Source organism: Cygnus olor, chromosome 5 (genome assembly GCF_009769625.2).
Source record: "Cygnus olor isolate bCygOlo1 chromosome 5, bCygOlo1.pri.v2, whole genome shotgun sequence".
NCBI classification, from domain to species: Eukaryota; Metazoa; Chordata; class Aves; order Anseriformes; family Anatidae; genus Cygnus; species Cygnus olor.
In genome coordinates, this window is record NC_049173.1 from 52,997,824 (window position 1) to 53,062,537 (window position 64,714).

Consider the following 64,714-nt stretch of genomic DNA (forward strand, 5'->3'; position numbering starts at 1 on the left):
AAGAAAATGAAGTCCATTGCATACAGATGCTTGGCCAGCTCTCTGTAATGAAACACGTCTTTATCGTCCACAATTTTTGATTTAAGGAAAGGGGCAAAACTGCCCACAGTTTGCAGAGAAAATAAAATATATAAAAAAAGAAGCAAGCCCCAATGCTTAGGTTGTGAAATGCAGCTTCCTCGGGACAATAAAGACGTGTTTCATTATGGAAAGTGGCCGACCATCTGTGCACATTTGACTCGTATCCCTCAGATCTGGGAAGTAACAAGGCCAGTTTTACACTCACTTCGCTGACTGTAACTGCGCTGACGTGTCTGACTTTGTAAACACTGCCAGGGTTTTTGGAGTGAGGAACACATGCCTCCCGCTCCTCCGGGCATGCTCCTTCCGCAGGGCGTGCGGAGCCATCCCGCTCCCCTCCCGTGGGGCACAGACCTGGAGCACGCCATGGGTCTGCTCTGCTTAACCTCAAAAGGCTGTGTCCTGTGCGACTGGCAGCTGGTGGGATCCTGCACTCGTCCTGTGCATGCTGCTCCTCTCTCTGCTCTGCTCAGACAGATTTTCAAGCAAGAGAGAGGTGCTGGACCGATGCACCAGGAGATGGGGGCTTCCCATCAGTAGGTAGCACATGGTACTGAAGGTGACCCATACCATCCCTGGTCCTCAGCGCTGCCCCTCCGCTGCCTGAAGATGCTCAGACGTTTGGTCCTTGCCTGCCCTGCTGAAGGAGCAGCCCTCGTGCTGAAAAATAGAGAGAAAGGGACATCCGACACAGGCAGAGATGGGAAGGAAGGGCTGCAGCCTTGCGTTGCATGCTCAGAGCTGCTGCCTCTGGCAGCCAGCCCCTGAGTGACAGTCATCAGGAGGCTTATTGCCAGGGGATGGGCCATGCCATGGAATGTGGCTGCTGGGGGACACGCTGTCAGAAGGGTGTCTTGTGTAAAATGCGGGATGGAGCTGAAAGTGAGACGCTCTGAGGCTGGCTTGATCTCAGATGTCAGGTTCTTCATGACATAGAAGGTTTCACCTCTCATAACTCTCCTGTTGAAGGCCAAACCTTTACATAGATCTTTGGCTTTTATGTTTTAAACATCTCCATTTACATTTGCTGTGCAGTCTATCTGTCCATCTCTCTCTGACGCTTCCCATGGATATCCAAGCACCAAGACTGCCACTGGTTAGGAAAAAGACCTCCAATTTCAGGATGGAGAGAGTTCTGGGAAGAGGCGATACCTACCAACATGATTGAAGACGTACCAAAATCTACTCAGGCTGATCCAAAATCCATCAAAGCATAAAGTCTCCAGCTGTGACCACCAGCCCTTGGATCACATCCTAAATGAAGCCATGTGAACTATCTGCGGACAAAAGAAACACAGCCCTGAGTGCACGATGTGGCAAAGATGTGATGTTTCCCAAACAGCAGGAAAACTGATTTTTATTTTAAAAAAAGAAAAAAGAAAAGGAAAAGAAAAAAAAACAGAGGAGCAGAGAGCAGAGCAGGCTTCCCCCGTGCCTGTTAAGCACAGCTCAGGAAGGGTAATACAGTACCAGGAGCCCTCATTTCTAAACATGACACAAGGAGATGGAATTGGTGTTTACACAGTCATTTTAGGGAAGGAAGAGAGTTTAATTTCAACAGCACCCCACCTACACGTGTGCCTGGATATCATTATTGGCAGGTGCATGTAATCACAAAAACACCAATCAAATAATAAAAACATTAAGTTTCAGCTCAAGATCAAAGGAACGAACTAAAACCTCTACCCTGGCTCAGCCCGACGTGTCAGCCACATGCCTCAATACCTACGGCTTCAAGATCACTCATTCCTCCAAGGCACATGTGTTCAGGTTGCTGAGAAAGCTGAGGAGCTTCTCCTCCTGGGCCCCCACCTGTGAAATCAGCCAGCAGCAGCGTTCCTGGGAGTAATGCAATGAAACTGAGCTAAGGGAAATTTCAGGATGGGGAGATCTCGTAAAGCGCCGTAGGCAACAGCCCAAGCTCAGGTAACGGATACCGGTGAGCAGACATCCAGCCGTGCCTGCTGAGGGTTTGCGTTACCTCTTTGGGGACAGAGGTGGCTGCACAGGCTGGCCGGGGCCAGGGCCAGGTGACAATGCAGCATTATTAAAAGCAGGATAGGCAGTAGCACAGGACTGGCCAAAAATAGAAGTCCTTCCTAGGCAGGGGACATATGCCAGTGTTTAGGTCATTTTAAGTCTAGATTAGATAAGGAGTCGAAGAAGACATGGCCTGGATCAATCCTGCACCAAGTCCCCAGGGGAATGCTTGAGACAGGATTTAACAGCTTTCTCCCCAATTCTAATTTCCATTAAATCAAAGGCTTTGTGCCTGCCAAAACCAGAAGGCAGGGGTTTTTTGAAATGCTTAGTTAAACACTCCCCTCACTTGCACTGCGAGAAGCATGGATTTAATTCCCTGGCTATCACCGGTGCTCACCCAGGGCCTTTGGTGCTGAGGCAGAGTCCTGCCCGACATCCCCTCCCTGGCCCCTGCTCAGGCTCTCGGGGACACGTGCTCGTGTCCGTGGGATGCACAAAGCAGCTGCCCCTCACTCGGGGAAGGTCGGCTCCTGTCTCCCGTGGGCTGCGGTGCAATGTGACTTTCTTGGGGTTTTGTTCTTTCTAAATTAACTAGCTTCTCGCCACTGCACGGTGTTTTCCAGTCACTAAATTGCAGCTGCTTGGCATAGTGTGTCCAGACAAGCGAGTTAAACAAGAAAGAGAGCAAGAGATTTGTGCGCTCAGAGTCCAGGTCAACAGTGGTTTATTAAGTCCCATTAACCATATGGTCACGATTATAATAAAAGTCTGAGTTATGGCCAGTGACATGTGTAACCCCCCCTGAAAATCCGATATATATATATATATATATATATATATATGATGGGTGTAGATTCAATGCGAGCACAGAACTACATCACAGTGTTTTTTAACCCTTTCTGATCCCCAGGGAAAAGGCAGAAAGACAACCACAACCCAGCTATGTCTGATAACTCTGCAGCTTGGCGAAGCCTCCCTGAAGATACAGCCTCTCCTGCTGCTGCTGCCCCTTCCCTCAAGGGTTCACTGCGACTGCACTGGTTGGGAGGCTGCTCCTCCACTGCCAGACTGCGGTCACTGGGATTCTTCTCCACCTACCTGATGAAGCCTCCGTGTGGCTCCAGAGGGTTGCCCCAAGCCGCATGGCTGTAATTCAGAGCAGAGTTTGGCCCTGCCTATTTCTGAGTAGTCTTGCATGGGCTGGCTGTGAACTGAAACACCTGCAGGCTGACCCCGCGGGTGAGAAAACACTCTTGACGCTGTGAAGACATCACATCGCTTCGGTACCCACCATGGGAAGCGCTCGCAGTGCTCTGCTGGCATGTGGCCGTTTGACACATGAGATGCAGAGGTTCTCCAGCTATTTCACGGGTCAAAGAGCCGAGGTAAAACGAGCTATGGGCAAACATGGGTGACGAAGAAGGAAGTAGGAAGAAGCAGCGAACTTACTGAGGTATTTTCCTGGCCAGGCCAGAGTAGACAACAAACAGGGGCAGCCCACAGCCCCATCTCCCACCCCACTGCCACGGCCTCCACATAGGGAGCAGCAGCACCAGAGTGGGGGCTCTGCCGTGGCTGCTCACCTCCAGCCCGTGACCCTGTGAGATAACTTCAAGGCAATTCTCACCCTGCCCTGTCCTGCCGAGTGGCTACTGCGCTGGAGAGGTTGTCCTCTCTCCGTGCTCCCCCCTTAGCCTGCGTGCCAGCGTCTCCTCCTCCCACCTCAACATGCACCCCAGGCAGATGTCCAGGCCTCTGCTGGGGACCTCCCCGAGTTCCTTCTGCCCAGCAGACAGTCTGTTGGTCCTCAAGGGAAGGCTTTTTTCTCTTGACCATAAGCAATGACATTATAAAAGACCACATCTGGGCCTGTTCTCTGCTCAGACCCCTCATCACCCCACAAAGCAAACACCACAGCCTAGATGTGCCTCAGCCATGTCCCCATCAAGCCTTTCTTTGGACGCTCCGCACGTCCAGCCTCAACCCAAAGTCAGCCTAGTGACTTACCCCTTCACCCCCTTCTCAAACACCCCACCCGCTCACTCCTTCAGTGGCTTCCTAAATCTCCATCCCGAGGAGTAATTTGCCTCGGGGACACCAGATCTGCTGTGGAAAAGGCCTCTGTCAGGAGCTCACCTTGCCTTTCCATCACCGGCAGCCTCAGAGCTTCAGACAGCAAAACCCAGGACATAAATACAAATTTGGTCGAGACAGCATTGGAAAGTGCCGGACGTGCAAAGAAATGACCTAAAAGGTAAAAGTCAAAGATAAATAAGAACAGTCCGTGTAAACTGTGTGCTCATCTTAACAATAAACAGAGCGGCTGCCACGGGGAAACTTGAAAGGGCTGCACTTGGCCAAGATGAATGGTTTGCTGAGCCTGCTCCGGGCTCCGTCCGAGGGGCTCGGCATGAGTAATTGGGTGCGAGAAGCGCTTGCTCACCAGGGCCGGAGCAGGCCCGCGCCGAGGAGGGGGAGCACGTAATGACCGCGCGGGTTATTTATGGCTTCGTTTGCTCATTAGCTTGGCATCACCTTCAGTCTCCAGCCGCAGCACGTGACGGCTTTGAACTGGCGCCCCGGGTGTGGCGGGCGCTGTGACACGCGGTTTTGATGTGTGCCCCGCAGCTCCCGTAGGATTTCCGCTCAGCCCCGCCGTCCGGCTGGGGATAAATCACCCTCCCCTCCCTGCAGCAGCTCCGGGGCTTATTGGCATTATCTATCATTGTAGAGTCCTCGTCCGGACGTGCGTGAGCTTACCGTCTCTCAACAGTGAGGGCAGGGTTTCAGCGTGCCGGGAGAGCTGAAGCACGGCGAGCCGAAGCCTCGTGGGCTTCCCCAGGCCGGCCATCCATCACCGGCAGCGTGTGAGACTGGAGACGGGCTGTGAGACGCAGCGCTGGAAGGGCTGGCTCCACGGGGAGACGGAGCAGTGCCGGCGGCCGGCTGGGCTCGTGCACCTCCGATCTCCTCGGTGAGGGGAAATCTCCCTCACGGGAGCTCCCCGGCCTTGGCAGCGCCAAAAGAGGTTGTCTGTGCATGGTAGGCAGCAGGCTGTGCTTACTGCTGTGCTATGTAAAATGTCACCAGGTACCCCCTGACAATTAGGGTGAACATCGGGGGAAAGAGAGGCAAATACGGCAGTGCTGTCCAAGCAGGGGCAAAAGCCTGCAGCAGCTCTCCACCGCTTCTTTATGGGATTGCTCCGTGCAAGTGACCTAGCCACCACTGCAGGCCTAGCCAGAGAACAACGACACGGATCCATATGCTGCAGGATGGTCATACACCTCTTCCTTCCCCTCCTGAGAACACCATACACACCTAATAGCATCTGCATCTTCTCAGACCAGGAATAAGGGCTGTGACACAGCCTGTGTCCATCCAGTTCTTCTGAAAACAGGAGCCTGCAGAGAAATTATGAGTTCAGGGACACCAACATCAGTCCAAACAGCTGCAGAAATGCCAGTCCACAGCCTGCAAAACTAATCTATAGCAGAGAACTTTGTCTAAGTAGGCTTTGTCCATGTCCACGCTAATGGCTTCCCAGAGCATACTGATTTGTGTGAGCATTGGGAAAGGAGCTACTGGTAGAAATGGTCACGTCATCAGACTTGTGGATAGGTAGATCAAGTTCCTGAACTCACATATTCTATTGATAAGTATAAAATAATGGAATGAGAACTCAGTGGTAAATGAAACCCTTCTCTTCCTCCTCTCAGAAAAACCAGCTAGTTAGCACAAACCAATGCAAGCAAGCAAACCTTTCAATATGCACTAAAAGGCTTTCAGTTCAGCTGGGAGGAACCTCGAGATACCTCTACTGAGAAATTACTTTGCTAAGACATGCAAATCTGGAGACCAGAGGCAAGAACCCTTTAGAAGCTGCTAGGTATTGGGAGAGACCTCATGTCTTTAGCACAGGAGATCTAACACATCAATGTAGAACATCAGTAATAGATTGATTTGCCAGTGGTGATGAGGCAGTCCTGGATGGTGGATGTGAGGGGCATTAGAAGAAAATAAGTTATTTTTAAAGCTGCAGACCCATTTGCAAATATCAGGTCAATTTTCTGTGGATGCCCACCCAGGAGGCATCACCCCAGCTTCTCTGGAGACAGGCAGAACTGCAGTGTTCCCAGGCATTGTTCTGAGCATCCACCCCAGAAGAATTGCCCAGCAAATGCCTCTGTAGTCTCAATGGCAGTTTGCAAGCTCCAGATAATGCTGAAGCTTAACCATCTCCCCTAATCTCTCCCTGACTCCCTTCCCACCTCCCCATCCCAGCTCCGTGCAACACAAGCAGCAGATCTCCCTTCTCAGGGCTGTTTTCCCTTTTTTTTTTCTCCTGTGATGCTCTGTTCTGGCATATGCCCCACACATGTCCACAGAGTTTGGCTCCTGGGGCTCCTGGGGCTGCAGGCAGGGGGCAGCTGCATGGCATGAGTGCCATTAACACCTCCTCCCCAGGCCCCGAAACTGGATGTCTCCAAAATGCTCAGGGGGCAGAGGGGCTCTCTGTGGCTTCTCCTGCACTGGCTGGCATGACCACAGGGAAGGGCAAAGCCAGGTTTTGCAAAGGCTGCTCCTTTCCCTTCTCGCTAGCCATCAACACACACAGCATGTCCGTGCCAGAGCTGGGCAGGCAGAGTGCAGGCACAGTGCCCAGGCACCCTGGGCCAGGAGGGGGTGAGGAGCCCCTCGAAGCCTGGAGGAGCAGAGCCCTCCAGCTGAAAACCCAAGTGCACCTCTGCGATGCTGAATGACAGACACATTAAAGGCATGTATTTCAGCTCCTTGGAGCCAGATGCCTCCTCCCTCCTCCACCGGGCAGAGATCCGGCTCAGCGTGGAGTATTCTCTCCCATTTCCTAGGGATGTCAGTCAAAGCCAGGCTCTTGGAAGTTCAAGCGTGGCCAAAAGGAAGCAGATTTCAAAACACACCCCTCCCTCCGTTCCCCCCTTCCTAGGCCTTTTGTTTCCAGTTCCCCCTCCTCCCATCAAAGAAAGAAACAAGAAAAGATTCTGGAGTCACCAAGCCATGATCTATCATTCTTTCAGGGGAGTTTCTTCTAATATTAATCAACACAAGCCCCTCTCTCCCTGCCTCCTCTGCCCCAAGGGAGCAGCGGGCTTGGAAAGCTCAAGCGAGTTTCTGATGGGTCTTGCGGCAAAATTCCTCAGTTCTCAGTTGGAGTGAGATGGTGTTGGGGCAGTTGCCAGGCTTTCTGAGATTTTTGGAAGATAAATGAGATTCACTGCCTATTGCCTAGTGCCGTGAATACATAGGACACCCAGAAACTCTGCTGTTTTCTGTAAAATGACTGGCTTCTCTGTCCCATGAATGAAGGCCAGGATCCCCACATCCCTGCCATTGTCCCCAGCGAAGAAGGTGAGGCTCCAGCCAGCAGCTGGTGACACTTTCTGTGTTTTGCTTCTCGGCCCTGGACCAGATTGCAGAAGTGTAAAGATTATCCTAAATACGTCAGCTGCTGACAGACCTCCAGGGGTGGTCTCCCAGTAACAGAGGGTGAGAGTAGAGTTTCTCAAGCCACTTTTTCCCTTTCAGTTCCCTCCCCTCAGTCTCTCAGGGAGGGCCAGCAGAGCAGGACAGGAGCAAGCTGCTCCCTGCCTGTGCCTGGTGGTGACAGCTTTGGACAAGAGGCAAGTTGGGGCTGTTTGGAGAGTGCAGAGGGACTGAAGCGAGGTGTAGAAGTTGCCTCATACTGCAGTCTCTTCCCCCAGTGCTGTATGAATGCCCCTGGTGCTAATCCCTGCAGATGAACCAGAGAATGTCCCCTCTGGCTGCCAAGTGGGACACTCCCGTCTCTGCAGTTTCTTGGAGACATTGGTTGGCCTCCCCTCTGGCCAGGGTTCAGGTCCCAAATGGCAAGATCTCCCAGCTCCTCCTCACCAAGAGGTAAAGCAGGTGGCCAGTCAGCGTTCAGTCTCCTGGGGAAGAAATAACACTTTCGGGTTTCCAGATAATCTAGGAAGGGTCTCTTCTCCCCTCTGTGTCTGGCTCCCATGCCATGCTCTTCACTGGGGATGGATTCATTTTTGCTGTGCCTGTCAGTGCTGATTTGGCTGTTTTGCAGAATGTCCCTTGCAAAACCTCACACTCGTGCTGTTAAAATAATTTGTCTGCTAGTTTTACTTCAGGCCATTAAAACCATGATGAAGGTGCTTCAGTCTTCCAGGAATCATCACATGCTCTCCTGACTTCAGGGGCCTTGCCATGCTCTCTCCCAACTACACTTTGATTTCTCCAGCATTTGGCTCTGGTCTATCCTTTCTTTTGTTGTTTCGTTAGTTTAAGCATCAACAGCCATGAAGGCACTAAGCAATTGTCTTACTAATCCTCCTGATAGCCTTAAAAGCACAGCAGACAAGAGGGAGAATGAAAGGAAACCTTCCAAAACCCCACATGAGAACCTGGGTGCTGAAGCATAAGTGGACCGCACCACCCCTGAGAGATCTCCTTGTGGGAGTCAAAAACAAGCCACAGCAGGGTTGGTGTCCAGAGAATTTGCTGAAACAATAATACAACTTTCTGACTAGTTCTGCTGAGAGCAGCTATTCAGTCTGATGGATAAAAATGGTGACCTGACCCTCCTCCAATGCCAAGAGTAGGGCCTGCCTTTAAACCACACCCATGTTAGTGCTCCAACTGGGGTGCAGAAGTCATCTTCGTAGGCCTCGTAACAAGCCCTTCAATACACGCTATCAACAATAAAGAATCCTGATCGCCAGAACACTCTTGCCATATTTTATTCAATATTTTCCTCACTCTACAAGGAGATGATTTCACATTCCTTGATTTCTCATTTTCACTGTCGAGGCTTTGCCCTGAGCCACCAACACAAAGTGAAGTTGCATTGGCACACGTGAGGAGAGCTTTGCCAGAGGAAACCTCACCTCCGTGCTAAATACAAATATTTTAATATATATACATAGTGAATATACCAGTGTTTATAGTTTGCCTTGTGGTCTCTTTCATGGCTCAGAGTGCATCACTGATACAGAATTAAAAACACAGCCCGTGGCTCGAAGATGTTACAGTCTGGCTGAGATAGACCCAAATGCCTTTGGGCATTTTAAGTTAAGGTCCAACCCTAATCTAAATTTCCATGAAGCCTCATCTGTTGAGGCTCATCTGAGAAGATTTTTGATTGGATGTTTGAAAGACTTTTCAATAACTTTGGGGAAAAGTGTTGAAAATGTATTGGTTTTGGTGAAAATTCCCACAGAAAAAAAAATTGATATTGAATTTTTCTCCAGTTTTAGAAATCATGCTGGAATTTCAGAAGTACTATCTTGATTTGTTTTGCTTTATTTTATTTCATTTTACTGTATCATTTGTATATTCTTGTTCTTTCCATTATTTCATTGCACATCACTATTGGCAAGGAAGGCACATGGTAGTTAAGGACTCAAAACTAGCATTAAGAAAAAAATAAATAAGCAAATATAACATAAAAAGGAAGGAATTCAAAATGGTATTTTGAAATTTGATGCATTTCCAAAACTGGAAGCAGTATTTATTTTTTTTTCTGAAACAAAAGTGTTTATAATGTCTGAAATGATCTTAAAATTCTGCTCCATGGAAAATCACAAACATGTTAGTTTTCATTTTTAGTGTAGCCAGCACGGCAAATTCATCAATGATGACATCTCCCGTACAAGCGATACTGGGAGGCCGAAGCATCCCCCGGTCTGCTTCTTTAAGAAGGAGGGATGACAAGATGCTGGCGTGCGGCGGCTGTTAGCATTTCCAAGATGCTTTGTATTATGGCAGGGCAGAAGAGTTGACAGTCTCTTCTCAGTTCTGTGGTTAGCTGGCTACAGGCATGCAGTCATTACTCTATATTAATGTGAGATGTGAACATCGTTTTGCTGGTTATAATTATTCTCCAAGTGGTGCAACCTTAAAAATTACAGCTTTGGAGAATCTCTCCCTCTGTAGTTCTTCCTGGGAGTCCCTGCCTGGGTTGGTTCCCAATAATGAGATTTTCTAAGGGGGCCGGGAATGTATTGATTGATTTATTTGCTTTTGGATGCTAATTGACTTTGATGTTCTGCAGCCACGCTCCTGGCTGCCATGCTGCATGCCGGGGAGCAGCAGGGCCGGGCCTTTGCAGAGGCAGAAGGCCGCAGCGGGGCTCCGGTGGGAGCAAGGCCTTGCTGCGCCTTGCCAGCCAGAAGCCAAGGCCTGTCTGAAGGGCCTCCACAAGAGGCCCCGATGGACAGCAGCGGGGACGTCCCACGCACCAGGACTTGGTGGAAGGAGACGCCCCGGTGTGGGGCTGCCCTCCAGCAAACCGGGCAGGGAGCTGCCCGAGCCCCCCCAGGGAGCTGTACCTCCTGGCAAAGGCTGTCCAGCCACCGCCACGGCCCCCGGCTTCCCCTCCCTCCTGAACAAAGGAAGGCAAAGACATCTGAAACAACTGCTTAAGCAGTGATGAAAGGGATCAGCCTCCCTTTATCTCCGCAAAAGACACTGTGTCATCAGTCTTTGCACCATATTTCAGCACTATCCTCTCCACTGAGCCTGCCAGCAAGGGGCTGTGCGGCTGTACAAGCAGAGGTGGTGATGGGCTCAGTGCTGCTGAGTCTAAGGCTTGGAAGAAAACCAACCTGCTCCTCTCACACAGGCAACAGCCTCCAGCAGCGATGACCTCCGGTAACATGTAGCTCTCAAAAGGATTCCAACCAGTAGCAAAAATCCATCCCCTCCATCACCAGTGACCCTCAGTACATGTTGAAATGAGGTGCTGGAAGCCTAGAAGCCCACCCAAAAGCCCTGCTAGGCCTCCTAGCCTCACGCTGCTATGGCACACCACATCTTGGGCCTGCTGAGGGAATTTAGGAAGGAATGTAGGTGGCTAATACCACGCACTGATGATCCCTCCTCAGCCCAAAAGGCAGGTAGCCATTTGCAAACTTTCCAAAAGTAGCTGGCCTTCAGCTACAGTCCATGTGCTTCATGGTCCAGGTGAGGCTGTGGCATCCAAACTGCTTGAATGCTGGCAGTGCAAAAGCATACTTCTCTTCATTACTGCCCCGCTCCTACTCACTCTTTATTTTGTTTTAGTGCACACTAAGGTGAAGTGACATAGGAACAGAGGGATATACTCATTTCTTCTGGTAATGGAGAAGAGAGATGGCCTCTTTAGCAGAGGAAACAACCCTGTGCTTACAGAATGCCATTTTAAGTGCCCTTGCATTAATGTTTACACGATGCTGCATCTACTAGAGCAACACATGTGATACCCACATTTATGGTAGCCACCTCCTCAGCCATCATTTTGCCACATACATCATAAGTGAGCACGGCCTCCTGTGTGTTGCTCATGGAGCTCTGGCTGTGTGCCTCTCCTCCAACCAATTTGTACCATACCCTGAGCATTGCACGGCTTGCCACAGTGCGGAGCCAAGCCATAAATCCTGCATGGGGATTCGTGATGTAAATGCCCACTTGGAGCTCTGCACTACTGGGATGAAGAAGGCTGACCCCTGAGGCCACCATGAGTGGTCTCTTCCCTGCTCCCAGTCATGGAGTCACCCCCAGCATGGGAAGGGCCAGGTGCCTGCTGCTGCTGTTTAGAGAGGATCCAATCTGTCTCGAGCATGGTGGTGTGTTCAGTAAATACGGACAATTAATTCCTGAGCAGGATGTAGAGAGCCTCGCTGAACTTACAGTGAGACAATAGCAGCTCTCCTCCACTGGGATTGATCTAGCATATATGGATGGTCCAGCAAAGCAAATTCAAATGCTTTCATACTGCAGTAAAAGATGAGAAGGGACAAAAGCTATGGAGATATCCATTCCTGACCACAACATGGAATCAGAAGAGAGCTGGTGCTGCTCCTCAGCAGGATAGGTGCAAGTGTCCCTCCAGAAAGTACACAAAAAGGTGCCATCATTCATTCACAGTTAACCAGATTCTGGGCTCCTGCCTCCTCTCTTCCCAATGCAGGCAATAACCCCTGGGATTATTCAAATATCTAACGCCTGTTTAAATTTATAATTCCCATTAATGTTAATGAAATGTTCCTAAATAGGAGACAGATGTCTAAATCCTTTAGAGGTCCTGGCAGTCACAGATTTCTGTCAATTATCTCATTTTTTCTGCTGATGGAAATAAGAATTTAGCCCATTGCTCTCTGAGCACTCGGTGGGTACATGTGCTGCTGTACCCTCAATGAATAGATATCTCCAAATACTGGGATGGCTACATTTTGTTCTCAACAGCAGCAATGAAACCTGATTCCTTTCCACAAAAATGATTTCTTTAGAAGTCTCTGATTTTAATTTCATCACCCCTTTTTGAGCATTCACTTTGTGTCTTACATTTAACTGCACTCTTTCTTCTTCCTCACAGTTTCTGTCTTGAGATCAAACTTGGAGGTTATCAGTTTCCATGTCCTTCTCCATCCTGGCAGATCCATAAGCTCTCTGAAAGAAAAAAAGCAAGCCAGTAGAGCAGGACTAATTTTTATTCTTCCAAGGAAGACCCATGAAACCATCAGCCTTTGGTCCTCCTAAACTTTCTGGAGCACTGCAGAGAAGAAAAACACATTCGCTCACAACAGAGTACTCTTCCTTTCTCTGTATCTCCCAATCCCATCCACTGGATGGATGAGGCATGCGGGATGGATGAATCCATAACTCACGGTATCTGTGGTTGAGTGCAAAACTGCCTTAATGCCTCTCGGTGCCCAGGACCAGCATGCTGACCCCCAAAGACACGCAGAGATCTTCAGCAACACGACCCAAATGTTCAAAATCAAGCCTCGAGTATCATTCACCCTGTCTCCAACACCACCCAGTCTATGTGAGAGACTTTGTGAAGTAGCAGCAGCTGAGCTGGATTTACCAGAGCTCTTTTAGTGGCCATCAACTGCACTCGAAATCCAGATATTGGCCAACAGTCTGAGCTGTCTGCAACAAATGACTGGGTGCTAAGGGATCTTTCTCTGAGCTCTCAGACAATGAAAGGACTTGTTTTTCCCAAGCTTGCTCACTGACTGCCACTTTTAATGAAGACACATATGGGGACAGTCAGCACCTTAGGTGGTGAGACCATCAGTTTTCTTCTGCAATGAGAGGGGCTCTTTTTTTCACCCTTCTAGTTACTGGAGATTATTGAGAGAGACTGCAAGAGATGAATTATCCCAGCTGAAAAGTCTGGGCCTGTTAAATCTTGTGGGGTGGCTAGCTGGGCAGCACTGTTGCAACACGGAGATGACTCAGCCACATAGCATCTTTGTTGGCATCCTATTAGCTGCTGCGGAGACGATTATTTCTTTATTGCTAAACAGAGTCTGTCAGTGGCTTGGGGCACTTATGTGAAAAATGTAACAGAGACAGAATAATAATTCAAATCATGCCAGACCAGAAAGCCATGGCTCATCGTATCAAGCTCCTTCTGCCTGAAAATCAACCAGTCCAGATTGCTCAGGGTGGGAGACCCAATGCCGCAGATGCTTGTGACTTCACCAGAAGCAGTGCATCCTTCCAGGAAAGCAGGATCCCCTTCTCATACAAATGGCCTTACCAATAACAGAAGCAGAAGGGAGCAAAGAAATACTCTGAGTGGAAGCTACATCAGCAGAACTGACTCAGAAGTTTGCCTTTCAAAGATTTCCATGAGGCGTCAGCCGCTCCTGGGTGAAGTGATGCTAGCAGGCAGCGTCCCAGTTACTTTCCCACTGTGGGAACTGAGCCCTTTTAAAGCTGTTTTGACTGTAACCAAGGAATTAGAGAGATGGATGAAGCCAGCCGAAAGTGTGACAATCTCCTAAAGGCGCACAGATGGTGAGCAGACCCTGAAAACTGATTCACTTTGAGCGATCGCCTTCCTGAAGCACATTTTGGACCATTTTCAACCTCTCTGAGGACCTAAGAAAACCCGTAACTTCTCTGAGGCAAAACGGGGGGCATGGGGGAAAAAGGGAAAAAAGCATGATTTTTCCTCAAAACGCACATTCCCATACAGTTATTTATTTACTTGCCCTTTGACATCGAGAGTAGCTCATATCTCAGAGAACGATCACCCGTGGCTCAGTCCAGATGGAGGTGGGATACAAATTTCATTGCCAGTGCTAACCATGAAAAGATTTTCCTGTTTTACCAGAAACCACAATATCCCATAGTTCCCAGACTGCTCAAGTGATGTATAGCTTGGTAATTGTCCTGAAAGATAAGGGAAAGCCTCCTCTGCGGTTGCATTTGATATTGGCCTGATGTATGGGATCGCTCAGTGCCGGCTTGGTGGAGGGTGTCTCGAGACAGCGTGGAGTATGCCTCTGCCTTCTTCTTCTCGCTGGGGAACCTCTGCTGGTGGCAGGCAGGATCCTGAGGGATGCAAATTGCTTTCCCACATCTAACATCCCTTTCATAGCAGCCTCAGTCAGTTTTTGGCATGAGGAGGGGAGCTACAGAGTGGTTTATAGCTGCTCTGGAGCCTCCTCCGCAGTGCTGCCACCCCCGTGGCACCCCTGCGCTGGGACGGGCAGGGGGGGAATGAGGGGTGGGAAGGGGAAAGCCTTGCAAGCAGAAAAGGAAGAAAAGCTTCTGGAGAGAGAAACCTTCACCCATGGAAAGCAGCAGGAACCCCTTTTCCTGGGACGGTGCTAGGGGCACTGGACAAACCCTCCACCCATTGAGTATCGGTTGTGGTCAATCCTGCTAACCACCCACAGCCAGGTATAGAGACCTTCCAGCTCCGTGCTGTTTGGGAACGATAGACCACGTGAAATTTTCTGATAAGAATCCGCTGTGCTTAATTTTCCACTTCCCAGAGACAAACAAGTATCCCGTTAAGAATTTGGGCTAACATAGTCCAAGCCGTGCTTTCGTGCTACGAACACTATAGGGACGAGCAGCCGCTAGATGGCACGTCCATCTTCCTGCAGCCTCGGCATCCCACAGCCACGAAAGTCCAGGACGTGCCTCTCATCCCACGCAGGCACAGTAAAAGGATGAAATGTTATCTCAGCGTCTGCTTTTAGCAAATGCTGGCACGCGCTGCAGTTATTTTGCGTTGGGGATCTGCAATCTGATGAACATTCCTCCGTGATTTTGAAAGGGTTTAAAAATAAGCTACACGCAGATTTTGCAAACTTGCTCTCACTGGTTTCAGTGGAGATGTACTAGGACTGCAGAGAGCATTTATGTGCAAAACAGCTCGTAAAAGGAAATATACAGTGCTTTGTTCTCCCACAGGAGGGCTAGTGAATTATTTGGGTAGAACCCACATGAAGTAAGAAGTTATTGGTAGATATTATTTTCCAGATCCTCAGCTGCTGTTATGTGGTATACTTCACTCGTTTATACTAGCTGAGAGTCTAGTCTCTAGGTCTCCAGATCAGAATTAAGCAAGACACCAAGAAGGCTTTGGAGAAAGGAGCTTTTATTTGAGGGGACTGCCAAGCACATTAGATCTGGACCACTTTCTCTCAGATTCAATCTCAGGGGAGCTGGCAAAACAGAAAAGGTCCAGAAATGGGAGTGAATCAGGCACATTAAGGCATTTATGCTGCAAGCTACAGTGTTTTCCATGTGCAGCAGCAAGTATCTAAAGAGTTTCACGGCAAAGAGTTTCAGTGTAGTTTTTGTCATTGAAAAGCTGGCTTGCACTTCATAGCAACTGAAAAGGAAGCCAAGCTTATGGATTTCCATGTCAAGTCAGTCTAATGTACCATAAAGATGTTCGGTTCTGGTGCAAAAAGGTTTAAATCACCTTCCCTCCAACCCCCACCCCCAACTTTTTCCACTGCAACATGTAGAAGAATTAGAAGCATTGTACAGTGCTTTTAAATTCTTCCCCATGTCCTATGTTTGCACCAAGGACAAAGACAGCATTTTAATGTGACATTATTTTGAATTCATCCCTTTAAAAAATGCTATTTTGTGAATTCAGTGAAATAATGCTTTGTGTTTCACTTGCATGCCTGTAAGCTCTAGCACTGGTGAGAGGGTGAGGCAAATCAGCCCTAGCCTTCTGTATCATGGATTAGACCAAGTTGCACACGAAAAACTGTTATTTCCATTAAAAAAAAAAAAAAAAGGCACACAAAAATAAGTATTTGAATTTTCTGAACACATTTAAAATGGATGGGGAGAGTGCAGCAACACTATACTGCTTGGGAGAGAGGGAAAGAGAGTCTCACGTTTTGATGGTTCTGTACATTGCTGATCCCTACGGAGCTGTGCTGTCAAACCTAAACTTTGGGGTACTTCTAAAATGCAAACAACAAAAAATAGTCCCCCAAGAGAGCAATACTGGAGATCCAGCCCCAGATTTGAGACTAAAGAGAGACACCAAGTGGAAGAAAGGCACATGGGCAGTTGCAAGTCATCTGCAGGCCTCGAGGTTGTAATTTCTACCAGTGGTTCACTGCAGCTGTATGTGCATCAGTAGGTGACCAGGGAGGCATTTTGGCACTTCTCTGCCCACGTGGACATTGAAACATATATCTGTGTGAGAAAGAGCTGGGAGGCAAAGGTGGAAAAGAGACTTCTTTCAATGCAAGGTTTAAAATTGGCTCTATGTAGAGAGGTACTTGGATGCTTTCATAAATGAAATTGAAGGGAATTAAGTCTCTAAATACTCCAGTGGATCTTAGCTTACGTGAGAAGTATTAGTGTCACAGGATTGCTTGTTCCGCTCGCCTTGCTCCTCCAGGTAAATCATGCCAGCGTTGCACACATTTCACTGAGAAAATATTCAGCCTGCCAATGTCAGCTCCCGAGAGTTTTCATTTCCTTTGGTAGACTTTAAACCGGGTTCTCCTTCCCGAGGTTTTCTCAAGTGTTTATGTTAGCTGGACTGAAAGGGACAACTTCTCACCAGTCTCTAAGGCCGTGGGGTGTGAAATTAATACTGCCTAAGCAACAGCATCTATCCCAGCACATCCCCAACACAGACCAGCAAGGAAACCTCTATTTCTGGGTAACGTCTCTCCTCTCAAGCCAAGATGCTTACTTCAGTTCAGGTGTTCACCCATGCAAAGCGTGCAAAGATAATTGTAAAATTAGGCTAAGAAGTCCTACCTCCACCAAAGTCTACAAAGTCACACCATGGCTATTGTTAGCCCAGGCACTAACCAGAGCTCAGCAGCATCAGCAAGGGCTCTTCAAGTGACCGCACTGATTTCTGAAACTCGCCTGGCATTTTCTGACATATCTGACTCAAATCAGCAAGCCCATAAAAATAATGATGGGCTCTTCTCAATCCAGAGATGTCTGTGACCTGCTCACACTCTGTGGAAGACCTTTTGAGATTGTTTGTATGAGTATTTTTTCTTTTGATTTTATTTTTATTTTTAAAGGAGAAATTCTGGAAATCACAGGATGGTAAATCTTGATGATACACCTTGTTCCAGCAAGTTTCCCATCCCAAAGGTTAGATAAATACCCACCTCATGGGGGCACATGCTCTCACACTTCTCAATGCTCAATGGATCACAAAAGCTCAAATCACGTAGTGCCTAGGAAGACGCGTCCCTGTGTGCTACATTTTCCAGTGCCCATAGAGGGGGCAGCAACGCTCTTTTGCAAAATACGGAGTTTTGGGGTGCTGCCCCTCCTGTAGCAGTCAGATCTGAGGCACTCCCACCCTGGTCCCAAACTAACAACCTGCAGAAGCTGCTCCCCAGTTCTGGGGTGTCTCGGGGCAACAGTCTGACTCCCTTTGCCTTGCCCAGGTTTCACTTCCGCTGCAAAATTTCAGTTGCCTGCATTTCTCACTCCAGCCAGGGGAGGGCAACTTGTCATCAGGAAAATTATTTCAATTTACTACAGCTCACTCGTTTTCTCAGAAGCCATAAAACTCAGGATTGTTAGGAATAATTAGTCCTGAAATACAACAGACTACTTTAAAATCGTACCTTTTGGTAAACATGTTTTTCCCTAATGTGAGTTAAAATAGTCTCCACTTGCCTCAAGTGCAAGCAACCACTGCACTTTTGTTGCTGTTCACTCTAATCATTATTTTTTTGTATACAATTAATCCACATCCTAGTTTTGCTAATAAAAGCACAGCTTTGGGCAAATAAAAGGGGTGGATTCCACTTACGGTGCCATGAAAGCACTTCTGCCAACATTAGACTTGACAAAAGCTATAATCTTCAACCATGCTTTGCAGTCCAGCTCTTATTTTACCCTGTGCTATTAAACAGACACTAAATGTGGACTGTAGGGTTTTTTTTGTTGTTGTTGTTTGTTTTTGTTTTGTTTTAACATGGAATTTAATCAGAACAAGCACAGCAATTCTTAGTTCTGTTTTTGATTTTTTTCCTCTTTATGAGATCAACATCAAAAGCATATTTTTTTCAAAGTTAGGCGGTGTGTAGGGATTGTTACAGTGCACATCACTGCATTCACCTAGCCCTTCAGTATTTTGACCCTGTCTGCACAGAAATCCTTCCCCTCTGAGGCTAGCAGCAATTCAAAGACTTTTTTTTTTTTAAAGGAAATAAATCTGGAAACATTATGAATTCGCATATGTCTTTCTCCTTGACTCTGCTCTCCTTAATGCCAAGTATTTGTCTGAGACTGCCTAACAGTGACCACAGTGTAAGGACAGCTGGTTCAGCAACTGCTGCAACGGTGAAGGCACAAACCCAGGGCTCATTTCCTGCTCTGGTGTCTGTCACATCAGGCAGCAACCTGTGCCAGCTGAGCCTCGGCCCCCTTCTTCTCAGAGAGCCTCTGAGAGCAGAGAAATGCCACTTGAGCTTCTCTGCGCTGAGCTTGCTGCAGGACGCCAGCCCTGAGACCTCCCATAGCTGCTGCACAGGGAGCTGCCGAGCACTGCCTGTGTGTGCACTGCTGGGGACTTGCTTGCTTGCAGCCCGGCATCGTTCCTTCCCAGCCAGGCATGGTTTTACCAGCAAAGAAGGGGCCATAGCTCCCTCAGCACCGTACATAGGCACCTGTGCAGGGCCCGTGCTTTACATTGCAAAGCAGAAGGGTTCTGAGGGCTGCGCAGCTTCTCACAACACAGAGCAAGGATGCAACCGGCTCCAAAGGCCCAGCAAAGCCAGCTGTGCGGGGCATTAGTAATGTTCTGTGCGGGCATTAGGATTCCCCTGTGCTGAAGGGACCTCCTGTACAAATCAAACAGGCTGCATCCCAGGGACCTGGGCTGGTGAGCAAAGGCTTCCCCTGCTTACTTGCAGAATAGGCCATCACTTGATTGCGTAAAGAGATTAATTCCTTCTAAAAAGAAAGGATTCATCTGACAGGGAATGGTTGTTCGGTTCAAAATGAAAATGACCCGAGGTAGAAGCAGGGTACTTCGATGAGTGACCTCTGGGCTGGTGTCTAGCCGCCTTCGAAATGGCATTCGGTCTTCGGCGTTACACACCACATAATGGTGGGTTTCTCCGTTCCGTCTGTTTTCTTACAAGCACTTTTGTCTAATCACTAGCTGAGAATCCAGCCTACTGTGTATATTGTAAAAGATGCTGTTTATACTTGGGCTTCTAGTTTACCATCTGTGCGCAGCTCAGCTGCAACATCTCTGCAGATCTGTTTCTGCACCATTGCCAACTCCCTGTTGCAAGCCCTCAGAAGAGCATGATTCACGTTGGACTTTCCAGCAAAATTCAAGCTCTTTGCGAGCTATCTTTTAAAGATCTATCCCCTGTTCCCAGAAAACTCAGTGATACAGACTTAACGCTTTTCAACAGCCTCACTGGTTCATATCCGAGTGGCACTGAAGCATAACCAGCTATACATGCAGTCACTGATGCATACATACCTCCACGCTGCTGTTGCTTAACATGTATCCTATTCTCAAAGCCATTGACACAAATTCATTTGGGCACTGGAGCTGCTGGCACACAAGCAATCCATTTGCGCTGCGCCTTGTAATCTCTTTTTATTCTAAAATCAACTCCTTTTAAAAAAAAAAAAAAAAAAAAAAAGAGCCTTTCCACTAATCCTCAGGGGCAATATTCTGAGCCCAGACTTCCTTCCTCAAAGTAGGACACTCATAAGAATCAGAAACAAGCTATATGCTCAGAATGCATAGGTCAGACACCTGAGCATAAGGATAGACAGATACAACTTCACTTGCTCCCACAGACCCCCACACCTTTATAGGTGAGCTTACTACTGGCATATGCCTGACTAGGTGCTTAAATTAAGGACAAAGCCTATTAAAGAGAGAGGGAAGAAAAAGCCCCCTCAATGTGCTGTTTGAGCATAGGGGTGGTTTTACTTGAGGTTAACTCTGCTCAGAAGGAGATGCTGGGGTGCTGCCACCTTCCAGAAGGACTGGTAGGAATGCGGCCCCAAGGACTGGCTCTAAATGCATTTCCAGACACTGCCCCAACAATTCTGACACAAAATGCATCCTCAGCAAACAACTGTCCTTACAGCTCTTCTAGTGAGAGGAAGGAGCCTGAGCAAGGCCGGGTTTATGAGACGGTTTGCAGGCCAGGACTAGCCTGGTATTGCTGAGGACAGCTGCAGAAACGGGGGTGCCGAGACTGCGTGAACCTCCAAAACCCCAGTGCAGTGTTAGTCACCCCTTTCACTTCCACCTCGTCCTCTCTGTTCTGCCCCAGCACCTGCACACTGAGCACCTTCCCTGGCCAGCCCACAACACAGCTGCAGCCCTCAGTTTCGCTCTGCTGGCCCGCAGTGCCCTGCTGCTGGCACGGAGGTGGCACGGCGGCGGTGGGCGCCCCTCCAAGGTGCGCGAAGGAGGCAAAGGGCCTGTGTTCGCCCGTTCTGTGGCCACAGCTCCACGTGCTGCTTCCTTGGAAGGGTGAGGGACCTCCTGACCTTCCCTTGCCTTAGGGTTGGCTTGGCTGGTGTGGTTTTACTGCCTTTTAGATGAGGATTTAAAGAGGACCACGGTATTATTGCTACTAGATGGCCCTGTTACTGTTATTTTTATTTCTGTTGGGCCGAGGCGGGATCCCGGCGGGCTAGTTATTCCAACGCCACGAACAAAGACCCAGTGCTGTGAGCTCGATGCCTGCCGCGCAAAAGCGGGAAGCCGGGGAAACAACGCAATGACAGCGGGCAGCAGAGCCAACAGCCGCCCCAGCACCTCTCCGCCCCCGCTGGGGCAAGCAGGCTGAAAAGGGCTGAGTGGGACTGGGACAGGGAACGCTGCTGGTGTTTACAGGGCTCGCCAGGGCAGCAAAATGCCCATGTGTTCAGCGGGTCGCGGGGCTGCGGTCACCCTGCAGAGGGCCTCGGCCTTCGCCTGGCACATGGGCGGGCAGGGGGCCAGGGGGCGGTGGGCAGGGGGGGCCCGCCCCGGGGCCGGCTGAGCGCAGCCGCCGGCTCCGCCCCGCGGGGTAGGGAGCCCGGTCGGGGACACGGCGGTGGAGGGAGGCAGGGAGGGAAGGAAGGAGGCAGCGCAGCGCCCAGCACAGCCCAGCCCAGCCGAGCCCAGCAGGTAGGTGCGCGGGGCGGCCCGGCCCGGCGGGGGGCGAGGGCCGCGGCCCCTCCGCGGGGCTCCGTGCCCGGCCGAGCCCCCCCTCCCCGTCCCCCGGCCGCTTCCCGGGGGCTTTCCGCAGGGCAGGGCCGGGCTTCCCGGGGCTTCCCGCCAGGGCCTGGCCGGGAGCGGTGTGCCCCGGGGGCTCGGCGTGCCCCCGTCCCGTTGGGGCAGCCGCGAGGGGCCGTGTGCGCTCCGGAGCGTGGCAGCCCTGCTGGGTGTGCTTTGGCGTAAAATGGAGCGCTCGGTACAAAAAAAAAAACCTGCCCTGGAACCGAAATGTTGGCTTCTGCCTTCCTGAACTGCACAGAGCTCGCTCGGGATGAAGCGTTCCCGGGTCTTGGACCAGCTCTGGTGTTTCCATCTCCTGCGTGAGCTCAGAGCTTGAAACTTGTGCTGGAGAAAACCCTGCCGTTCGCGCCTCGGGCTCTGGTGCTTGCTGGCTGTCCGAGAAGCGCGGAGCAGAGGCGTGTGGCCAGGGTCCCGCGGTCTGAATGCCTGTCCCCGTGCCACAAAACCTGCTCCGAATGCCCAGCCCCAGAGAGAGGCAGCCGGTGCGAGGAGCCATCTCGGAGGCTGCTTACCTGCATGCGACACAGACAGAGCAGGACGTGAGCTGGGGACTTGGGGAGAGCTCTCCCCGCGGGAGATCTCCATCCTTCCCCGCTGAAACTCCTCCCTTAAGAGGATTTATCAGCTTTAATGATGCGGCTCATCTGGACTCTCTTCATTCCTGTTGTTGTCTCTGTTTTGGCTCTCAAGGGACAGACAGGTGTAGTGTGACCTGCGGCTGTGAGCTGGTGCGGGAGATGCTCCAGCAAGGCCTTCCTGCAGCCCTGTAGGGCTTTCTTGCTTCTGTTACCTAAGCCATCCCCTGCCTACAAGCCCCATTAAGTGTGTGTGGGGGGAGTCGTATGAAATTCCTCTTCTGGCTGTAGCTAAGGAAAGGTTTTACCCCGCTCCTGCATCTCCCTATCCTTGTCTCAGCACAAAGGTTGCCAGGGGCCCTCTGGGGCTGCGAGCATCCATCCAACAGATGTTTGACTTGGAAAGGCACCTGTGGAAGTTTTTCAGACCTGGTAACCCCAGGCTCCAAGGCACTTTCCAACCCAAGCCATAGCTGTGGTCTTTGGTGTCTGGTGGGATTGTGGGAAGCATCCAGCAGGGGTGTGAAGGCTGCTGCTGCTGCAAGGACCTCAGGCAGTGATGGTCCAGGACCTGTTACAGGAAATCCAAAGTGGCAGTGTGAGGTGGAGCATGTCCGGTGCTATACGAGGTAGTCAGTATTGGTCTGCTTGAGTGGTGCCTGAGGCATGGCAGCTGCTGCAGTCGTTATCTAAGAAGCTCTGTCTTGTCCTGGCCTGGATGTTGACCCAAAGAGGGGCTAAAATGAAGGAAAGGTGAAGAATTACAGGCCGTTTCTTGGCACGGAAGAAAAATAACATGGGAAGCGAGGCCAGCAGTTCCTGGATGAGCAGTCAGCTGTGGCAGAGCCTGTTTGCTGCCCAGCTCCGTGCTCTGCTGAAAGTTCCCTGGATTATCAGGGCTGAGAAACACGGAGGTGGTTAACGGCTGACTCGCATCTCCGCAGGGTGATAAGTGAAGCGCCGGGAACTGCATGCTGGAGATTGCTTAAATCATTGCTTGCACGCGCTGACAGATTCAGAGCTAGCGAATTTCCTGGAAGACAGATGAGGCATTGCTGTGGGCAACTCTGCGGGAGGGACTGGTCTGCGGGCGATAGCAGAGGAAGGGAATAAAACCCAAGCCTGTTGAGATGGATGGGGACCAGAGCCATGCTCCGGTGGGGTCTTGTCTCTGTAATCAAGCATGTACACAGCAGAGCCAGGGAAGCTGGGCTGCTCAGTGCTCATCCAAGGTAAATACAGGGGAAAGGAGGGAAGGAAACTAAGCCAAAGGCAGGCTTTCTCCTGGGGGAAGAGACACGCGCGTGGGCTGTCTGGTTCTAGTTCTTTTCTCTCCTTGGTGGAGCTCCAGAACTGGGACACCACCAATTAAAAGCGAGTCAAATCAGAGCGTGGTGCATGTACTCGATTTCTGACACTTGCTGTAGAGGTAAGTGCCCTGCCTGTCTTTAAGGAGCTCAGCAGCTCTGCTGTGCCATCGGGAGTGTTGTAAATAGCAAATACCACTAGTCCTTTGCCTAAGGACACTGCTGGGCTGCTGTTTTAGTTTCCCTGCAGCGCAGCAAACAGGTGCATAACAAAGGGCCTTTTACTCATTACTGCAAAGTTGTTGCCCAGCTGCAACAGACTGCTGATCTCTTGCAGTACGATGATAATCCTGTGGCCATGTGTACCGGAGAAATGCTGAGCTGGAAAGAGCTGTACACGTTAGGATATCCAGCAGCCCAGAGATTTGAAGTTATATAATGCAGAGTTCCCCTCACAGGCAAAAATAATCCCACTGAAGTCAGGGGGAAGAGTCTCCTGAGCAAGCAAAGGGAAGGTTGAGACTTCGGAGCAGCAGCTCTGCGCCTTCCTACAGCTTGAATCCATCCTCCTTGTCCCTTCGGCTGCCCAGTAGTGGCCCTGGAGGTGATTTGGGAAGGGGGAGGGAGAGCACTGGTGCGCTGTGAGGTAGTCCTGCCTGCTGGCAGCAAAGGAGCCTGTTTCCAAGGCTTGCCCTAGAGAAGGGGTTTGTGGTCACCAGATATGGCTGTGTCCTCTACTAGCACAAAGGCCGCTGCTGTCATCCCATAATATAAGAATATGTAAATCCTGAGCACCCGGAGCCAGCCTGTCTCCTGTGATGGATGAGTAGCAATTTGGTTGGAAGTCAATTGTGAAGCCTAACTTAACGAGAGGAGCTCTACTGCTGCATAAAATGGCTGAATGCTGCCTTTCAGGCATTCACGTTAGTCCTTTCCAGGACATTCCTGTAGCTTTTATAGCATTTCAGTTTCTGGGTTGCTAGGTACTCTAGTCTTAGGCAAAAATATCCATGTTGGGAATGTTTTACTCCCTACCTTATTTTTTCTGATTTCTCCCTGATCCAGCAACTGACTTTGCATTGCTTGGAACACGAGGGCTCTGCAATGTGTGCGATCAGAAATTGAATGTGGAGGGGGTTTTCTGTACTCAGTGGTGGCACTATCAAGTATGAATTGGGACTTTGGTCCCTTGAGCTAATGTGCCTGCGTTTGAAACGTGTCATGCAATCTTCTCTGCTCATCTCCGTCCCGCTTGTGATCAAGCAATCTGTAGGCTCCTCTTCACGTCAGAGGATGCTGTGCTGGCAGGACGCCGTCCCTAATGCTGTGGTTATAACTTCCCATTGGGTCTGAGGCTTGTTTCGTGCTGGCAGTGTGGCGCAACCGGGGCATCCTGAGTGCCATGGAGCTGGTCATGTGTCGGCGTGGACTGGGTCGCTGGCAGTGAGTCAGTCGTGAGTGGCTGTGCTGGAGCAGCCTCAACTTCGCAGCGTGATTTACTGAGCAGGCTGTCTCCTGTCCTCTCAGTCCCTTTCTGTTGGCTTTGATCGCTGAGCCAGGCCCCTCTTTGTACAGAAGCATGGATCCAGAATACTGACAGGCTGAGGAACGGGGCAGGTCAGCACAGCTCAGTTCCCCCCTGCTGGTGCCTTGAGTTTTGCACTGACCAAGCAGAGACAGCAAATGCTTTACAGCATCTACACCATGCTCAAAGGGCAGGCAGTAATTCTGATTATGCTCATTTCTGAAGTTTCTCTGGGAAAAAACAACCAGACAAAAAGGGACTGCCTTGAGGTACCTTCCCAACAGCTGGAGAAGCTGCTGAGCTCTTTGCATTCAGGCTCCTTTCTAATGCAGGCTTTGCAGAGATACCGCACGTGGAATAACTAAAGAGCCCTCCGAGTTGTGCAGTAAATCCGTGTATTCCCTCAGGAAGCTCTTTTAATTAGAGAAGATCTCTGCTCAGAAGCTGCTGTGCAGAACAGCTCGCCGAACCAGCAGCTGCCTGCAGACCACGGCGCCCAGGAGAAACCCTGGTGGTGGAGCACGTGAAGCAAGGTGATGATGGCACAGCCTTCCTCCTCCTGCTCCTGCAAGGCTTTGCTGTTCCTCTCCAGGAGCTGGGGCTTCCCAGAGCCGCTGCTGAGAAGAGGGAGAGGGGTCCGCTCCTGCCTGCCCTAGGGACCCGGCACGTCAGAGCTTCCTCTCGCCCACTGCTCCCCGGGGCGAGGTGCTTTGACTCACAGCTTCCTGGAGCGGAGCTGGGGGGACTGAAACGCTGCTGCCGAAAGTACCTGGGGATTTCTGTGTGTTAGAAGTGGCATCAAACCGGCTGCTGTCTTGGCACAAGAAGCTATTTCAAGGGAGGGCTATTTCGAGGAAAGGCAAGCGGCTTTAATGCCCGAGACCTCAAAAGCTCCTTTGATACCGCGGTTCTGTTTGTGGTTTTGGAGGCTGATCGTTGCTGCATTCATTCCCAGCCCGTCGTGTCGCAGCTTCGGAGCCTCCAGGGGAGGCTAGCCTGGGTTGTCACGGCAGTGGTTTACGCTCGATCGTGTTGTAAAGCAGTCAGTTCCTGCTTCATGTCAGTTCCAGAGAGATGGGAAGCTTCCCATCCAGCCCAGCTGGCGGCTACGAGCAAGACCTAGCAGACTATATACAACTAGATGCTGTGCACCCGGTGTTGTCCCATGGGAATCTAAACAGTTGCTCCATGTTTGCTCAGAAAAGAGAGGACTTCTGCCACGGGGTGTTTGCTGTCAGGAGGAAGAGCCTGCAGAGAGGTGACCGTGTGCTTGCCTAGCATCTCGCTGGAGAGCTCCATCTGCCTGGGCTGCCGTCCTGCAGTGGGTCATTTTCCTCCTGGCTAAGGAGGAGACCACTTGTTGTAACTTGGTGTTGTTACTAAGTTTGGTTTGATAAATATTGCAGAATTAACGTGAAGTGGAGATGTTTGCCTTCAGGGAGTGGGCTGCGGGGGAAAGAATGCAAAATGGTGGGACAGAAAAAAATATTATAAATAACTGTCTTCAGCTCTATTAAAAAGTAATGTTAGCCTGAATCGTAGTTCACTGATTAAAGACAAAAAAAGAGCCTTGCTTTTTTCCCCCCTCAAAAGTGGGATCATTTATCTCTGCATTGAGACTTAGTTGATGCTTGTGAATTCACTGGTTATTCTGGATGAAAGTTCATTCTTTAAAAAAAAAAATATATTTCCAAACTGTTATTTTCCGTCTCTTCTAGCTTTGTTCCATCAAATAGTCTTCCAAAATATTTGTGCTCTAAATTTAGAAAAGGAGACCCTTTCTAGCAAGCAGTAGAGGCCACCCAGCCTCCCCTGGTTCTGGTTCAGCCCAGCCCGTGTTCCAGGCTGCTGCAAGCAGAGCACCGTGCGTAAATCCCCCAGGACAGCAGGGAGGCCCCTCCTTTTCCCAGAACAGGCCCAGCTCTCGAAGCCTTGCTGTCTATTTTAACTGCCAAATTCCTGGGGAACTTATCCCATATGTCTGCTCCTCTTGGCTTGAGGCAGCCCTGTCCATAGCGTATGCATGCAGTGCTTCGGAGAGTGGATTGGTTTTTATCTTTTTTCTCCTGCTTGGTGTTCGGTGGAGGAGTGATCCTAACCACAGGTGGCGGGTCTGAAACTGAGTAATGTTCTCACGTGGCTCCAGATAAGCCTGCAGTGACCGCCTGCCTGGTAACCCAGCACTAAGCCAGGGAGCAAGACACCTGTGTGCACCCTTGTGTGCAGTGCCCTCTGCCTCTGCTTCCAGGGCCACCTCCGTCAGAGTGAAACTGAAAGCCTTGGAGCCTCTCTTCCAGCTGGTCGAGCCTCGTCCAGAGGCAGTCTGTGTCTGCTGCTACTCCTTGTTGTGGCATTTCACTTCATGAAAGGCTTAGGCTAGGAACGAAGCTGCTCTGCGGCAGCCTCTGTAAATGTAACCTCTTTCAGTGCTGCCCTTTGCTGTGAAACGCTTCTTTCTGTTCCAGTTCGTTCCTCCTGTAGGAAGGGCTTGGGGCGAGGAGACAAATCCGCAGAGGTGGAGGGGAAAAGTGCTAGGCAGCGCTGCAGTACATCTTGGAGACTGCAGGAGCTCCTGCTAGGACCAGCAAGAAATTGCTTCTGAGCAGCATCCTCAGAGCAATCGGATCAGCGAGTGGTTTGGCTGTTGTGGCCGGGTGCCGCCAGTCACAAATCTGAAACAGGGATCTTGGAGGGGGGGTGGAATGTGGTTGCAGGTGGATATTTTGTATTAGAAGGGAACAACTCAAAACATCTGTGCTCTAAACTCTCGTACTTCAGGGCTCTTCTTGCCCTTTACCCTCTCTGAACCCTTGTTTCGGAAGGAAGGTCTGCTTGAGACAAGAAGGGTCTCTCCAGCGTGAGCTTTTTTAATAGTACCGCCTTTCCCTTTTCATTCGTGCCCGCTGGTAGTGTCAAGCAGTGTCTGCGGCCTGAAACTCAGGATGTTGCGAAATGTTTGTCCTCCAGCTGTGACAGCACTGCTCTATGGGGTGTAGGTCTGGGTCCGTGTCAATGTGGCCCTGCTGAGGAGGAATGGTTGTTACAGACGTCCAGCTACGGTCTTCTGCGCGACGTTCATGCATAACAGTGCCAATGTCCTCGATACCCTAGCGTGAGAGCAGGGAGGTTGAGCAGCTGTAGGCATACAGGCAGCTGGTAAACGGGGAGGGTGCTGCACTTAGCAGATGGTGTATTTGTCAAAAACAAGGTTTCTGAGATCACAAGTAGCAAGGAGCTTGTTTCTGGGAACGAGCCAGAAGGTGCAGCCCTTTGTGGGCTGAGGCACTTCTGTGCCAGCAGGACTTGTGCCACTTCCCAGCCGTGCTGGACCTGCCGTAGTCCTCCAGCTCTGCGTGGTCTGTGGGGTGAAGGGTTAACGCTGCGGGTTCTTGGGATCAGCGCCTTGTTGTCAGCAGAGGATCTGATGCAAAGCATGTGATATGATTAGACTAATAGCCTGTCTCATCCTCGTTGGAGAAAGCTGACTTAAGTCTAAAGCTCCACAAATCATTCAGAATAACAAGCCAGAGGACTCTCCTGTTTGCTCTGCCGTGGTTTATTTGTTGTTGTTCTTCCTTTCTGCCACTGCGAGATCACGTGGACGGGCCCTAGGGGGAGACTCCTGGTGCCAGGAGATCTGCAGCCCCCGGAGAGCTGGTTGTGCCCAGCAGCGTGGGACCTGCACGCTCTGGAGAGCGCTCAGTTAACCTGGCAGGGCGTCCGCGTTCCTCCCGAGGCTCCGGCCCGGGAAGCACGAGGGAGTGCTCGTCCTCCTACGTTCCCCTGGGCAGGAGATGTCTGCTGCTTGGCTTCCAGCGGCCTCTGGCTCCAGCTGAGGACTGAACTCTTGGAAACCCTGCTATTGCTGGGAAGGGCGGTGGACGAGCACAGCTAGGGTTAGCTTCCTTCCCGTCGGGGTGCCGGTGCCCTGGCTCTGCTCTGCCCCCTCCGCCAGTCTGCGGAGATGGATGCAGCCGGTGGGGAGCTAGGGAGGGTTTTGTCTTCCCTTCTAGACAAGCTGTGCAGCTGGCAAAAGCTTCCTGTCTCTAAAGTAAAGCCTCTCCCTCCACACCTTTACTACATCCTCGCTAATTCCTGGAAGGAACCCCAGAGGATAGGAAACCTCATTTCCCAGTTGAGGCAGATGCCTGTAGCTTTTTAGAAACATGTTTGGCACGAGCGTGCTGAATTTAAACACCCTCTAGTTATCTGCCCTAACATCTGAGAAAATGGAAGTGACTGAGAACCAGTTTGTTTAGAAAGGGAACTTAACAGTAAAAGTCCTTGACTTTGACCTCTTGCATCTTATGGTAGGAGGAGGCAAAGATAAAAATCAGTTTTACTACCTGGCTCTTAACTGCAGACTCAGGGAATCTGTCTCTTAAGCTGGAGAAAAGCTCACATGAAGGCTTTCTCCTCACCCACAGAAGTGCTTGTGCCACGGAGCCTGAGTGATCTGGGCAGGCAGGAAAGGCTGCCGGGTCTCAAGAAGGTAACTCCAAGCCAAGTGGTGTTGGGAGGCGTTGTGCAACCTCTCAGGTGAGTCCTGCTGGCCTCTGAGGAGCTGCTTGCACGAGGAGAGAGGCTTGGGAGCCTGTCCCGTGTCCATACTTACACGGGGGTTTCCAGGTCTGATACCAACAGCAGGTGCTTGGTGGTCCCTGGGCCCACCGGCCCCACTGGTGGACTCGTGGGCTTTGTTCCTCCACGGGGAGGCCGTGGGGCACAGCAGTGCTGGGGGCACTGCCTGTGGCATCTGCTGCAGAGGGCGAGTTTACAGCATAACAGCTCCCAGTGAGAGAACAAAGCTGAACTGGCTTCTCTTTCGGAGCCATTAAAAAGCCGGCATGGTCGAGTGACAGAGCTGCCCGACCAGTTTCCTGAAATGCCTGTTTTTTCACTGTGCTGCGTGCTGTTTGTAGTCACTGTGGAGACCTCCTCCTGGCCTCTACCTGCAGTGCTTGCTGTACAAATAACAATCTGGTACGCGGTAATCAGGAAGCAAAAAAAAAAAAAATTCCACTGAACTACTTTTGGCTTTTTCTACTGTCTGCTATTTCTGGTAAGTTTTGTGTTTTTTTTGAGGGGGGGTTGGCAGGGGAAGAACCAAAAGAGTTCTGGGATAGGTTGTGTGTTTTTTTTCCCCTTTTTTTTGGCAGACCAGTATCTTTGGTCTTGCTGAATGGAAAGATTTGCTTAAACTGGAGAAATGGAGTGTCCTGCAAATATTGTCGTGCTGTGCGAGCATGACTGTATAGACTGAAAATAGCAAAGAACTTTCCCCATTTCCAAGTTGTAGGGACTGAAGACATACTCAAATGTTGGCTTTCAAATGGAAGCGTGAAGTCCAGATGTCCTTAAAATCTGAGTGCATCCCTTGCAAACATGCAGAGTTGTAAACGGATGCTTCTAAAACCTGCTTTGCTCTTTGATACCAAAATGTGGGTTGGTTTCTTTTTAGTATGTGACAGTGGTTTATAAATATCTAATCGCTTCCTCTCATGCATCAGAAATGTATTTCTAAAATACGTATTTCCGTTTTCCAAAATGCACAATGCGTGTGCTGTTGCAAAACGTGCTGAAAAACCTTCGTGATTATTGACAGTCCTGAGGGTGCTTCCTAATCTAGGATCTCACAGGATGATACTGTCAGATTATTGAACATAACAGTGTAGTAACTCCAGAAATGAGGCAGGAAAAGCTTCATGTCTTATCTGGTACACTGGGGGAAAAATCTAGTTCAGCAGTGTAAGTTGATGAAAGTTGATTCCTGAGAAATCTGGTCTTTGAGTGACATTGCCAACTCTTCTTGCTCCAGTCTGTCCCCCTCTTACTCTGGGATTAGCAAGCATACAAGGACTGCGTGCGTGCCTGAGCCTCTGACGACGTGCAAAGGTCTTGCTCATGTTATGAGGCAGGTACGGTGACACCCTGCTTGGCGAGCGCTAGCGAGATCAAAGTCTGCTGGCTGCAGCAGTTGCAGGCTGATACAGCTACGCTGCTATCTCCCCGTGCTGAGCCCTCATCACAATTTCCTCTAGCTTTAAAGGCAATCGTTTCCACTTCAGAAGCAACTAGCTCTAGAGTAGATGTAATGACAGAGTTTCTTCCGCATAACTTTTTTTCCCCCTCCTGTTTCCAAAGCTTGTATTACTCAGAAGTACAGGTTTTTTGCTTTGCCCTGGTGCTTTTATTAGGAACTGTAGCTGACACAGTGACATTACCACGTGCATAGATCTGCACCCACAAAAGTGGCCTGTTTGAGGTGGCAACCTTAATTAGCAGCCATAATTTTTAGAGTCCAGCTTCTCCCTCAAATCTTTCTGCTGGAACTCAAGAAGAGACACCGCTTGGAAAATCTGCACTGTGAACATGATCATGTTTACGCTTTCAAGGTCACTACACTGCTGGTATTATCTCAGTGAGCCTGAAGAAAAGTTCATTGAATTCAGACCCGGATATTTTATTGGCTCAGCAGTTATTTGCTCACAGGAGACAAGCTGTACTTCCCAGGTGTGCTAAAAGCCCAAGACCTTTGAATTTTAATGTCAACGAGATGAACTCCATTGTATATTCTTTGTATGTTACCGGAACTGTGCCCTCGGGGCAATGTTGTACCTGGTTACTGAGAGGCTTAGCAACTCATTGTTCATTAACCCGTCTGTTGTGTGAAGCTGTCAGGGCTCTCCTGCCAGTGACCAGGAGCCCTTCTGACTGCCAAGAGCTCATTCCTTACCTTCGTGGCTAGACAAACGTTCCCAGCAGCTGGGATCAGTGGGGCGAGGGCTCAAAATCCAGCGGCGGGTGGGCTGTCTCCGCCCCTGCCATGGCAGATCCTGGCCCTCAGGGGTACCCCTCTCCAGGTCCCCTGGGAGCAGGGGCAACCGTGTTGTGAGCAGCTCCTGATCCTGGCCGGCTTCTGTCCCCTGGTAGGCCACTGAGCTGGTTTCTGGGATAGGGAATCCTGCAAAAAGACTTTGATCTCCTCCTAACCTGGTAAAAGCTGGTAGCAGCATATCCTATGGGTCCTGCCGTTGTTTTGTGTCCCCTGGGGTGGTTAGAGCCTGAGAGGTGGTAGCAGGGGAGCAGCTGGCTGAAGTGCAAAGAAATAACCTGCAATTTCTTTGTGGTCATTCCCTTCTCTTAAGGGAGAGATTCGAGGGGAGAGGGACCAGCACCTTCCAGGCCAGGCATGTGCATTCAAACGTGAACCTTCTTCTGCCCAGCTTGGCGTGTCGGGGCTGACTGTGCTCTCTGAGAGCCTGCGGGAACTTTGGACTTGCTTGCAAGTGTACTGAGGTGATTTCCACAAGCTCATCTACTCTGGCTTAAATTAGGGTTGTTCCCACTTGTCTCCTCTTTTGCTACTCTGTTAAAATGAGCCCCGTGTTTGTGCTGCGCGGTAACTTGGCGGCTGAGGTGCCTGAGGTGCCAGAACTCATCAGGAAGCGACCCGCGCTGAGGAGCGAGGGTGGTGCCGCAGACGGGAGCTGTGCTCTCACGGCAGGGCCGCATGGTGCAGGCACGTATCGCGCTGCCCCCAGCCAAGTATCGCAGACTTCAGCAAGCACCACGCATGCGGCGCCGGCTAGGTAGAGGCTGCGCGGGATCTAGTTCACGACAGCAGAGCTGCAGTTGGAGCAGCTCAGCCTCTCTGCGCCTCGACTAATGTGGTTATAACATCCGCATGCTCGCTCCCTCCTGCCTGGCCGCATGGTCACGGGTGCTGCTCGCCACGGCTGCTTCCTGAGAGAAAGGGGCTGGGGGCGCCGCTCTGGGGGCTCCTCTCACAGAAGGAGCTGCTCCCCGAGCCCTGGTGGCACGCCTGTGCAGCTGCTGGCAAAGCCGGAGCCTGTCTGCCCCTCCTCACACACGTATCCTGGATTTCGTGCTCCACGTACCAGCTTCGCTGTCATCGCTCTCGCTGGGAGGATGACAGGCCTGAGAGCTGGAGGTGGCGAGGTGGCAGGATGCCATCTCTCGGTGCTGCTTAGCCTGTTCAGGCTCGTCTTGTGCCCTGCCTGTGGGAAACCCCAGGGGCCTGGGTCCCCTAATGCCTCCCTGCTGCTGTTAGCCCTCCCTCCACGTCCTGGGGCTGGAGCCTGGCTAAGACAGACCTAGGATTCGGCTACACCAAAGCAAACCAGGTCATGTCAGCAACCAGGATTTTACTGCAGTAATGCCTCAAAATGGTGAGCAGCTAGACGGGCATAAGCAGTCCTGAATACCTTTACAGGATGGGACACGAAGCACCGAGAGAAACACCACTGTGTAGGTTGACCGTATGGTCTCTTATGAAATCCTCTGCTGCAATCAGTCTAGAGAATGACATGGAAAGTTGGAGGCGTGTCAGTAGGATTGTTGAAAAGCCTGGGTGGGACTGCTTAGTAAAGAAAGGATGTAGTGAAAGCATGTACAAATTCAAATGGTTAAAGCAGTTGGGGTGGAGAGGAAAAGAAGTGAAACAAACAACCGTGGACAAACAATTGAATTAAAAAGTTGCAGACGTTGTATATTAAACCTTTGCACGCCTTTCTGCAGGATGTTAAGGCTCAAAAGTTATCCAACTTCAAGAGGTGAATGGTCAGCTCTGCTGTCCGTGCACTATGGCAGTCATTATTTTTAGACAGTTTTTTTTTTAAGGATAACAGAAGAATTGGAAAATGTAATATTTCAGTATGTGGAACCCTGAGGTATGCTGAAAGCTCAGAGGAAAAAAAAAACTAAAAACCTGTTTTGCTTCTGGCTTGAACTGTCATTTGAATTATTTCTTTATGGCCAGAAGCTATGAAAGAGGTATATCTCCCTGTGGCGAGAGTGGTGCATAATGCTGCAATGCACAGTTAGTTCTTGGGTTTTTAATAAAATATTAAAGCTAGCATGCCTTACACAAATAGCTGGGAGTAGATGAGCCTTGAAAGCAAATCTTTTACTCTGTCACCTCAGGCACAGCTTCGTCCCCAGCAGCTCTTTTCAACTTGTATGACAATATAATTATCTTAGATAACTATTGTAATGATCCTAATAGTTCTGGAAATCTGTTTTCCTGACTAATCAGAATAGCACAGGGCTGAGTAAGAAACAGCACGTGGCTACTCAGTTCTAGGAAGCAAATATACAACTGCTGGGAATTGCTCCTCAAGCTTGGAAATAAGGATTGTACCTAGGATGGGACATCTTATGGAAAGAAGGCCGATGGCTTGTGCAGGAGCCGTCTAGCTTATTTTGTGGCTGGGTTGAAGAGACAAAAAACTCTTGCATCCCCCCCAACAGACATTCATCATCGCCTGGGGACCTGGCTGCCTAAATGTTCTGGTTGGATTGCCAGGCTCCAGTTTGAGATACTATTAAGAGGAGAAGTGTTCATGGTGAAGCCAGAAAATAAGCCAGCTGGAAGGGGAAACTTGTCTTGCATATCCTCTCCAACTACAGTCTCAAGCGTTGGTCCCTGCCAGGATTCATGGCCTGAGAAACCATTCCTCCTCCTGCAGAGGGAAGGAGGGGAACAGAGGCTGGAGGAAGCAATGTTCGTGCTGTCCCTGCTCAAATATTTGCTCTTTTCTGAGATACCTTTGAAGGGCATTGTACTCTTTGGGTTATGGCTGTTGTCTGACGGTAAGCTGGCAGGTTATTTGTGGCAGGAGTGTGCACTAACTTAAGTGAGGCTTACTTAATAAACTTGCTGCCATTAACCAAGGGTGAAAATCTACTAATAGTGTCTTTACTCACTTTTCAGAGGTTGGTAGTGGTGCAACTGCAGTACAGTTCATCTCATGCTGGAACAGAACCAGTAGATGGCCCCACCTGGGGTACCGGAGATGGGAATGCAGTGTGTTTGGTATCTGGTGTACGTATGGACCAGAAACTGCTATAGGATTTTTCCCTGGTTTATTTGAAGGACCTACTTTTGGCTCTATGGATTGCAGCATTCTGACCTGAGGAGGTAATGGAATAGAAGGTGATGGAGATGTTGCTAGCCAGGTTGTGCAGTTGGGGCTCCTTTCACGTGACAATCGCTATATAGATGAGATTTTTTTTAAAGATCAGCCTGTGGCACAGCTGGCTGAGATTGAGGTGGGAAAATGACCCAAAAATGCAGTGGTGTCTTGTTAAGTGCTGTGCAGCTATGGGCTTAGAGCAACTTCTAGCTGTGGCATCCCTTGAAGTCTGAGCAGCAGAGTTGTCTCCAAGCACAGAGCTCAGGCTCTGACTCCCTCCTGGTAGTTGGAGGGTGACCATTGCTTGGTGGGAACACTAGCCAGTTGCAACAAGGCCTGCATATCAGTTTAGCTCCAGAATTAACCTAAATTTTTAATAAGATTAAGCAAAAGCCTTTGATTGAAACAAAAGAACGTGCGGTGCTCCAGTGACCCTCGGTACACCCCGGCTGGTGGCAAGGAAGCCCTGCTGACCTTGCTTTCCGCAGGGCTGGTTCCTCCCAGACCGGGCTGGTTCCTCCCAGACCAGGCTGGTGCCCCCAGCCTAGTCCTGCTCTGCCTGTGGGTGTTGCTTCTTAAGGCACTGTGGGCTGTGCGAAGCAAGGAGCTTGACAGGGCAAATTTTAAGGAACTCCATTCCCTCCCCAGGGAACTGGGCATGGGGGAGGAAGGAGAAGCAGGAAGGCTGACCCTGGGGACATTCCCCTGCCTGTCCCCATGTGTCAGCTGTGCTGCTTCCCCACGGGGAGGCCAGCATCCCATCTCAGCAGAGTTCTCGTACTGCTTCACACTTGGGAGGCTGGTTTTGGAAATAGGGACCTGTTGAAACTTCGCCTGTCTGGATCTTGCAGCAGAAGTGGCAGGATGCAACTATGGAGCAGGCTTGCTGGTCCTCAAGGGTTGCTAAGCCATCAGGCGTTGAGTTGTGTGCACAAACCTTGATTTTAATGCTTTTAAATTGACCCTGTGGCCTCACTCTTCACTGTTGCCTCAGCTGATCAGGGGTCACAAAGAGATGAGCTTTTTGCGGGGAGAGAGCTGGCCACGTCAGCTGTTTCTTCAGGTAAGTGCATCACTTGTCTCCATCAGGGCTGGTAGCTGCGGTTGGTTGATGCTGTAAATGAGAAGTCCATCCAAAGTACTGATGGAATTAGTGTATTTGTGATCAAGTCCCTTCTAGAACTTCTGATAGCTCTCTGTCACTCTCTAGGAGATTTTGGCAACAGCAGCAGTTTGTATTTTAATGACTGTGTTGTCTGTTGTGCTGCCCTGAAAAGGCAACTCAGGTGGTCTTCTGTCGAGCACACGCTTCTTATACGCTTGTTCCGAGTCCTGCCGAGAGATCCCGAGCTCTGCCTGGGGTGAAGGTGTCATTCAAACTGCCTGGGGGACTTTACACTAACAGCTGGGTGTCTTTCTGCTTTCCCTTTAGATCCTGTAAGTGAAAGAAGATGGGGTCCGGCTGCCTGAAAGTCACTAAGTACTTCCTCTTTCTCTTCAACCTCCTGTTCCTGGTAAGTATTGTGGGTGTCTGCAGAGGAGGTGGAAAGGCCTGAACTAAAATTAGCTGGAAAGGTGTTTTTTTCTGGATGTTGGCCCAGTGTGTTGGCTAAATAACAGAGCCAGAGTTTTTGGAAGAAGGGAGGGAACCCCTGAAGCTGGGGGACATCGGAGCTGCTGGGCGACTCTGAGGCATGTTGAGTAGCTCTGCTCCCAGTACCCACCTGCTGTCACCAGTGCACACAGCTCACTTCCTGCAGTGGGAAGGGAAAACCAGAGCTACTGGCTTTTTCTGGCAGGAGAGTAGTTGTAACTTCTTTCTCTGCCACATCTGCAGCAGCAGCTGAGCTGCCACTGAGCAGCAAAGCTACAAAACCCGCTGCGTGACAGCAGCGTCCTCCTAAATAGGCCAGACAGGGCTTCAAAGAGCAACTCTAATTTTGTTTGAGTCCCAAAGGCCGGTTCTGATTTTTAACAAGGTGAATTAGTCCAAGTCCCCTATTTGAAGTGGAACCGGGTGGTAGGGGAGACGGGGGCAGGCATGGCTGAAGAAACACAGCAGCCCACTGCATGCAGTTATTCTCAGGTGTGAGGCTCAGCAAAAGGCGATCCAGTCTGAGCTCCTTTTTGGATCAGATTGGGTCTAGGAAGGCACACGTTCTCATGTGCATCCTATTGTGAAGTTTAGGTACTCTGTGTGTCATGTGAACAGTGAATCTGTGTGGGGCCAGTGGCGGCACTGCTGATGCTGCCCTCCTGAAGCCCAGTGGTGTTCTGGGGAAGGGCATGGCTTCAGCTTTCCACATACCAGCAAGAAAATAGCCTGTCTGATGTTCTACCCTCTGCGTAGCACGTAAGGGGAAGGAAGGGCCAGGCAGGGAGGTAAATCAAGCGTGGTAAGGTGAGCACTGCTTTCTGGTCCGTCCCTGAACACAGCCTCACTCACCCTTCCTGCACGCCTGTGCTGTGCTACGGGCACTGGAGCATGGGCTGAAGGCACGTCTGGATCTGGTTTCTCTTGGCTTTCTCTGCTGGCTTTTTCCTCTCACATGCTGCTTCCATTTTAAGAGAAGTTACCTACTGAGGGCTGATGGTCTGGGTGCTCAGAGCGGTGATGGGGTGGTGGGGAGGGGAAAAGGCTTAGGGTGACACTAGATCTTTCAGATGGTTTGGCCTGCTTTGTGAAGTGACAGGCACAGTACCAGGACTCAGACGGCTCATAGACCAGCCACAATCTTTCCTCAAAGTACTATCCTTTATTTCCTCTTTAGTGGAAGCTTGTGTTCTGTTATTATCTGCTGGCAACTTGTGTTGGAGGGGAGGCAGTAGGGAAAACGAGTTCAGCCTGCTGTGCAGCCTGGGCACGGTCTCCCCATCAGACTGCGCTGGGGAAAGGAGGTATTTGCAGCTGCTCTGTTCTGGTGGGGAACCTGATGTTTCTCTAGAGCAAAGATTTTGAGTATGTGCCGGTTTCAGCTGATGGCAGGCTTTTTGCACGTGCCAGATATTGAGGAAAGCGGTATCCCTTACTCTATTGCCGTCATAGGAAGTAGGTGACATGAGAAGCTTTTTCCTGTTACAGTTGTTCAGGTTCGGAATGGGGATGCTCAAGCTTATACACTGTGGGTGCTTCTAGATCAGCGTTACTCTCATAGAGAAACTCCTCCTGGGGAGTTGCTGCCTCTGCGATCGCACCCCGTGTGGACCAGCCCTCTGTCAGAAGGGTGTTCTCCAGCCTGACGTGGAGCTGATGAATTAAACCTTTAGAGACACGAGTGACTCTTCTAGAAGTTAGTCATTGAAATAGCATTTCTTTACAGCTCGAGGACTTTGAGAAGGTCCTTTGCTCTAGCTGAAGTAGTTCAGGGACTTAGTAGCACTTTGCAGCCTTCGAGTCTTATTTCAGGGGAAGGTTTGACCTGCTTTGATTAAAGGGAAGAAGTTTATTTGGACTGCTTACCTACTTGCCTCAGAAGATGCCAAAAACATAACTTTAGGGTATAAACTTAGTTTCCCTAGTCAAATTTTTACACATCTCTTCCTTCTTGGGTAGCAGACATGGGCCACAGCAGATGCTTCTCCTTAAAGGGAAAACACTTCGCTCGAGTTCAGCTTCTGGAAACTGTTTAGAATATATAACCATCTGTCCTACTTCTAACACCCCTGTAAGTGGAGCAGAAGGCTGCTACCTGAATCAAAGCCTTAAGTATAAGAGCTCTGCTGTCGGCCTCTGTGCCAAGCTTGAGGCCACCTCATGCCCTCTGGGCTGAAGGAGGGCAGCGTGAAGAGAGGACAGCCAGAGACCCGCCGCTGCTGTTTCCAGATTTTGGCTCCATCAGTGGCTTCTCTTGGAGCGGTGTTGACGGTGATACTTCTCTAGACCTTGGGCTCAGCTGGGCCTGAAGTCCAGTAACAGCGTGGTTCTTCTGTACCTCTCCTCACTGGACTGTGCTGTGGGAAACTGCTCGCCCTGTCTCGAGGGAGCCGCCTCCTGGTTTGGGTTTGGATGGGGGTCTTGCTGAAGTCTGGGGTGACAGCTGCACCCCCTGAGGTGAAGGGGAGACATCCACACACCGCTTCAGGAGTGTAAAGCAACAGAGCAGAGGAATTCAACTCTAGGGACAGCAGATGTGATTTCTCTGTGGAGGGTCTGAAGCTGAGCCAATGGCAGAAGCAGCCTCGCTATGCTGTGGAAAATCCTACAGACGCTGAGCACAGATACTATCCTGCTAGGAGGTAACAATACCGTTGTAAATGGAGCAGTGTTTTCTCCATGTGCTTTCTTTTCTTACTGCCTTCCCCTTTTAGTGTTTTCAACAGCAGCTCCTGGCAAATGCACGAGCTGTGGACTAGAACAAGATCAGAGTGAAAACAGGCCTTGGGAAGTCGGCGTACCTCCTAACAAATAACTTCGCGGGAACCCAGACCGGCAGGAGCTCTGTGTTCTGTCAGCAACAGCAAAACTTAGGTGGCATCTCAGGGTCAGCGAGCCAAGAGAGATGTCACATGAAGACGGGTTTGCATCTTTGTTCGAGACAAATATTTTATTACGACTGGTTTAAATGTGAGACTGCCTCAATCTGTCAATTCAGCAGTTCCTGTGAATACAAAGTTTGAGGGGAATTTTTTTTAGGAGCCTCCAGCTGTTGTATGTACAAGGGGCCTTTCTGGTTTGATCAGCAGATGCGGTGCTGCTGTGCAGCACGTCAGGACATGAAGCAAGAGGGGATTCTTGTTACTGTCATCTTGTCGAGATTTTTATTTTTTCTTCCTGGGAAACAACAGCAGCATGCTTTCTGCTGCTGAGTCAGTTGGCTTCATCACTCTTTCAAGCATTCAGAACTTGCTTGGTGACTTTCTAATCCTGCCACCAGAGCTACCTTTGTGTTATGCCCTCTGCCAAGCCAGGAAAGCTTGCAAGCAACTTACTTCAGTGTTGCTGTATCTGTGCTCTGAAAAGCATCTTTGTATGAGAAGCTGAAGTATAATGTGAGCTTTCAAAATGCAGAGACAATGCCTGGCCATATAGCTGTCTCTGCCAGCCTGCTTCAGGTGGTGGTTTGACATTTTCCTTGTCTCCCAAATGTCTGAGCACTCTCTGACGAAGCACAGAATTGCCATCTCTTCAGACCTGTTGATTTATTTAGTTTTTTGCTTCATCCTATTCTGAAATCCTGCTGGTGGAAGAACCACTGCCTGCAGCTCGTGTCCTTTGGAAGCACCTCACTTACTCTCCTTGTCCTTCCCCTGTTTATTCAGCGTGTTTTAGATCTTTGTGCATGTGGTTTCCAATACTTCACAAGTTTTAGTTGTCTGAAGGGCCCAAGTCTTGGCTTCTTATCAAACCTGAAGACTTAAAGACTTCCCAGCATAATGACTTTATTGTGGTTTAATGGTGTTCTGCTCCTGATGGAGGAGTTGGGGTGACCTCCATGTACAGTGATACCTAGAAGCTGAAACAGCATGTTCCCCCATCCACACCCCCTCCTTCAAAACAAGATGCAAAAGCTCATCTCTGGCCTTCTCAAGTCAGTGTCTGGTTTCAGCAGAGTACTCACAGGGCATATTGCTCTACTAATCCTTCCCCTAGATAAAACTGGGGAGCGAGGCAGAGACTGTGGCTGATGTTTCACAACGCTGGAGTCTCTGTTGGTGGAAAGATGTGTTGGCTGGAGTACTTGAGGGGCTTAGGTATTCTGGCATAAAGTAAGGTCACAAGCCAAAATGCCTAAGCCTGGTTTTGGAAGAGGAAAAGCCCTTCGCTCATGGGAACCTGTATGCAAAGTGAATGCTACTGTTTTTGTGCATTTTTGTGGGCTGGAGCCATAACATCAGAACAGAGCCTGACAAGCCCAAGATTTCCTTCCTGGGAAGGTTCCAGCTGCCAGATATCTAATCCTTCGGCAGCTGGCTTCCAGCCTGGTCCCATACGGTCAAGGATTTCTTTATGCAAAAAATGTTTCAAATCACATGATAGATGTTCTTGACCTTCTTCAGTTCTTCAGAGAAGAACTCTGCACTTACCTTGTGCACTTACCGTGCACTTACCTCGTGCAAAGTTCTAGCAGCATCTTCTCATCAGGCTGTTTCAAACCTTCCACCTATGCATCATGTACTACTTAAATATGGTGTGAAGGTCTGCCAGACAGAACCTGGGGTTCCTGTGTAGTTGGCTGAAGCTCTCTTCCTGGAGTCATGCTAATCCTGTTTTTGTTGGGAGGAGTACCATGGGGGAGATGGGTGGGAACAGCAAAAGAATGGTTGTTTTTCCTCTGGAAATATGAAGAATGGTGACTGCTGCTTCTTATACCTGGCTTATTAATTTAGACAAATACCTTTTTTTTTCCCCTTACTCTTTCAGATCCTGGGCGCTGTGATCCTGGGTTTTGGAATATGGATTTTGGCTGACAAAACCAGTTTCATTGCGGTTCTACGTAAGACCACATTTCTTTATCATCTTTCTCCTTTTTGAATTGATTCTAGTCCAGGGTTCTGCATGACCACTGTTCAGCTTGGGGATGGCAATGCTTTTATGCAGGTTTTGTGACCTGGGCAGTAACGTGGTGGTATAGCAAGATGAGACCCTAGCAAGGACAGGGTGAAAGGGAGCAACCCGGGAGACACAGCATTTCTCCTAGTCTTGTGTATTGCAACAGCAGGATCAGACTGAGACCTCCTCACCCGTTGCCTTTTCACCCAACAATCCATATACTTCATCTTAAACCTAAGGACTAGTATTTCCTCCTATTTTCACTGCACACTGTATTTTCATAACAGCTCTGGTTGTCACCAAATTAGTAGTTCAGCTCGGTCTTCAACAAACTCTGCTTCCTCTGTGGCTTTCCCTAGACAGGGCTTCAGTACAAATTTAGTTACTCGTAGCTAGTACCTCCAGAATTGCCACTGCTGTCGCTGGTGTCAGATGCTGCAGGACTGCTGCGAGCATGCTGCTTGCAGCCCCAAATCTTTCGCCCAAGGAACGAACAGTAATGGCATTCATAGTCCGATTCCAAGCTACGCTGATCCTGCAAAAGGCTTTATCTCCTGGGTCCTGCTGAACACTACGGCCTGCTTTTGGAAGGTGCTGGGTGAAGAGAAAGCCTGCACTAATGCCGGTACACCCAGACACTGCTGTGTGCTCTGTTTGTTGTGCTGTGGCATCTGGCTAATACTGCAGCATTAAAAGGGCAAGAAGCACAGTTACCAGCACAGGTGGCAGTTAGTAAAGTGCAGGTATGAGCAGAAACATACGTAATGCAGAAACATACTTAAATGCATACTTGAGATGTGTTCTGTACCAGTGGTCCAGCAGCTGTTCCCCCAGGCCGATGGGTGCCACCGCTGTTTGTGAAGGCACAGAGCAGAGTCCCTGGGTTTGGCTCCATTTCTTCCCATTTTACCTAGAATCTCTGCTAACAGAGGATTTAGCTTCCTTCCTGGCAATTTCCAGCCTCAGCTCTTTCTCCCTGCCCCCTCGCTTCCTTTCCCATGCCTGCCTCTCCTTCCCTGTGCCTTAGCACCCGTGCGGTGTCGGAGGCAGCTCTGCAGCAGGGCCTTCCAGCCTGCTGCCAAAGGGGCCGCTTGTGCTCCTTGGCGGCCGGCCCAGCGCAGGGGAAAACACGGAGCCACAGCAAGCGGGGCAGGAGCTGTCTTGCCAGCAGAGCTGCCTGGTGCAAGACAGGACGGCTCACAGATGAGAAGTGTGAGCATGGCCTCTGTCCCCCTGCTGCTCTGGTTTCTCTGAAGGGCTATGCCTTTTTTTTCTTTCTTACAATGAGAAGGTGACAAAGCAACTGCTTTTTAGCAGCCTAGGCACCTGAACGCTTGCGTGACGGCCAAGCAGATCTGGGGTGAGGGAGTAGTGTAGTCTCCTGAAGGCCACTAAAACCAGAGGAACGTACCTGCAGGGCTGCTGCTTCTGTAACTGCTTTGCAGTATCACCACCAAACCTGCACAGCGAGAGTCCCAGGAGTGGTGAGGAGGGGAGCAACATCCTGGTTCCTGTGGCGTATGTCCAGGCAGGGAGAGTCCAGCCTGGAAATGAATCAAGGCTGAAGTGTCTGGTTTGACCTGTGCAGCAAACAGATCTGGTTCTGTTTTTTGATAACTGCTTTCTCTCTTTCCTCTGTTCAGCATGTTGTAGGGAAAAAGTTTTGAAGCTGGTCACTTTTGGTGTATGTCAGAAGTGTGGGAAGGTGTTTTTTGGGGGGAGAGGGGACAGGATCGGATGACAGTATTAGTCTGGATTACGTTACTGTCTTGTTTTAACCTATTTCTGGAGAAGCTCAGAGGAAGCTTGTCTCTTAGGACTTCTTTCCAGGAAACTAAATGCTCTAGGAACATTATTTTTATTAATCACTGTCCATTCCCCTGCACTGTGCAACTCACAGGTTTAAGAATGTCTGATGATAAATGACGTTTCTGGTTAATATTTCCAGATAGTATCTCTTTGACTTTTATGCCATAATGCCTAGCTTCCTCTCATCCTATTTTGCAAGAAATAATTCTCTGACCAACCCAGATGTAAAAGCTTTTTAATTTTGTTTCTTGCAGTACCAAATGCTGGTACTGTCAGTCCTCTCCTCTCAATATATATGAAATAACATTTTATCAGCTAAGTCTAGGTAATATTTTGCGTGAGAGAGTGCAGTCATTCCAGACAATAGCAGGAGACAGCTAGAAGGATGTGTAAAAGTAGAGAATTTGGGTGTGATCCTTGTTTAGATCCTGGAATTAACATCTCTTTGCAGAGGTCATACACAGGTTATGCAACAGCCTGCAGTGAGTGCACTTGTTTGGCATTACCTTGAGTCCTCCAGGATATAAGATAATGGAGACTTGCAGGTTGGCTTTGAAAGTCTTCCCTCAACAAAAGACACACAGAAGCTGCCTTCTGTCTGAATGTCCAACATGCCTCCATGCAGCATCTTTGTAGATGACAGACTATTATGTGGATATAGAGACAATTCTCTAGGTGGTGATGGCAGACGTTATATTTGTCAGTAGTTAATTTTTTTCCATGTCCTGGCCTTTACAGAGACCTCATCTCCCTCCCTGAAGAGTGGTGCATACGTCCTCATCGGTGTTGGCGCTCTCACCATGCTGATGGGCTTCCTGGGCTGTCTTGGAGCTGTCAATGAAATCCGATGTCTCTTGGCTCTGGTGAGAGAATTCATGCTGTCTCTCAGATACTCCTTTTTAGATCACCCTTTGAAATCTTTCCAGCATATCTGTTGGATTGTAGTCTGGGGCTCAGGTCTCCTTGGGGACAGTACTTCTGCCAGGTCAACTCAGAGCCAGTTCTTTATCTGTGTACGTTAAATTCTTGACGGTCAACCCTCTGCAGCAGCAGTTCTGCTTCTGTGGAAAGTGCAGGAGTTGAGAGAGGCTTAACTGGGAATGTCCTGTGTGTCACGACCTTTCTCCAAATGCTTCACCTATAAGAAATTTTCTGTGAGGGATGAGGTGAAACTAGCTTCATAACCCTCAGCCTGCTAATTGACTCCTGGTTATTCGGAGCACATACGTATACGAAGCTTGGTATGGCCACGCCATGTGTCCTGGCGTTGGGAATGTCTCAGTGTTCACTGGCTGTGGAGGCCTGGGTGCGGGGACAGAGCTCAACCAAGAGAGGTCAGAGTGGACTGGTAATAGAGCTGGGGGTGGGGAAGGGAGTCCCGGGTGGAATGACATGCAGGTTGTGCTCATGAACTCTCTGCCTCCTGAAGTCTTCCTGTTGTTGGCCTGATGAGAGAAGTGCTGAAGTGCACTGGCCTGGTAAGCTGTAGCTTCTCTTTGTACTTGTAGATGCTTGTCCTTAAGCCTTTCACAGGGGAGAGCGTTTCTGACAGCAGAGCTTGCCTGAAGGCAAAAACATTGGCTAGTTGTTGTAACTTTCAGTGAGATCTCATATACAGAAAAAGTTGTGTTGTTACGTGCAGGCTTTATAAAGGCTGCTTGATGATGGTCCTCTCTTCTCTTTTTGTTTCCAGTACTTCACCTGCCTCATGGTGATCCTCATAACTCAGGTGGCTGCTGGGCTGGTTATCTACTTCCAGAAAGAAGCGGTGAGTGTTTCTCACTGTGCGTTTCCTTGGTCTTAGTCTGAGGGGAACAAGAGACACCTGGAAATTCTCTCTTCCAAACTCAAATGTACTGCTAGTAGGCATAACTGGATTCTCCTTTCTTCTAGCCCACCTTAGCAGCTTTGCTGTACACTTTGCTTTTCCTGCATCTGCTAGGCCCAGGAGCACTACTTCCTCAAGAATTAGGAAGGGTCGTTTGGTATGCAGGCTTTATTTTTGAGTAGTGGGAACAGTTTTAATAGATAAAAATAAAAATTCTGAAAGGCTTTCGACCACATCTCTTGTTCCTGCCGCAAGCTGCTGTTTGGCTATGTAGTAGCAGTAATTACCATGTTGTCATCACTACTGCCTTGATGGGCCCCCAGTCCAGCTCCCCCAGTTTCATTGTTCAGCACAACGCCACGTGGTGTGGGACATCCCTTTGGTCAGTGTGGGCCAGCTGTCCTGGCTCTGTCCCCTCCCAGCTCCTGGTGCACGCCCAGTCTCCTCACTGGCAGGGCAGCGTGAGAAACTGAGAAGTCCTTGGCCCTGTGTGAGCACTGCTCCGCTCAGAAACAGCGGTGTGTTAGCAGCAGCATTCTCCTCAATCCAAAACAGCTTTCTTCTAGTAGCTGTTGCAGTGCTAACCCTGTCCCAGCTGAAACCAGGACATTCCCCAAGAGCAATCCCTTGTATCTGACAGTTTCTGTACTACAATTTGAGCTTAAAGCCAAGTGGTTTAACAACTTGAAGTGGATCTTTGTCAGGAATGCGTTGAGAGACACATTTACATAGTGCAAGCAAGTTAAAAGTGCGGTGTCCCTGCTGGCTTCTGTCCTGGTATGCAGGTTTCTGGTACCAGTTCTGGGTGACCCTGTCCATTGCCACGTGACTGTGTATCCATACCCCTGCAAAGCTGAGCTTTCTTCTCCCAAACCAACGTCTCTGCTGGTGTTCGTGGGCAGTGGGTGGTAGAGGAAGTTACAGATGGGGCTGGGAGGTGGAAGGTGCCGGCCCCGGTGTAGCTGATGTGATGTGCACAGCGCTTTGTGCAAGCGGCTGCGGTAGCTGTGAGCGGCTGTTGGCTGGGTTCCTTGCCAAGCAGGGTACGAATATAGCTCGCTCTGTGGGCTGGCTGGAGCTGGAGGAGAAACTGAAACGTTGGCTATCTGCTGTGGAAAGTTCAGCTTCAAACAAGCTGCTGACTTGCAACAGCTCTGACTAATGCAGAGGAGGAGGTGTGGGGATGGGCATTCCCCTGCCACTGGGGAAATGTGACTTCCCAGACTATGAGGTTCTGTACCTTCCTCAGTATTTCTCCTCCAGCTGTTACTTTACTCTAGGAAATTCTATTTTTTCAGCTGTAACTCTTCATTTGTACCTCACTGAGACCAGGGAGAGAGTGAAAGCACTTAGGGTTGTTCTGCCCAGCCCTTAGACCAGCGTGGCTGAGACCATCACTTGTCCGGATCCAGCAGAATGGCAGGGAGAACTGGGCTTTGGTCAGACGCACCCCTTCCGTCCTCAGTGAACATAATTTATGGAAAAGCTCTTCCAGAGCCCTTCCGTTTCAGGGATCCTCCGAAGTACCTGCCCGAAACACTAAGAAAAACTGTTTCAGGAAGGTGTTGGCCGAAACCTCTCACGTTGGTTTGTGGCTGCGCTTCAGTGATGCTATGCATATTGCTCTGCTTCACTTGTTATACGTCATCCCAGGGCTGCACAGAGCACGGTGAAGTAGACTGAAAACTGCTCAGGATCTAATCCCTAGGTGTCCATTGTGTTCTTCATGTTTACTTCTTCATTCTGACTTCAGGAAGTTGGTTAGATGTAAAACAAGGAATAGTAAGAGTTGAGGAAAGAATCCTGGATCCAGACTGTAGCGAGGTGATGATACTCCTCTCCTTGTTGCTGAAGTCTTTATGTCTCCTACTAGAGGAGAGGAGATGACTGTTGCTGTACTCCTCCCTACCTGTTCTCTTCTTGATTAATAGGTACTTGTGCAGGTTCACTTGCTTGCCTATATCCCTGGCTTTACAACAGGGTTGATGTTTTTGCTGAAAAATATGTTTATTTTCAGCATCAAAATCCTTCCCCACCCCTGACATATGAAAATATGCTGGAATAGAGTTAGTGTAACTGTAAAAGGCTGGGTCTCTGACAGGAAGGCTGCTGTTGGGCCTCCCTTTGGGGCATGGCTGTAGGAATGCCCCATCAGACTGGAATTGCCCAGTACTTGCCCGTGCTGGCAGGATGTTGAAGGAACATCTGTTTCCCTACATCACTTAGCTACTGAAACTTTGTGGTGGGGTGGGTTTTTTTCAGGGTCAACATGATAGCAATATCACAAGTTTTACCAGTGGTGCGGCATTCCCTGGGTATCACACCTCTCTAAACCTGCGAGAGCCTGGGCAAGATCCCTCTGGCCTAGTTCATGTGGTTCTCTGCAGTGTGGCTCTGAATGCTTTGAGCAAAGGAGAGCAGTGGTGGCCTTTTGGGAATTGCCCTTCTTGCTAGCTGTTGTTTGTAGCGAACAGCCTTGCCGGGGGCTGCAGAGTGTGCATTAGTTTCAGGATCTGAAGGGACTGGGGGTGAGGGCCCCCTCCTGGTTCTTGAGCCTGTTTTTGCTTTCAGGCTAGATGCTAATAAATGTGCTGGGGGAGGGATGTTGCTTGAGTCTCAGAGGGATGGGATAGATGATCGATGGTGTCTGACAGTGGAAGAAGCATGCATGATTCATTTTGTGATGAAGGCTGGAAGCAAAGACCCATGCTCTTGCCTCTGGCACTCAGTTTTTCTCCCTCTCCAGTCAGCCCATGGGAAAGGGAAGACTGATAGCCCTGCTGCTTTCTGGATTTCCCTGGCTTTGGTGTCCAGGCTTTGGACTCCCCTGCAGTGTGGCGGTAGGGTTATTCCTTCTGACTCCAGGCACAGGTAGCAATTTTTTGGAGCAGTCATGCTCGATGCAGCGCTGTGTCCTGAGAGACCCTTAATGGGTGAAGACGAGAGAGGCGTTGAAAGCCTGCCGAAGTTCAGCATGCCTTTCTAGCTTGCTGTTTTTTTGTTTCCCTACGCTGAGTGCAGAAGGACGTTCAGCTGCAGGTGCCTGTTTTCCCCCTTGGGCTGCTGTGCCAGTTAAACCCGCCAACAAGCTGTCTTTGTGTGTGCTCTCCAGACCTGTGCCGTTGTTTGCGTAATAATCCCCCTTTCTCCAATTACTTTCTAAAACACCTAAGAATCCCTGTCTGTCTTTCATTTAAATGCCTCCATTTTTGAAGCCAGGGCTGTTTGTAAGACTCCTTGCCTATGCTTGTGTAAGAATATAGGAAGAGCGGAGATGTAGCTTCCTACACAGATGCACTTGGGGATGTCTAACTCGGGCCCCGTGTCTGCTTGTGGCATGGCCCTGGGATGGAGAACAGAGGCTCTGCTTGGGATCCTGGCAGAAGCAACCCTTGGCTCCGTCTGGCCTAACAGCAAACAGCCCAGCGGGCTGCGGGACGACATCCCCATCTCTCCTTGCCTCCCTCCCTACGTGCTGAGCAGAGGTGAGGGTAGGAACGCAGACTTCAGTAGCTGCTGAGGCTTATGGCAGCAGCTGAGGCCAATCTCATTAGTAGGAACCAGGTCAGGCTGCCTTGATTTGAAGGGAAGGAAAAGGGGAAGCTAAGTAATTAAAAGAGGAAGAGTCAGACATCATGAGAAGGAAGGTCACGCAGCTCCCATCTGTCTGGCCTGACGTAGCTGATCCCTGTGAGCTGTGCTCAAGTCTCCAAGGAAGAATTGCTGGTGTAACAAGTGAATGAGCCACGGCCTGAAGCTTCCCTCTAACAGCAGGCACTGCTTTCTGTTACTGTCTTGGGTTTGCCGTAGTCATTTGCAGTGCTTAACAGCAGGATGAAAGAGGAAAACCTTTTACACTGACCTGAAGTATACTGAAGCACTACAGACAAAAAGGGAACACACAAACACACAGGGGTGGAAGCATCCCAGTGCTTGGGCTGATCTAGCTGTGTCCCATTCCTCAAGACAACTAATGATGCTTCTCTCCAGTCATTTGTGATCTGGGTCTGTCCGTAACAGTGACAGCTGCGTTACCTGTCCCCTGTGTACAGGGTGGCTGGGAAGAGCTCCAGAGTGAGGTGGGAGGAAGAGGGTTGAGGAGCCTGCTGGGTGGTAGCTTGCATCTCTCATCAAACTGAGGGGTGCTGTAAATCTCTCTGGACAAGGGATGGGGGTGAAGGGGTCATTTTGTGATTAGACTGTTAGTGGGCAGTTTAGACAAATGTAGTACTTGCTGTCTCAATACAGAAGCAGCAGCTGTAGGAGTTTGGGGAGAGGTAGATCAATACCTTGTGAAAAAGGGAAGTTTCCACCAGCTGTATGTCAAAAAACCCAGATGCATACGTACAGCAGCTGAGTGACACAGACCTTCCCCGAGAGGCAGCAAAGGGCCTCGGCTGTACGGGAGACAAACTGCAGTGGCTGAGATCCTAGATCAGTCTCGTTTGCAGCACGAGGTTAGAAATATATTGCCCATGAGTCCACAAGGTAGCGTTGTCCTTCACCTTGCACTGATCCTTCCCCTCTGTCTCACCTGTGGCAGGCAGCACTTGTTCGGCCTGTGTCCTACCAGGATAACCATACTTTGTTCTGTTTCCCTATTGCTCATCGGGTTCGTAGCCCTTCTCTGTGCCTGCACAAGGACTTAGCAAAGCTGCTGTCTTAGCTTCCCTTCAGGAGTGAGGCTGTGTACATATATCCCCTTATTTGTACCTGTTACTTGGTAGCAACTGACTTCTTTTTTTTAATATTAGTGACTCAAGCTGCATTTAACATTTCTGAAGAAATGCAGTTTGTGCTTTGTATATTTGTTCTACTATTTTCCTCTCTCTCTTATGGAAGGATTTTCCTGATGCATACTACCTGTTTCTGTTCTCTGACTCTGTATCGCTGAAGCCTGTAGGCTGGGGTTTTTGTTCACCTTTTTTGTGGTCACCATGAATCCCAAGTTTTTTGTGGGAGATTTTCAGTTGTCTTCCATACACCGTAACATTTATTTTCCAATGACTTCATGGCTTTGCTTTCCTGTGAGAAAAATTTACTTCCCTTTCTATTCCGGTTTTAAGGGGTTGTATGATTGCTCAGTCTGATGCCTGGACTTCTCTGTGCATTAGAAGTGCTTCTTAACAACACTGTAACAAACGTAATGTGTTAGTCAGAACAGGAAGGAATTTATTCCAAGCTTCAGCTTCAGTAGCAGTCTCTCATCCACTCAATAAACCTGAAGTAACTGATTGGTGGAGGAAATGGGACTTTGTATTAACTCACTTTCTCCAGAACAACTTCCCTCTTATGCAGCAGCAGGCCATACATCATTGAAAGCTGGGGTGGATTTGTTGTGTTTACTTCTGTCTGGAAAAAAACTCTCAGCAAGAAATACCATCTGGTCACCATAGTGGGATTTTTATGTTGGTAAACCCATTTTGTATTTCATCTTGTTGATCATATTTATCACCTGTTCTCAAAAGCGTAGACAAGGCTGCAGAGCAAGATGTTTCAAGGTCAGTCTGGGGGATTTTCCACTGTCTGGTTGCTTTTCCTCCTTATAGCTTATGTGCCAATTACAAACAGCAATAAAATTATTGGGAAATAAGTATCTGTCTTTTTGCTGCAACTTAAAAATGGCTGTACTATGGAAGTGTGGTAGTCTGAGCACCTATTACTGTCTCCTTCAGATCCTTTAGAAAAGGGCTAAGCAGAAGGTACTAATCATTCCACTTTTTTCTTTTATAGTGCTTATAATCTCCATCTGCAGTTTGTGTCTTTGCTCTAACCTTGTTCACTGGAGCCTAGAGTAAAGCAAAGTGTTTCAACACCCATGACTGTGATGAGCCTGTGTTCCTTGCTATTGGAGAGGCAGACTCACAGTAGGACTAACACAGCTGATAAGGAGGAATGTCATGTACCCAATGCCCCCCAAAAAGAGACTACAAGGAATCGACTAATCTAACTCTCCTGCCTTTTTTTTCTTTACCAGCTGAAAGACGAGTTGTCCAAGATAGTCCAACAGCTGATTGTAGATTATGACCCTTTGAATGGTGATAAGAACTTACAAGACGCATGGGACTATGTGCAGAAACAGGTGAGACAAGTTGCAGCAAGAAACGGTAATGTGCTATTTTGCCAGTGCAGCAAATGGCCTTTAAAACTAGGCTGAGGACAGGGAAGCAGGTATTGCAAGAGGCCTGACGGTGATTCTCGATCCTTTGTCATATTTGTCATATCTTTCCAGTTCTATGTGTTTAGGTTAGTGGTGCTCACATCCATTCCTCGATGTTATCAACCTCCAAAGGCTCCCCCGTAGCCCATAGTCTGTCCATGTTTCTTGGTGATGGACAGCAACCATCTTCTGTACCACTTGACTTAAGTGTGCAAGCCTCTTTGATATACACCCATTAGATGTCTTTAAAAGCTACATTTCTAGCATACTTGACTGCTGGATAGCACTACAGCACACTGATTTGTCTGATCTCTGAAGTTGCCTGTGATATCTGGTGTCTGCATACTAGAAAACTGTCTCACTTGCTAGTGCTAGGTAAGACCCTGAACCACTCCTGCATGCTGGTTGTTAGGACTAGCTAGTATTGGCTGCAAAGCCCAATGTGTCTGGTGTAGCAAACAGCACACCAACACTTCTGCCCTTCATCTGTGGTGTTTCCAGAATGCCTTAGTCTGCGTGAAAGTCACAGTGCATGCTGTTTTTGTAGCAAGTAAAATCCCTAGCTTATTGCTAGGCAAGTCAACGGCACTGGCTGCCTTACTACTTGGTGTGGGTTGCCTGCTTACTGTGACAGCTCCTTTGCAAGTGTCAGCATTCTTGGGAGCCATCCAGCTGCCCGTGATTCCTGCTTTAGCATCAGGGTCAGTGCTTGAGCAACTAGGTCAGCGTTGAGCCACACTGGAGTCATGATAGCTGCTTACTGCCAAACCACAAGCTTGAGAGCTGGCTGGCTGTTGTGGTTAAATACATGACCAGCATGGGACTGATGTGTAATGAGTACAAATAATAGCATTTTTCTTCTGTTTCTTACTGCAAAACACTGATCTACAATACTCCTCCTCCTTGGAGAAAGATTTGTTCATGTTTTATCATTGTAGTTGCAGCTTCCTGTAGAGGAATCAGGAGAAGGCTGAGCTTACTACAGAGAAAGGATCCTACATTTTTTATGTAGGAACAGAAGAAAAAAAGCGTTTTGGAGGAGTGGAGTGTTAGGAATCCAGTTCCCCTCATACACTAGAGTTTGCATTTGAAAGGGGCTGGGGGGAGTTGTTCTGTCAACCAGTGACGGGCGTTAAAGTCCAAATCTCTGTGAGGCGGAGGTAGTTCCTTCTGGAGGCTGGATTTTCAACACTTGTTTGGAAACCAGTTGCTAATCCTGGTGTGGGTGTTCAGTTGTTAGTACCTCCACTCCCCTGTACGTTATGTGAGACCGAAACATTACATTTCCCTTCTGAGCGGAGGGTTTTTTCCATAACTTCCACCTCAAGTTTGATAGCCTCTGCTCTGGATCCCCGTGCTTGCGTGGTGGTACGTGGTTACAGATAAGATCGCAGTCTTTGCTGGACTTCCTGATGTGCTTTCCCCTACAGCACTGCAGTTTTATCACGTGGGGGTGTAGGAATGTAAACGTCTCTTCGGATGGAAAACTTTCCTCATCTCGTCTTCCAGCCAGTCCCAAACTGCAGCCAGGCGGGTGCAAGTTAGTTGTAACTCGCTGGGGTTTGGCAGCATATCCACGCCACCGTGTGGTGGCCGGCTGCTGGTGTGTCATGGAGGCCAAAGCTAACCTGAATGGTACCTTGAAACTAGGAACCAGACGCTGAAAAGTTCTTGCTCTGTGTTTGCCTGCCCCTACTTCCTGTTTGTTTTCACATGCAGCGTGTTACCAGTGTGAATTGTATGACCACAGTGCTCTCTTTGCTTATTAGATCTCCTGCTGTGGCTGGGATGGAGCAAAGGACTGGGAAAATAATAAAATTCTTAAAACGAAAGCATGCTTCTGTATCCCTGCTCCTGCAGTGTCAACGTGAAACCTGAAAATACAGGTTTCTGTAACCTGGATGGCCCATCGAACAGCACTGCACCGTATGCCTGGCCTGTTCATGAGCAGGTGAGTGAATGTCTGGTGCGCATGAAGCTTTTGCTGAAGTCGCATTGTCCTTACTCCTCTGGAAATTATTTTGGAGAATGTTTTTCACTCTAGTGAACAGGGTGACGAATTTCTACTGTGAGATTTGGTATAGCATGTAACTGGGATAATCTGTGCATGCAGGAGAAGAGATGTGTTACAGATCTTTAATCCTGAAATACTTAGATTTTTGCTTCTTTCCCCTGTGACCATATTTTCTCCATAGGGTTGCATGGATGAGGTACAGAAGTGGTTGAAGGACAACCTTGGTATCATTCTTGGGGTCTGCACAGGTGTTGCTGTTATAGAGGTAAGTCACTCCCTGATACGTGATCATACCCTGTCCTCCTATGCATATTCTTTCAAAGGCAAAGCTATTGTGTATTTTTGTTGGTTTTTTTTTTTTTAGTAGTAGACACCTGGTTTAATGCAGACACAACTTCTGTTTTTAATAATAGACACCTTACTTGATGGCAGTGCAGTTCTAGCTCTTGATGTTGTCTGCCTGGAGCTTTGAACTGTTCCTTGCCTTGACTGGATTAAGCCCTGTCTACTTGTGGTTCCTGCTGCTTTGTTTGGCACTTCTCTCATTCTTCTTGACTATGCATGCAGTGAATCAACAAGCAACATCCCACTGGTGAAATCCCACCTTTTGCCTTAAAAAGCCCATAGTATAGATTCCAGATGAAGGCATGTATTTTTGCGGTAAAATATTTTTGTCATCCTGATTATTGGATTTTCCTTGTATGCTGGGTCAACTCTGTTCACCTGAGTGGTGCCATTAAAAGGAAACCCCTGCATTCTGCTCCCCTGTACCACCCTTTCTTCCCACCTTATTGTCTTTGATTGCTGACTGACTTACCATTCTTTATTACTCATTCCAGCTCCTGGGGATGATACTGTCCATTTCACTCTGCAAGAACATACACAGTGAAGACTACACCAAAGTGCCCAAGTCTTGAGTTTGCTGACTCCAGAGCTACGGCACCACAGAGAAAGGAACAAACAGAACATTCCTGCCTCGCACCCAGACTGTCCAACCATTGACCATTATTCCTGTGACATCCTATTTCTGATACCACTCTGCTAAGAACTATTAGAGTTGCAATACAGCCTGATCTTCTGGCATAGGGCCCTTGGGCTACCTGCATCCTGCCTCTGGATTATTTCTACTTCATGAAGCAGAACTTAATTGTCTCACATCACATGAGACACCTGATTAACCTGAGGGGACAATGCTTTTGCTGCCTGCTCCATGTTAAATATCCTATTCATATCTCAATTCTACAATCCACTTGGCCTAACATACAATAACTATTCCCCCTTCCTATTCTCCCACATCTTTCCCTTCTCCCCCAAAAGAAATACTTTTCTTTTGTCCCATGAGTCAGGATTGCTGTTGAGATTCCAGTGCTTTGGTATCTTTACCTGCTTCACTGATGTGGTGGTGGTAACTAGTTGTGCTTTATAGGCCTTGTTCCTTGTGATTAACCTGATTCTGCTTCTACTGTGCATCTTCCGAGCTAGACTCTCATCTCAGCTATTGAGCACTACCCTCATAATCACTTCTCCTGCGTCTGGAGCCCGCCAAGCCTTGCCTTCAGTGGAGCTCTTCCCTTTTGAGTGTGACGAGCCACTGGGAGAGAGCCAAGCCAACCTGTTCCTGGTGCGGCCTGGCAGATTGCGGTGGTGGTGCTCAGCTGCTTTTGGAATGGGTCCCATGGGTTCTGGGTCTGATGCTTACAGTTTCTCCCATCTGCCTCTCTTTTTCTTCCTCCACTTCTAGCACTGCTTTTCAGGCTCCTGTCAGCCTGGAGGCACTTCAGAGACTGCTGCATGGTGTAGACTCAGCCCCAGGCTGGCTCTGCTAGTTGCATTCTTGGGTTTCCAACTTTTGTAGAGGTTATGGTTAACTGGATTCTTCCCCCCCACCCCTGTTATGAACATGAAGTGTTAACTGTTTTTTAATAATGAGTATGGAGGGATCTGACTGGATTGCAGGCATTGTATATTGGAGATATCACTGCTACCAGTGCCCAGTTTAGGTTCTGTAGTTTGGATGCAAGGATAAACTGCTTTTATTTTCAGTTGTCCAGTCTTCTGACTCCACTGTGGTCTGGAGCCATGACTGCTAGTGGCTGGCCTTGAGCGTAAACACTGCAGCAGAGAAAGAGCTGGTTTTACATTCGTGCAGGCTGGGTGGTTTGTGTACTTCACGGCTGGGCTGTTCACTCCTTTCTGCCAGTGGCCAGCAGCAAGGAGTGGTGTAGAGCACAAGAAAGTTAAGAAATGTGCATGGAAGAACTACCCCAACTTCTTAAATAAGGGAGCTGGGCAGAAATCCTCAGTCCTCGAGGTGGCTTGGGCACAACAGATCTCCTGCAGTTGCATATGCATGCAATAAATACCTTGGCAGCAGGAAGCTGCGAAGGAGAGAAGTGGATGGTCCTTGCCCGAGACTTGATGCAAGGTATGTGGTGAAGAGAGCCTTTGCCTTACAGAAATGGTCCCAGGACAGTCAGTCCTGTTCTTGTCAGGGCTGGGGTTGGTAGGAATAGCCCTAGTAGCAGTTCAAAGGCATGGCTTCCCTACCCACTCAACTTCCCTTCTAGCAAGAAAGGCCCGTGCAGGGGAACAGAGCCCCAGCAGTGGGTCCCTGCAGTGTCCTTATGTCTGGACTCAGTGGTGACTGGGAAGAGTAGATATGACTGGGCAACTGATTTTTATTTTTTTTTTTTGGAGGTCTGATAAGGCTTTGCTATTCTGAGGCCCCTGCCCTCTCTTGCACAGACCCTTCCAGCTGACCTTTGCTATAGCAGAAGGCACCTTTCGTAGCAGTAAAGCTTGCTAGCTTCCATAGTATAAAGTCTATTCTCTAACGTGTTCTTACTTGTAAGATTCTTGTTAAGTTACAGATGCCAATGCTGAGCAGCAAGTAAAAAGAAGCCCATGCTGGGTTTCCTATTTTTGTTTTTTGTCTGTTTTTAGCAACATCTTCCGACTGGAAGAAATGCATGTACAGATGTAAAAGTCTAGAGGGTGATTATTTCTGTAATAAAGACTTTGCTAAAAAAAAAAAAAAAAAATACTCTGGCTAAGTCTTGTGCATTGTAGTGGTTTCTCCTTGCTTCCTGTCTGTCCCCTTCTGCTTCACATGCAAATCACTGGCACCTTGTTTGTTCAAAGTAGCAAAGGCCCTGTCAAAAAGCAGGAAGCATATGCCATTATGCTCTGAGGTCTTCAGAAGTTCTGCAGTCTGGGTGAGATTTGTGTGGGCTATGAAAATACTGCCCCACAGAGGGAGGTGACAATTTTCCTAGCTGTGTTCTAGGGTAAACTTTGCCTTGTTTTAGGAACACTGTATGTATGAAGCATGTCTGTCTTAGGGTGAGCTAAGTGGTAGTTCCTTTGAATTACCTGCTATCTCCTAGGCTAAGCGATCTCCATATTTGAAGAGTGGAATTCAACCAGACTTGTGGAGTCTTGTGGTGTTGCTTTAGAAAACAACTAAATGTGATGCAAGTCCTCGATGTTCAAAAAGGCAGAGTGAAGTTTGCAGAGAATGAAGTGCTGGGATGCTCCCAGTAAGCACTGGTGGCAACTGGTCTGAAGTCAAGACTCGAGTTACCCTGATCAGCCAAAATGGAGCAAGAGGTGCTGGAATGGATCTTGGACTCAAGTAGGATGCACTGACCTGTCTGATCTGGGAGCAGAACTTGCTCCTTCAGACTGTGCTGGGCCCCCGGCTGCCTGACCTCTGTGGAAACCACTTGCCTTTGGCCACTGGAGGGAGGTGTTCCACCAAGAAAGCTCAAGCCCGAGTGCTGTCGTATCACCAGCCTTGACTGGTCCCTTGGGGGGTGAGATGATGACACTGATCACTTCCTTCTGCTCCTAGTTACTCCTGGCAGCAGGGTGGCTAAAATAACTTGTAATTACAAATGTATTCTCATAAACGATTTGTGCTGCCTGCTTGGCATTTTAGGGATAATTTTCCCTTCCATCTCTTGGAGCAGCACGCAGTTGGATATTTTGCTGCATGTCTTCTACTGTATATGGGTTGTGCTTACTTCTGGGGTTTCTGCCTGAAGTAGCTCTGGAAGTTGAAGATAGCACAAGGAGCCTCTCCTGCTGCTTTTTTTCTTGTCTCCATCTTTTTCTTGTTTCCCCTCATCTTCAGTTCCTTTGGAGGGTAGGTTGGGAGGAGGCTAGGAGGGGATATGATACTTATAAATGTGTCCTAAAAAGCACTCTAGGGGAAAAAAAAAAAAAAAAAGGCCCTCAGACTGTCAGAGAGCAAAAACCCTACTGCTGCTCCTGAGGTGTACTTGAATCTTGGTCAAGGTTCCTGGCTTATCTCCGAAGGTAAAGGTTTGCTGCTGGAACTAGAAATCAGAGCAGCTCAGACTTCTTAGGAGCTGCAATGTTTGTCTAGCAAAACCCAGAGTACCAGCATCTGCAGTAGCTCAGCACATGGAAGTATTTTGTGTGTAACGAACAAGCTGCTATATAGCTGTCCCAGGCCAATAATTAATATTGTATGAGTATAGTTGTGACCTCCCTGTGGCCTGAAGTAAGGCCCCTGGTAATGAACTGGTGACATTCTTCGTTCTGCATAATCACAAGGAACTCGGAAGCTGCTATAATTCTTCCTGTGAGGCACTTTTCCTTCCGGAAAGAGAAGAGGAATTGCATTAGAGTTAGTATGGGTAAGTCTGTAGGTCACAATGCATCTTGTTCTTTGTCATGGTTTCTGCATGGCACGTACTCGAATGTAACGTGTGGCAGCTGTTCTTGTCTCTGCAGCTCTCCCACATGTGGTGGTGTGGCTGGTCCTGGCCAGCTTGGCTCAGGAATTGAAGATGAGTTTGATAGTAGGCTGAATTCTGGTTGCTGATGGACAGGCTGCAAGCGGTGGTGTCAGACTGCCTTGGCTGGGAAAGGTGAGGAACAGCAGCTATCGGGGCTCATTGCTGGAAAGCCCAAGGACCATGGGATTCCCACAAATGCATTTTCACAGCCAGTTGCTGCCACTAAATGCCATAAATGCAGAACACACCCTTAATTATTCATGGTCTGGCTCTAACCCATTAGCCTCTGAGACTCTTGGCTCTAGCCCTGGCCTTTTATTACAAAGAATAAACCTCAGATGGCAGCCAGGATTTCTGAATGAGATCTTAAGCCAGGTTGATGCTAAAAACTTGTCAGTGCAAAATCTGCTAACGTGGAAGTCCTCAAATATTTGTAAGCTTGCAAAACATTCCTAGCAAGAGCTATGCTGTCAGTGAACTGAAGCTATTGGTAAAATGGTGCTAGTAAAGCTAGCAAGCGTGGTTTGGTCATTGTAAACCGTTTCTAGGAGTGGTGTGTTGGTAGAACACCTGCGAATTCTTGCCGTGTGGTAAGAATCTCTTCTGTCAAACAGGGGAAACAGCCTTTGCCTAGGTAGATTGTATAACCTTAGCCATACATTCTTTCTTCTCGTACATAAGAATTTTCTGGTTTCTCCCTTCTAAGCTCCTAATAACATAATTGGCGGGGATGTGTGTGCTGTTTGGCTTTTGTGGAGAGGGATTAAGGGAATAGTGAATACTCTGGATCTGGAGAAAAGGTATTCTCACTTCTACGGGCAAAATGTTACACCTGTTTAACACAGGGATTTAAGAGAAGGGATAAGGCTCAAAGTTGTATGTGGATGCTCAAAGAAGCATGGAATCTGGGAGGGAAAATCCTGCTTTAGATCCCAAGGATGGTATTTGCTTAAATTTGATTTATCTTTGGTGTCGTCTTTCCTTTATGTCCCTTACAGCATCATGAGGTGACTTGCCTGCCCACAACAGTCCAGAGCTGAGCTGAAAATCTAGAAACCTACTTCTGTAACTACAACAGGTCACATCTCTAGAAAACTAAAGAAAAGAGCATTTTCCTTTCATCCCATAGGCTCCGGGTGATATTAACTCCCGTTTCTTCACAATGTTGGTTTGAGCAATGGCAGCAGCTCAGAGGTTATGTTGATACTGCTCTTTGTTCTGTGAGTGGTGTTGAAATGGTCACCAGGTTAGGAACTGGTCACCAGGTTAGGAATTGTCTTGTACCTATATGAGGCCATCGTACTGCTGCTCCAGACCTGGATCAGATCTAGACCTGCCCTAGGACCCCAGATCCTCACTATGTGACCACTGTTGCAGACCTTGCTCATCATATGACTCCTGTGAGCACTACCTGCTGTTCATAACCTTAGGCCTTGTCCATGTTGTCTCTCCTTGCCCAAGCAATTTCCCTGGCTCTGTCTGTAGTTCTTTCTGGATCTGGCACCAAGTAACTAACCCCAAAACAACGGTTGTGACAGTCTGGTGCATGTTCCTCTGATCTCCAGCACTAACTTTTTCTTCTTTTTGGCCTGCTTAGAGTTGCAGACTGGACATATGGAAGTTCTTCAGAGACAGTAAGAATCCCAGAGCATGTGTTCGTATGAATTGCTTACCCAGCATGCTTCCTGGGTATTTTCTACATAGCACTTCTGGAAACTATTTAGGATTTACTAGGGTGGAAATGTGAGGTCCTGTCAAGACCATGTTATAGTACAGGCATGTGCTTTGGGCAATGCACTTGCAAAATGATGTCAGAATAGCGTAGCTCATGCAGAGATGTCTGCAGACAGCCTGGAACAATAACCCAGCAGAGAGCAGACCTTTAATTTTGGCAGAGGCTGTTTCACGATGCTCTTAAGTATTTCAAAATAAGTTGTCCTTTTAATACCATATTGTAATTAATTCTGGTTAGCACTGGTTGGAAATTCTTTTGGCAGTAGAGTGTTTCCCTGGAGGGCGTAGGTTCATTTAAAACAAAGTGGGTTTTGTTTTGTTGTTGTTTTTGTTCTTCTGCTTAAACAGGACTGAAAAAAGTTTGATAACATGGAGAGGTTTCTCCTGCTTCCTTAGTGGGTGCTTTAAGGTAAACATTATGTAAAAGAGCTGGAATTGGACAAAATAGAATTGTAAAACCATATTCTAAATATGTGACCTAACAACAGGATGTATTGGTATTGAGAGTATAGACTGGGTTAGAAGTGTAAGTTCTCTCCCATGTGAATAGTGAAGAGTGTTGGCTGCATCTGAGAGAAAGGGGTAAGTTTTTGCTTTTAAATATGCATTTCTTAAGATCTGGGGGTTGAAAGGGGAAAAAATAAAAGAAACTATCCAAATTACTAGTGTTGCACATAGGCTGGGTGGAGTTAGAGATTGGGAGCATCTGCTGCTTCCCCTTCAAGTTAAGGCGTCTGCAACAAATCTGTGGGACAGGCCCACTTTGACTTTTCACTTCCATAGAAGAAGCAAGCTGAACGCTTGCTCTCTGTTTTGGAGCGACTCCTCTAGACCTCTGTAGGCCGTTCTTCAGACCTGCAGGACTTGGCCAGGCTCAAGCAGTGCAGAGCAGCAGTCAGGTGGCTGCTGCGTGGGGTCTGAGAGAAGCCGCTGGGAGCAGTCAGTGGGGGCCCTTTCTTCAAAACTCATGTACTTGACGTAGTCACCTGAAAACAGCAAAGTGTTTGCAGGACCTATGGGAAGCACAGGTAGGAAGTACCTCTATACTCTGTTAAAAGTAGTACCCATACTCTGTTAAAACTTCTTTGAATGTGAGAGTACGAAGCTGTGCGGGGTGGCTTGGGCTAGCCAAGCAGGAAGCTGCTGTGCCTTTCTGATAGAAAAGTCTTAAGTCTCTGAATGCCCAAGCAGTATTTTAAACCATCTCTGTGTCCTGTGAAGAATTTCATCTGCACTGGTGTGTGATGGAGATTCATCTCTGGGAAAGAAGGAACATATGAGATCCTGGAAACCCAGTGATGAAGGGGCAGAGGACCATGCTCAGGAATGTGTTATGAATGTTTGTCCTTGGAGGTTTATCATGGACTGACTTGCAGGGGTGCTTTGAACATAGTCTGCCTAACAATAAAGAATCTGATGATTTTTAAAACAGAATGCCACAAGTCTGATGCATGAAGTTTGCAAGAAAGCAGTGTTATGGTTTAAAACCATGCAAATAGCTAGGAAATCCCAATCTGAAATGAAATCCTGACCTGAAATGAAATCCCATCTGAGGTAAACTCAGCTGTATGCTGCATTGTGGTGCTGTTTAACTGAACGTCACATGTTGTTGCTGATGCAAACGTTAATTAGATGTTTACTCAACTGGGGGAGTAAAGGGATCTCTGTTATGAAATCAAACTTAAAATATGATACTTCAATATTATGACAGAAATTTAAATGCATAAAAATCATGGGCTCGTGCTGCCACTGTTGGTTTTTAACATCCCTTGCTGCAACTTCTCCAAGCAGTATGTAAAATTAGGAAATGGTACAAACCTATTATAAGCAAATGATGCGATTAATTCAGCAACTCTGAAGAGCAATATCCTAGGAGTTCGTATGACTGACATGCTGACAACAGCATTTCATCACTACAGGTTGATTTATATACGACATGTATGTTATATATATAATATTTTTTTCTTAAGTGAGAGCACCCTGTTGCCACACCTGTCAGGGCAGAGGGACATGAGGCGGTGAGGAAGTCTTTTGATCTTAGCAGCAAAATGCTGCTTGTGGACACCTGTGGGGCTGGTTTTGTGCTTGCAAAGGGCCTGTTATTTCCCAAATGAGAAATAACTGATTAAGTCCTCAAGAAACATGTTGATCTTGAACTCCCTAGTGGCCCTAGGGCCAACCTGTGCTCACAGTCGCATAAAATGGGCAGCCGCAGGGCCGGGCAGCATGGAAGGCTCTGGAATCCTCTGGCAGGGGCAATGGCAGGAAGACCTGTGGGCCTGGGCAGGAGGGGCACCCACTGGTGAGCACCCTCTGTGGAGGCCAGAGAGGTGGCCAGGGCTGCCATGGGGTTCACCCCGATAAGCAGGAGCATGGCTTGGAGCTGCTCATCTTGAGGATGAGTGTGGTGGCACCAAGGCCTCGCTTTGCCCTTCTGCGAGGCACTGAGGACACGGCAGGCAGCAGGGACAGATCCTGCCTGCGAGGAGGCATGCCCAGAGGTGCCTCAGGGATGGACCCGACCCGCACAGCAGCAGCCACAAGGGATGCAGTCAGTAGGTTGGTCTGCTGAGGGATGCTTCACACGGGCTGTGAAGGCCAGCGGGACAAACAGCTTCCAGCCAAGGTGAGTGTGACCGTGTCAGGCCACCCGAAGGTTACCAAGAGGGGCCAGCGCTGTGCCTGGGCAGGAGCACTGCAGTGCAGACAGTGACAGCAAGGCGTCAGCAGGGAATAAAGAAACCACAGCACCTTTATCCTTCAGCATCCCTGCCGCCTTTCCCATTCGTTTCAGGATCGGTATGAAACCAGTTGTTTATAAAACATTCTACTAGATTGCCAGTGTTGCCTTTTTAGTACATCCAAGTGTTGGCACTCTATTACTTTACATGATCTCACCACAGCCTTTATGAAAACAATCTTCTGCCTGCCGTAACGTCCTGGTTTGAATGCTCTTTCTCACAGTTGCTGGCTATTCCTGAAGTCCCCAGCAACTCCTGCTTTGGCTAGGAAAGTGTCCAAACTTGATGAAGATGTTTGGCTGCAGAAAGCTGTGGGCTGTAAGCTCTTGGTAGAGTCAGTTTGTTCCCTTGATTGCAGAGATTCTCCTTGGGGTGACGAGCTGTGAGCAAAGGTGGGAAGACATCCACACAGGACCATGGCTGAAGACCTGAGCTGTGTCTAAGAGTTGGAACCCTCTCATTTCCTCTTAACTTTTTCTCAGTATCACGGTGGTCATTAAAAAGAGCCTGCACTGTGTTAGAGGAGTGAAGAAGCTGGTTACACCAGCTTTTATGTGATGAGAAGATGCAGAGAGCACATTGCCAATTTTATGATAGTCATCTGATCAGCAATTTCATGCCTGGCTGTAGTGGAAGCTAATTAGCTCAAGGCCATCTCTCATCTGAGCAAGGCAACAGCAGGATTACATTGTATTCCTATTAGGCAATAGCCTTGCCTGACATAAAATGAGATGTCTGGCGATTCTCATAATTGCATACAGCTATTTATTTTTACCACAGCTAGATTGTCTCACTCTTTAATAGGCAGCAAAATGGTAATGAGATCTTTTCTCCTTTCTTCTTGAATTCATTGCAGGCCATGCTGAAGGCTGCTGTGCTCGAATAGCAAAGAGGAGGGTAAAGCAGAAGTGGAGGAGAGTCTACCTTGAAACCAGCTTGGTAGAAAAGGGTAGTCTGCTAGTTCCTCTTAACAGTGAAATCTGTAGGGCAACTGCTTCCCACTCCCAAACTTTATTCTCCCAAACTGACAGAACTTCTTTGTTGTTGCTTGCCTCTGTTGGTGCCACCAGGACCTTGTAGGAACTTTGCAGTGCTGCCAACAATTCAGTGCCATGTAAACACAATTCCAACCCTGTCCTTAATGTGGCAGCCTCTACCACCCTCTCCTACTGTGTGTGTGGTCGTGCTAGAATTCAGCATTAAAACTGGCTAACTCTTGTCTACAGGGAAAGGACTTCAGCTGAAGAATGTAGTTGGTTTATAATACGCAGACATGTTTCACACGTGAGATAGGAACCAAGGGCCAGAAGGGTTGTGAGAGTGACATATTTCAGGATCCTTGACAGCTTGCAGTGCTTATGGCTGGTGTTGCCAGATTCCTGTAACAGGATCCATCAGTAAAGCAAGCATAGCTTACTGGAGAGGAAAGATTGCGGTCAGGATCCAGGCAAGGAAAAATAAAAACTGTTTAATACCGTAAAATTCACCTGTTTATAATGGACTAACTGGTGACAGAATGTCTTGATAGCCTATTTACGGGGTGGGGGCAGGCTGTATTTGTGTCATCAAGCCTAAGCCTAACTGGTAACACTGGTAACACTGCTGCTGTGAGACATGCTTAGGGGGAGCAGCCCAACATGCTGTGTCAGGTTTAGGGTTATCCAGAATTTGGGCAGGAAGTGTTTGAAGTGCTCAATATGCAGTAATGAATGAAAAGCGTCAATGCAGAATCCAACAGCCAACGTTTCTTCGTGGAGTTTGTTGCAACTAAGAGCTACTAAGAGGACTGGAGCAAGAAACATTGCATCTGGGATTTGCCAAGTCCTCAGGAATGGATGAAAGCTGGTGTTGATAGGATTCAGTGGCTTCAGTAACATTTTCTTCACAGGAATTAAATGAGACATGAGTTAGCAGTGAAGGATGAAAAGCAGTGTGAGAAGGTTCTAGTTTAAGAAAACTTATGCTAATGGAAATTAGTATTAATCTGTGGATAAATTTAAGATTAATTTTGTGCTTTGGGATGGCATAGATTAAAATTGCACCAAAATGTGTACTTTTTTATTTTTTTCTCAAGTCCTAGTATGACCTCTGACCATGGTCTCTGCTTCAAACCTATGCCCAGAATAATGAGCAGCTGCAGGCAACCAGTGCTTGGTTGGGCAGGGAAGACAAAAGTTCAGGCTGATCCTTCCCAGGCCTAGTCTTCGTCATAGCATGGCTGTCAGG

The 64,714-nt window shown here is 48.7% G+C and overlaps 1 protein-coding gene across 1 annotated transcript; it reads left to right on the forward strand.

Annotated features, from left to right (window-relative positions):
* Positions 1–21,350: 21,350 nt before the first annotated feature.
* CD82 (CD82 molecule) lies at positions 21,351–56,300 on the forward strand. Its single transcript, XM_040557825.1, is given in 10 exon segments — positions 21,351–21,490; positions 36,379–36,460; positions 41,308–41,380; positions 43,984–44,108; positions 44,939–45,013; positions 51,051–51,155; positions 53,003–53,054; positions 53,057–53,184; positions 53,429–53,512; positions 54,087–56,300. Coding segments are annotated over 9 exon segments (783 nt in total). The 5' UTR covers positions 21,351–21,490; positions 36,379–36,397; the 3' UTR covers positions 54,165–56,300.
* Positions 56,301–64,714: the final 8,414 nt, after the last annotated feature.